The sequence below is a fragment of the Gorilla gorilla genome, chromosome 5 (genome assembly GCF_029281585.2).
Source record: "Gorilla gorilla gorilla isolate KB3781 chromosome 5, NHGRI_mGorGor1-v2.1_pri, whole genome shotgun sequence".
NCBI classification, from domain to species: domain Eukaryota; kingdom Metazoa; phylum Chordata; class Mammalia; order Primates; family Hominidae; genus Gorilla; species Gorilla gorilla.
The window spans coordinates 20,548,501-20,609,448 of NC_073229.2; the positions used below are offsets into that span (position 1 = coordinate 20,548,501).

At 46.3% G+C, this 60,948-nt stretch overlaps 1 protein-coding gene, 1 long non-coding RNA gene and 1 pseudogene across 8 annotated transcripts; 2 read left to right on the forward strand and 1 right to left on the reverse strand.

Annotated features, from left to right (window-relative positions):
- Positions 1-12,606: 12,606 nt before the first annotated feature.
- Positions 12,607-36,186, reverse strand: SERPINB6 (serpin family B member 6). 6 transcript variants are annotated; one of them, XM_019029686.3, is made up of 7 exons: positions 36,000-36,186; positions 23,656-23,830; positions 19,964-20,110; positions 19,031-19,148; positions 17,485-17,627; positions 13,362-13,517; positions 12,607-13,147 (listed from the first exon to the last, which is right to left on the reverse strand). In XM_019029686.3, exons 2-7 carry the CDS (start codon positions 23,818-23,820, stop codon positions 12,746-12,748), a joined length of 1,131 nt encoding a protein of 376 aa, XP_018885231.1. In that variant the 5' UTR covers positions 23,821-23,830; positions 36,000-36,186; the 3' UTR covers positions 12,607-12,745. The 6 variants fall into 6 exon arrangements, with proteins under 6 accessions (XP_018885231.1, XP_018885229.1, XP_018885227.1 ...); XM_019029684.3 differs by having other exon boundaries at positions 36,042-36,170; XM_019029682.4 differs by having other exon boundaries at positions 35,626-36,076.
- A 16,383-nt stretch (positions 36,187-52,569) lies between these two features.
- On the forward strand, positions 52,570-58,864 carry LOC129534299 (uncharacterized). Its single transcript, XR_008680837.2, has 3 exons — positions 52,570-53,175; positions 58,423-58,546; positions 58,771-58,864. It is a non-coding gene; the product is annotated as an uncharacterized lncRNA (long non-coding RNA).
- On the forward strand, positions 53,169-55,665 carry LOC129534298 (dapper homolog 3-like; annotated as a pseudogene). The gene has a single exon (XR_008680836.1). The product of XR_008680836.1 is annotated as a dapper homolog 3-like (transcript).
- Positions 58,865-60,948: the final 2,084 nt, after the last annotated feature.

A 60,948-nucleotide genomic window follows, 5' to 3' on the forward strand; every position in this document is an offset into this window, starting at 1 on the left:
CTATGGTCAACAGACAAGAGTCAATTGACCATGATAGTAATTTTACATTTATTGACAATAAAGTGCAATTTATAAAAATTTTCCTAATAAGATCCTATTGAAAAATACCTTATTGAGGAAAAATACCAGTGATGTTTGATAGAGGTAGATTCAGTTAAGAAATGAATTACAGTATATGAATGTGCACCAAGAATAATGTCTTAGTGAGCTTAGGCTCGCATACAAAATACCACAGACCGGGCAGCTCAAACAACAGAAATGTATTTGCTCACAGTTCTGGAGGCCACAAAGTCGAAGATCAGGATGCCAGTGAGAGGTGACAGCATGCTGGCAGCCCTCGCTTGCTCTCCCTGCCTCCTTGGCGTCGGCGCCCATTCTGGCTACACTTGAGGAGCCCTTCTCTGGGCTGGCTGAGGCCGGAGCCAGCTCCCTCGGCTTGCGGGGAGGTGTGGAGGGAGAGGCACGGGCGGGAACCCGGGCTGCGCACAGCGCTTGCGGGCCAGCTAGAGTTCTGGGTGGGCGTGGGCTTGGCGGGCCCGCACTCGGAGCCGCCGGCCGGCCCTACCGGCCCCAGGTAGTGAGGGGCTTAGCACCCAGGCCAACAGCTGCGGAGGGTGTGCTGGGTTCCCCAGCACTGCTGGCCCACCGGCGCTGTGCTCGATTTCTCACCGGGCCTTAGCTGCCTTCCTGCGGGGTAGGGCTTGGGACCTGCAGCCCACCATGCCTAAGTCTCCCCTACGTTGCCGCCGCCGCCGCCGTGGGCTCCTGCGCAGCCTGAGACTCCCCAACAAGCACCGCCCCCTGCTCCACGGCACCCGGTCCCATCAACCGCCCAAGGACTGAGGAGTGCGGGCGCACGGCATAGGATGGGCAGGGAGCTCCACCCGCGGCCCCAGTGCGAGATCCACTAGGTGAAGCCAGCTGGGCTCCTGAGTCTATTGGGGACTTGGAAAATCTTTCTGTCTAGCTAAGGGATTGTGAATACACCAATCGGCACTCTGTATCTAGCTCAAGTTTTGTAAATGCACCAATCAGCACTCTGTGTCTAGCTGATCTGGTGGAGACTTAGGAGAATCTTTCTGTCTAGCTAAGGGATTGTAAATACACCAATCAGCACTCTGTATTCTAGTTAATCTGGTGGGGACTTGGAGAATCTTTATGTCTAGCTAAGGGATTGTGAATACACCAATCAGCACTCTGTATCTAACTCGAGGTTTGTAAATGCACCAATCAGCACTCTGTGTCTAGCTTATCTGGTGGGGACTTGGAGAACCTTCATGTCTAGCTAAGGGATTGTGAATACACCAATCGGCACTCTGTATCTAGCTCAAGGTTTGTAAATGCACTGATCAGTACCCTGTGTCTAGCTAATCTAGTGGGGACTTGGAGAACTTTTGTATCTAGCTCAGGGATTGTAAACGCACCAATCAGCACCCTGGCAAAACGGACCAATCAGCTCTCTGTAAAACAGACCAATCAGCTTTCTGTAAAATGGACCAATCAGCAAGATGTGGGTGGGGCCAGATAAGGGAATAAAAGCAGGCTGCTGGAGTTAGACGTGGTAGTCTGTTGAAATCTGCTTTGATACTGTGAAAAGTTTCTTTTTTTTTTTTCCTCTTTCTTCTTCTTGTTCTAGTAAATCTGCTGTTTTTTGCTTATGTTTCCTGTTTGCGCTGCAGCGTTATTTGTAAGGCTCCGTGGTTCTGTTTTTGAAGCTAGAAAGTATAACCAACCTATTTGTAGAATTAAACAACTTGAGCGTGTGGCGTTATGTAGTTGTAACAGTCACCGTGAATGTTTTGGAGCTTTACTCCTGAGTCGCTGAGATTGCTAAGCCCACCAGAAAAGTATAACGGAGGACATACCGCTTTAAAGAACTTCCAACACCAGCAGGGTCTGTGGCTTTATTCTCGAAGTCAGTAAGACCAATGAACCCACCAATTCCAGACCCACTAACATAGTGGTTTTTTGGTGATGGTTGTTTTTAGCAACCTTCTTACTATGTAAAGATCTCTCGTTTAAAACCATGAATTAATATGTTAAACCGGTTTTAACGTACGAATTTGTGGAGGGGGCTGGGCACAATTCGTTGTATAGCAAATAACTGTACTTTAAGAATATTTAATGTATTTTTAAACTTTAAACTGAATTTTAAAAATTTAATCTTTTCCAAACATTTTTAAAGAACGATTTGATAGTTTTAGGTCCTCTAATAAAAATCACTTGCAGTGAATTTTTAAAAAAATGGACAAGTAAAAAGTTGTGTAGACTTTTGCAATGTTATGTTTTGATACATACTTACATGGTAGTGAAACTGGGCAAGTTCCCTTGTTCCTCAGGATGTGAGATGGGGCTGATGGCTCACTTCAGTGCCCTGCTGCTCCAACTTTTAGGAGAGAATACAGACAAGCAGGCTGTGGGGCTCTAACCCTTCTGCAGTGTCTAGGGCTGAATGTTTACAACTCCTGAAGCTCCACTGGGCATGTGTTACAGGGTGCTCTTTTAGTTTAGCCATCCATAGGTGGCTTGTGTCAACCAGTTCAATCAGACCCCTACCTTATCGCAAGGACAGAGGGCTTTCTGTATCCTGGGGTTCTTGCCTTGGTGTACCAGAAGAATCGGATCACATGTGGGCTTGGAGAATGAGTGCAAGGTAAGTCTGGCAACCCCGGGCTCTCCTTCAACTGCCCCAGTCAAACTCCGCGTTGTTCTGCTAGTGGATGGCCTGCCTGCATGCCAGTGCCTGCTGGTGCATCCCATTCCTTTCAACTTCCAGCCGCTCGTGTGTTCCTCCACTGATGTACTCCTCTCGATATGCAGCCACCTGTGTGTCTGCCTGCTAGCGTCTCAGGGGGTTTTACAGGCACAGGGTAGGGGCGTGGCAGGCCAGGGTGGTCTTGAGAAGTGCAACATTGGGGCAGGAAAACAAAAATGCCTGTCCTCAACTAGGTCCGTGGGCACAGGCCCAGGGTTGGAGCCCTAGCCAGGGACCACGCCCTTCCTCCCCCCTCCCCGCCGTGTTATTTAAAGGGAGCACACCCTTCCATATCAGTGGAATGGCTAAAACAAGCTAATTCCCATATGCATTACCTCATCTATTTTTTTTGTGATGAGAATGTCAGAGTAGGCGGTTAAACGTGAGCAGGGCATGCACGGGCCCCCAAGAATGTTGGACATTTGTCAAGCCAGTGTCACAATTATAAATCTGTCCCTCTGAAATAATGAGCAAGACAAGGAAGGGACCCCAGAGCTGTCTGGTTCTCATTGGGACGGGGATTGAAGGGCATAAAACTATCCCTCTAGGGTAGTAAGTGGCCATGACTGGCGCTGGGAATAGCAGGAGTCTTGCAACAGACAGAAGACACCTGGAGTTAGCAAGCCAGTCCCAGACAAGGTTTTGAGCATGTGCAGTAATAGAAAGGTGTGAAATTTACCCGGTATATGACTTTCCTCTAGGGGCGCTCGACCAGTAAGGGAGAATTGCATCTAATGGGCATGCGCACAACTTCAGTAACCATCCTGCGCCTACTGGGAGGGCTACTGGGCATGCAATAATTGAGGGCCAGCCCGGGAGGTGAAGAACAAAGAGTGGAGACAGCCTGGAAAAGAGTAAGGGGTATAAAAACTCTAAGTAGGCCGGGGGCGGTGGCTCACGCCTGTAGTTCCAGCACTTTGGGAGGCCCAGGCAGGTGGATCACGAAGTCAGGAGATCAAGACCATCCTGGTTTACATGGTGAAACCCTGTCTCTACTAAAAATACAAAAAATCAGCCAGGCGTGGTGGCACGCACCTGTAGTCCCAGCTACTCAGGAGGCTGAGGCAGGAGAATCGCTTGAACCCTGGAGACAAAGGTTGCAGTCAGCTGAGATTGCGCCACTGCACTCCAGCCTGGGCAACAGAGTGAGACTCCGTCCAAAAAAAAAAAAAAAAAAAGCGGAAGAAGCACTTGATTTTTGAAGTCTCCTGCTTGACCCTCTTCCAAGCCTACTTTCTCCAATAAACTTTCACATTGCTTAAAATAAATGTTCCCTTGCCTGTCTCTCATTTGAATTCTTTCCTTTAAAAGTACAAAGTGAGAAGTGACAGCGTGCTGGCAGTCCTCACAGCCCTCATTCGCTCTCGGTGCCTCCTCTGCCTGGGCTCCCACTTTGGCGGCACTTGAGGAGCCCTTCAGCCCGCCGCTGCACTGTGGGAGTCCGTTTTTGGGCTGGCCAAGCAAGGCCGGAGCCGGCTTCCTCAGCTTGCAGGGAGGTGTGCAGAGAGAGGCGCGAGCGGGAACCGGGGATACGCGCGGCGCTTGCGGGCCAGCTGGAGTTCCGGGTGGGCGTGGGCTTGGCGGGCCCCGCACTCGGAGCAGCCGGCCGGCCATGCCGGCCCCGGGCAATGAGGAGTTTAGCACCCGGGCCAGCGGCTGCGGAGGGTGTACTGGGTCCCCCCGTAGTGCCAGCCCACCGGTGCTGCGCTCTATTTCTCACTGGGCCTTAGCTGCCTTCCGGCGGGGCAGGACTGGGGACCTGCAGCCCGCCATGCCCGAGCCTCCCTGATGAACACCACCCCCTACTCCATGGCTCCCAGTCCCATCGACCACCCAAGGGCTGAGGAGTGTGGGCGCATGGCGCGGGACTGGTAGGCAGCTCCACTTGCAGCCCCAGTACAGGATCCACTGGGTGAAGCCAGCTAGGCTCCTGAGTCTGGTGGGGACCATGGAGAACATTTATGTCTGGCCCAGGGATTGTAAATACACCAATTGGCACTCTATCTAGCTCAAGGTTTGTAAACACACCAGTCAGCATCCTGCATCTAGCTCAAGGTTTAGTGAATGCACCAATTGACACACTATATCTAGCTACTCTGGTGGGGCCTTGGAGAACCTTTATGTCTAGCTCAGGAATTGTAAACGCACCAATCAGCACCCTGTCAAAACAGACCACTTGGCTCTACCAATCAGCAGGATGTGGGTGGGGCCAGATAAAAGAATAAAAGCAGGCTGCCTGAGCTTATAGTGGTAACCCGTTTGGGTCTTCTGTGCTGTGATAGGTGTTGTTTATGTGCTTTTAGAGTCTGTATTGCCTTTATGAGCTGTAACACCGACTGCGGAAGTTGTGACTTCACTTCTGAAGTGGGTGAGACGACGAGCCCAGTAGGAGGAACGGAAACACTCACTGCGAGAGTTGTAACTTCATTTCTGAAGTGGGTGCAGACGACAAGCTCAGTAGGAGGAACGGAAACACTCACTGCGAAAGTCGCAACTTCATTTCTGAAGTGGGTGAGACGATGAGCCCAGTAGGAGGAATGAACAACTCCAGGCGCGGTGCCTTAAGAGCTGTAGTACTCACTGCGATGGTTTGCGGTTTCATGTTTCATTCTTTAAGTCAGTGAGACCAAAAAGCCACCAATTCGTGGGCGTAAAAAGACCAAGGTTCCTGCAAGGTTGCTCCTCCCAAATGCCTTAAGATAGGGGCAGACACACAGTTAACAAGAACATTTTGAATCTCTTACTCATTTTCAAGTATATAATATGTATTGCTTTTAATTGTAGCCAACATGATTTACAATAAGTAAATGTAAAAAGATAAAGCAACCCATGTTGGGTGTAGGGGTACATGCCAGTAGTCCCAGCTGCGTGGGAGGCTGAGGTGGGGAAGATTGCTGGAGTCCAGGAATTTGAGGCCAGCCTGGGCAACATAACACGCCATTTCTGAAAGTAAACAAAGCCTCAATTATGTTCATTTTCCCATTTCCCATTTTGGCCACACTTCACATGCAACACATTATATAGAAGTACACAGCAGCTTCCCCTCTTACCTGCAAAGGATATGTTCAGAGATCTCCAGTGGATTCCTGAAACCACGGATAGTACTGAATCCTATATATAGTTTTTTTCTATACATATATATGATAAAGTTTATAAATTAGGTACAGTAAGAGATTAACAACTCAAAATATGAGTTAAACTCATACGCAATATAATATATGCAATAAAATTGAAATACAAACTCTGTAAAGTATTTGAAGAGATTTGTTCTGAGCCAAATGTGAGTGACCGTGGCCTCTGACACAGCCCCTGGAGATCCTGAGAACACGCGCCCAAGGTGGTGGTGGTCGGGGGAGCTTCTGGGTCGCAGGTGGATTCCAAGATTTTCTGGTTGAAAGTTCATCTAAAGACCTGAAATCAATAGAAGGGGGTGTGTGGGTTAAGATAAAGTGGTGTGGAGACCAAGGGTCTTATTCTGCAGATGAAGCGAGCAGGCTTCAGAGCATCTATTGTAAATGTCTCTTATCAGACTCTCCTGGATCAGGAGAAAGACCCGGAAAGGGAAGGAGATTCTCTACAAAAATGTAGATTTTCCCCACAAGAGGCAGCTTTGCAGGGCCATTTCAAAATATGTCAAAGAAATATGTTTTGGGGTAAAATACTTCAATTTCTTTCAGGGCCCGTTGTCTGTCATGTTGGTAGCTTATTGCTAGATAGAGTCTGTTTTGTCAGCGTTAAAGTCTGTTTTAATGTAATGCTGGTCAGCTGTGCCTGAATTCCAACGGGAGGAAGGTAGAATGAGGCATGTCTGAGCCTCTCCTCCCTATTTCACATCGTGGCCTGAACTAGTGTTTCAGGTTTACTTTAGAATACCTTTGGCTGAGAGGAGGGGTCCATTTGGTTGGGGGGCTTAGAATTTTATTTTTGGGCCAGTCTTGGTGGTTCATGCCTATAATCCCAGCACTTTGGGAGGCTGAGGCGGGCGGATCACCTGAGGTCGGGAGTTCGAGACCAGCCTGACCAACACGGAGAAACCCCTGTCTCTACTAAAAATACAAAATTATCTGGGCGTGGTGGCGCATGCCTGTAATCCCACCTACTCGGAAGGCTGAGGCAGGAGAATCGCTTGAACCCAGGAGGCGGAGATTGCGGTGAGCCGAGATCGCGCCGTTGCACTGCAGCCTGGGCAATAAGAGTTAAGCTCCATCTCAAAAAAAAAAAAAAGTATTTTATTTTTGGTTTACAATAACATACTGTAATAAAAGTTACGTAAATATAGGCCAGGCGCGGTGGCTCACGCCTGTAATCCTAGCACTTTGGGAGGCTGAGGCGGGCAGATCACTTGAGGTCAGGAGTTTGAGACCAGCCTGGCCAACATGGTAAAACCCCATCTCTACTAAAAATACAAAAATTAGCCGGGCGTGGTGGTGCACCCCTGTAATCCTAACTACTGAGGAGGCTGAGGCAGGAGAATCTCTTGAACCAGGGAGGTGGAAGTTGCAGTGAGCCAAGATCACACTGCACTGCAGCCTGGGGGAAAAGAGCGAAACTCCGTCTCAAAAAAAGTTATGTAAATATGATCTCTCTCTCTCTCCCTCTCTCTCTCTCACACCCACAGTGCTGTACTCACCTATTTTTGGACCATGGGTAACTGAAACACTGGAAAGTGAAACCTTCAATAACTGGTAACTACTGTGTAGGTGCCATGTAGGGTTTGTGGATTCCTAATGAGGAAAAGGGAGTTAGGCTGGCAGGACCAGGGGAAAGCAAAGAGAGAAAGCAGATAAACTATAGGTTCGCTTTTCTTTATGGCCCAAGACATATGGCCCACCTGTGCAAATAATGGACATAACTCACAAACTTCCTGCTTATCATCAAACACTTCAACTTATCATCAAACACCTCTGCTGACAGAAGAATGCAAGCGAGCTCCCTACTGCCTTGGCGTTCTCAGTCAGCCGAGAACCATCCTCTAAAACCCTCAGCAAGCCTTTGTTCCCTTGCACTGAACTCCTCTCTTGCTGATTCTGCCCATTTCGACCTTAACGATGTATATCATACTTTCTCTAATAAATCTGCCTTTCTTTACCTACAACTATCTTGGGAAATTCTTTTACCCCAGCACCAATGGCCCTGGTAGGTGCTGCTCACCCGTGACAGGGTTCGCATACTGAAAAAAACACAAGTTCTGACTATGTTTTCAGAAAAAAAATGCAGTTGTTCTGTAATCAGATTTCCGCTGAGCACTTGTCTGTTTCCTCTAAGAATAAGGGGGAGAGGAAGTGTTATTTCTAAAAAGGGTATTTTAAATGACCTCCAAGTTTACTGAGAAGCCATAGCACTTACTTTCAACTTTAATTTCCCTTTGCAGCCCGTCACCTTTTAGCAAAGCCACATGAGCGTGCATCTGGCTGCCCTGTGCCGACAGACAGGGGCTGGGGAGCAAGCATAGGAGGGCCTGAGGAGCTAAATCCCCAGCCGCCCTTGACCATCAAGAGGGTGTATTTTAAAAGCTAAATTAGGAGGTTCTGGGTTTTAAGTAAGAAAGGGGAAATTGGCCAGGCGCAGTGGCTCATTCCTGTAATCCCAGCACCTTGGTAGGCCAAGGTGGGTGGATCACTTGAGGCAAGGAGTTTGAGACTAGCCTGGCCAACATGACGAAACCCTGTCTCTACAAAAACAATACAAAAATTAGCCAGGTATGGTGGCCCAGGCCTGTAATCCCAGCTACGTAGGAGGCTGAGGCACAAGCATCACTTGAACCTGGTAGGTGGAGGTTGCAGTGAGCTGAGGTTGCACCACTGTATTCCAGCCTGGGTGACAGAGTGAGAGTCCGTCTCAAAAAAAAAAAAAAAAAAAAGAGGATATTTTACTAGAAACATACATAAAGTTACTGTGTTTTCAAGCTTGCCAAAAATTGAACTTGAACTTGTGTGCCTCGCCAGATGAAATGGTCAGAATAGACACGCTTACTGGCCTAATGGCTGGCCTGTCCTTCCAGAAAGTCTCCAAAAATGACACAGAAAAGTGAAATCGAATTTCGCTGTTTCATTTATTCTTCTCTTTAAGGTATAGTTTTCTGTCCCAAGTGTATAATTTTATAGTTGTGAAATTCAAGAATAATGGTAACATAATTACTCTTGATTCTGTAAAAGTATCTAAATGACTAAGAGAATAGGTTAATTAGTTAGACTGGGAACACTTTTGTAAGGATAAAAAAAATTCATCCAAACTTTTGTCTACAGATTAAAAACAACAATAATAGAGCTGATATCCACCTCAAAAAGTTGCTTTGGAAATGTAATTTTATTCAGTGTATGTAAAGCCCTTTGCATTTGGCAGGGCTGACTGAAAAAACAACCCTACCAATTAATGGGACTGTGGCTTGTGTCTATCAGCTGCCGTGTTCTCCTTTAGAATGAGACAGCTATTTCTGCATCAAGGGATATGACCCTGCGATCTTGCTGCTTTATTCTATAATGGAACAGATGGCATGCATTTTATCATGCTGCATCCACTTCATATTCCTGGGTTAAGCTTACTTCCCATACATAATTCCCTTCCCATACATAATTCCCTTCCCATACATAATTTCCAAACACAACCTTACCAAGGTTGTGCTCGTCAATATGCAGTGAACTAAAGAGTGTTTCCTCCCTTTTATTTCTTGCATCTGTTAAGATTGGAATGATTTGTGCCCTGAGAGCCACACGCAGTATCCATGTGGGAACTGGATGTGTGCCCTGTTCACCCAGATGCAAACGGTCTCAGTGCGGGAGTGAATAGAAGCAAGGCCCAGTGCGTGCACAATCTAGGCAGGCCTGAGCCAGTGATTCCATTCTCCTTCCCCGAGACTATCCACCGCAGCTTCAGGAGGAACACTACGAGGTCCAAGGCCGTTATTGAAGATGAGTGCACCCAAGGATCCTGCCACCATCTGCATGACCATGGTCAGCCGCCTGGCCGAGCTCAGAGGGCCATCCAGCCCAGAACCATGCCTGCACAGACTGGCGAAGGCTGAGTCCTTTCAGGGAGAGTGAATCGAAATGAGAAGAACAGCATGAACCCAGGGGAGAGACGGGTAAGGGTGGGAGCCATATGAGGAAGAGCAGGTGAGGATACAGTGAGTTGCAGAGAAAGAACAGATCTCCCCTGGCACAAACAATCCCACAGGATTTGCATATAATAGAAACCCTTACTTCCCTGTACACAGTTTAAAAATATTTTTCTGGCCGGCACGGTGGCTCACGCCTGTAATCCCAGAACTTTGGGAGGCTGACGTGGGAGGATCATTTGAGGTCAGGAGTTTTAGACCAGCCTGGACAACAGGGCAAAACCCCACCGCTACTAAAAAAAATACAAAAATTAGCTGGGCGTCGTGGTGCATGCCTGTAATCCCAGCTACTCGGGAGGTTGAGGCATGAGAATCACTTGAACCCAGGAGGCAGAGGCTGCAGTGAGCCGAGATTGAATCACGGCACTCCAGCCCACATGATGAAGCGAGACTCTGTCTCTAAATAAATAAATAAATAAAATATTTTTCAGATTACACAAGAATACATGTTCACAATGGAAAATTTAAAAATTAAACAAAAATACCCCCAATGTCTTCTTGTGCCATTTCCCAAAAAATGTAGAGGCATTACTCAGATGGTTGTGCCTTTTACTGTATTGTAATCAAATTAAGAGTGACAGATAACCCTTCAAAGGTGATGTCACAGACAGCTAAGGGGCGGTAACTCAGCGGGGACCAGGGAGCCTTCCAGAGCGGGATGTGTGGTGTTGGTTGTTCTCTTCCCCTGTCAGAGGTCAGTAACACATAGGACCCTGAATGTTCATCTTAACTCACTAGTGATACCATCCTTATCCTGGGGAAAGGGAATGATACCATGATACCTGGATGGTTAGAGACTATTCCACTTACCCCACTCCCTGCCCCCATCCCTGCCCCTAAGCAGAGCCTAAGCAAGGATGTGGACCCCGTGCCTCTGCCCAAGAGCTGGACACAGGGCAGCAGCTGCCAGCTGCAGTGCAGAGGCCCTCTCTGTGATGCTGGAAGCATCACATAAACGGATCCTGCCCCACCCTCGGAGCCCTTGTTCCAAGTCTCCTTGTCCCCGTTCTTTAAAAAATACCAGGAATGGGCCGGGCACAGTGGCTCACGCCTGTAATCCCAGCACTTTGGGAGGCTGAGGCGGGTGGATCACGAGGTCATGAGATTGAGACCATCCTGGCTAACACGGTGAAACCCCGACTCTACTAAAAATACAAAAAATTAGCCAAGCGTGGTGGCGGGCGCCTGTATTCCCAGCTACTGGAGAGGCTGAGGCAGGAGAATGGTGTGAACCTGGGAGGCGGAGCTTGCAGTGAGCCGAGATCACGCCACTGCACTCCAGCCTGGGCGACAGAGCAAGACTCCGTCTCAAAACAACAACAACAAAAAACCAGGAATGGGCCGGGCATGGTGGCTCACGCTTATAATCCCAGCACTTTGGGAGGCCAAGGTGGGTGGATCACGAGGTCAGGAGTTCAAGACCAGCCTGGCCAACATAGCGAAACCCTGTCTCTACTAAAAATACAAAAGATTAGCTGAGGCCGGACGCAGTGGCTCACACCTGTAATCCCAGCACTTTGGGAGGCCGAGGCAGGCCGGATCACCTGAGGTCAGGAATTTGAGACCAGCCTGGCCAACACTGGGAAACCTTGTCTCTACTAAAAATGCAAAAATTATCTGGGCATGGTGGTGCATGCCTGTAGTCCCAGCTACTCTACTCGGGAGGCTGAGGCAGGAGAATGGCTTGAACCCGGGAGGTGGAGCTTGCAGTGAGCCAAGATCGTGCCACTGCACTCCAGCCTGGGCGACAGAGTGAGACTCCATCTCAAAAACAAACAAACAAGAATGCTGTGCAGAGCAGGGAGTATGAGGGACAAAACCAGCGCTACCTGGCCCTTCTTTCCCCTGCTCTCCCACTCATCCTTGCCACATCTCCTGCTGCTCCTGAGTCCCATCTGTCACCCCAGCCTGGACCCTAAGGGGAAAGAGAACCAGGAAGAGTGACAGCATATGAGAGCACAGTTGCACCAGGTAAAGGAGGAGAGGCCAGGCTCCCACTGCCTGCAAAAGAAGTCCTTTCTGCCTCCCTGGAACAGTGTGTGGCTCCATTTGAGCCTGACCCGTCCTTCTGCTCCCGGATGGCTGGGTGCAGGGATCACATTTCCAGCAAGCAACACAAATGGCCCCAGAAACCTTAGCTGTCTTTTCTGTCTGCAATACTTCAGTGAAACAGAAAGGCACCTGGTGCTAACTCGTGAAGTCGCCGTAAACTCCGTTACTATAAAGGGAACACTACCATCATTTGACATTTTTGGAAGTGGGCAGTGTGTGTGTGAACAGGCATGTGATCCACCAGTCCTCAGGGAAGCAGAAACACCCACAGGGCAGGGGACTGCTGTCACCCTCATCTGGTTCACCTGCTGCCCCCACCTCCATGCAGGCTTCCGGAGAGCTTGCGGTAGTTTTAGAATTGAGCTCCCCGCACCTCCCTGTAGCACCCCATTTCACCCCATTCTCTCCCTAGAAGTGGGATGAGACTCCACTACTGAGTAGAGGAGACAGAGAAGCACTATGTATCTTCTTGTGCCCAGGAAGAGTCACACCACCGACCTCAAGGGCAGCTGTCTGTCCACAGTGAAGTCGTGGGGTCCCCATGGCTGTGGGGGGTGGGCAACACCTCCCCCAAGCAAGGGTGAGCTAAGTGGTCACTGCCGCCCCTACTAACATAACCCAGACCCAGAGCAGCAATTTCAGATCCTAGGAAACATCTCCCATGCAGACGCACAAACACAAGGAGTGAATGCGGCATCCCACAAATGGGCCCTTTATTTCTGAACTGCCACCACTGCACGGATAAGGCCACTTGGGTTGCAGGCACACTGTGGAGTGTCAGGGGACAGAGAGGAGAGGGGCTGCACACCAAGACTGCCCTGTCCTCACGGAGAGGAAAAGCGGCCGCAGAAGAGAATCCCGTTGGTCTTGCTGTGCTGGATGAAGAAAAGGAAGGGGTGGTCGGCGCAGAAGCGGGGGACGAATCTGGCACACCGCATCATCATGATGGCAGCTGTGGCGGCTGCAGCCTCCGTGCCTTCCTCATTGACCTCCACAAAAGACTTGTGCACGACCTTGGACAGAGACAGGTCTGTCTGGGACATTCCAGAGAAGTCTGCCTTGCCCAGCTCGAAGGCATCAGTCATGCCCAGGTTGCGCAGGACACTCTCCATGTCGTAGCTTTCCTCTAGTTTAAACCGCGGGAGGGACACTTCCACTTCCTCTTCATCCATCATGTCCAGCCTCGTCCATTCTACGAACTTCTCGTAAGTGAGTTCTTTCTCCACCTAGAGGGAGACAGTTGAAGACTTTAAGACCTAGGGTGCTGCTGCCCAGCAGGGCCCTGTGCTATGCTGTGGATGCCAGACACCAGCGGCAGCGTGGCTATGGTCAGCAGCGCTCCAGTGTTAAACGGCTGACCACGAAGTAGGGACAGCAGCCACAGCAGACACCCCCGAGTGGCTCCTCGCTAGCACGCCTCGCTCACAGCTTAGCTGTTACCGTTCTCAAGTCAGTGGTCTCGTCCGGAAGCATGATGATCATATTCAGTTCCTTGCCAACATATGGAAGCACCAAGATTTGGGTAAATATTTCTCCTATATAGGTCTTCTTAAAAGTAGATTGCTTAAACATCATTTGCACAGGTTTCTCCTCATTCTACAAAGAAAACAGATAAACATCAAGTTGAAACAAGACCCCACTGACACATGGGACAAATTTGTCGGAGCTGGCCACTCTCTGCAGGGAGAAACACAGCTTGGTTTCTCCCCAGCTTCCAGAACACCCGGCAGCGCCTTCTCTGCCGTCTTCATTACCTCAACCTCCAGAAACTGGGGTGCCCAGGGCCCAAACCCAACGTGTCTTTCCTCTCATTGATCGCATTCAGTCTCATGGCTTTAAACACAATATCACACCAAATTTACCTCCAGCCTGGGCCTCTGCCCTGTCCTTGGGCCTCCTGCATTTTACTGCCCACCTGACACCTATGTTTGGACATAAAAGAAACTCCCAGCGCCACCTGTAATGCGGCACTCCGTAGATCCTCCAAGTCGGCTCTGTCTACTGCAACTCTGCCCATCTCAGCTGAGGGCAGTGCCACTGTCCAGTGGTCAAAAGCCCTGGAGTGCCCCTGACTCCTGTCTTTCTCTCACACCCTGTGTCTGACTCACTGGCAAATTATATTGGCTCTACCTCGAGAATATAACCAAAATCTGACCTGTTCCTTCTGCCTCTGCTGCTACCAGCCTAGCCCTGGAATATTGTGATAATATGATTGTGATTGTTCCCAGCACAGTGGCCAGAGGGGCCTGGTAGAATCTAAGGCAGATCACATTGTTCTTTGGCTGGACACCCTTCCCTGGCTCCCCATTTACTCAGAGCAGGAGCTGAAAGTCCCTAAAAAGCCTGGAATTGTGATAAGAGCTCGTCCCCATTCCCTCTCCCTTTGCTTATCTGCTACAGTCACAGAGGCCTCCTCACTGCACTGCCAGCAAACCCAGTTCATCTCATCTCTACGCAGTAAGCTTGTCCTCCAGAACCTGGAGAGTGAACTTCTGCCTCTTTATGGTCTTTGTTCAAAAACCACCTTGGCAGAGAAGCTGTCCTTGATAGATCTTACCTGACACTACGCCCCCACCCCAAACACAGCTTCCTATCCCCTCCCTTGGTATGTCTCTGTACCATTTACCACTGTCTAATATGCTCCTATTTTCTTATTTATGCTTGCTGTCTCACCCCCAAGAAAACATAAGCTTCACCAGGGCAAGCATGCTTTGCTTGTTTTGTGCATGGCTGAAAAATACCTAGCACCATGCCTGATACACAGAAGACACTCAGTCAGGTTAGGCATGGTGGCTCATGCCTGTAATGGGAGGCCGAGGCAGACGGATCACCTGAGGTCAGGAGATCGAGACCAGCCTGGCCAACATGGTGAAACCCCACCTCTACTAAAAATACAAAAATTAGCTGGGCATGGTGGTGCGCTCCTGTAATCCCAGCTACTCGGGAGGCTGAGGTAGGAGAATCACTTGAACCCGGGAGGCAGAGGTTGCAGTGACCCAAGATTGCACCGCTGCGCTCCAGCCTGGGAGACAGACCGAGACTCCATCTCAAAAAAAAAAAAAAAAAAAAAGGCACTCAGTCAATCTCTGCTGAATAAATGATAAATGCCTAAACGAATTAATGAGCTGGGATGCTGAAAAGGCCAGGCAACATTTACACATCTCACCAGAAAAAACTGCACTGGTCACCAACCCCAGCCAGCCAATGAGAAAGACTGGAGGCCAGGAACCACACCCCATCCAACAATCCCCCTCAGTTCCTGACTCAGAGCTGCTCCTGTGAGTTGAGTAAATACCCTGCAATAGGCACAGTCAAAGACGCCGTATGGTCCCCAGTCTCTGGTGTAGCACATTCTTCTGTGTTAAATGGAATAAACAAAATACACTGCGGCGGCAGCTTTCTGCTTTCACGTGGTAGAGGCTCGCCTGGGCTGGCCCTTAGCCTTTGGCTAGAGCAGTCTCCTAGGCCTCGGCTGCCCCACTCATTTCCTTGGCCAGCAGTAGGCATGTTTCTTCCATAACTGACCAGACAGGAACTATTTTCCGGTTTGTGGCTACATGTACCATCTCTGTCACAACAACTCAACTGTTGTTACAGGATGAAATAAGTAAGTAAATAAGCATGGGCCAGGCGTGGTGGCTCACGCCTGTAATCCCAGCACTGTGGGAGGCCCGGGCAGGTGGATCACCTGAGGTCAGGAGTTCGAGACCAACCTGACCAACATGGTGAAACCCCGTCTCTACTAAAAATGCAAAAATTAGCCGGGCGTGGTAGCACACACCTGTAATCCCAGCTACTCAAGAGGCCACGGCAGGAGAATCACCTGAACCCGGGAGGCGGAGGCTGCAGTGATCCGAGATGGCACCACTGCACTCCAGCCTGGGCAACAAGAGAGAAACTCTGTCTTGGAAAAAAAAATAAAATAAAATAAGCATGGCTGTGTTTCAATAAACCTTTTAAAAAAATTAGGTGGTGGGCTGGCTTTGCTGTAGGCTGAAGTTTGCTGACCCCTGCCTTCAGTAATTCCTCCCTGCACCCCTTCAGGGTCCAAAGCCTCCAATCTTGCAATATAAAAAGATCTAACCTTAGTGACTGAATGATTCACTAAATACACAATTATATAGACAAGTTCCAGTTTATATAGAAGGAAATGAAATTAAAATAAGAATCTGTATCAACTCAAAATCTGTGCCCTTGGAGGTACACCCCTGCCCTCAGGCTGGTACACTCAATACTGCAGCCCCTTCCTTCACCCTTCTTCACTGCAGAGCTCAGAAAGCATGACGGGATTCCACATCTCCCCAAACCCACAAGACCTATAGTTCTGGCCTACACCATATAGAAAGCAGCTTTCCCTTTCTGAAAGGCAGAACCACTAAGGGGAAGGTTTAGGCTCCCCTCCCCTCCCCTTGTTCCTCCCCCTCCCTGCCGCCGGGACTGCTGAAGCCAGCTCAGCCATCTTGTGACCATGAGGAAGAAGGCCACGTGCTGAGAATGGTGGAGCCGGCTCCCTGGGATCATCGCCCCAGTGCCAGACCAGCCCAGGTCTCGCCTGCCTCCAGACCTCCTGGCAGGGGAGATGAGCTCCTAGGAGATAAACCATGGTGAACTGGGGTTTCTGTTATCTGTAGTCAAAGCCCTTGTACATCTTGTTAATCATTAAATTTTAAAGAGAGAAATTATTTTGCCAGGGGAAAATAGGACAGTTCATTTCAGAATAAAGCTTCAAAGGAAATAATTCTTTCTGAATTGCGAGGAGAACAGACAATGAAAATAAATTTCTTGAAAAACTGAAGGCTCAAGTTCAAGTTAGCCTGGAAGATCTAACTATGGTCAATGATCAAGAATACACTGTAATTAATCTATCCTGTTTACTTTGTCTATGTTCAAAAATCTCTATAGTTAAAGAAAAACAAAACAAGAGACAATAAAGAAGATTCAGTGAGAGGAAGATAAAGGGCCATCAGCAAATTACATCTTCCAAGCTGGAGGTGGTTAATCTCAGTGTCTATCTACATGTTTGGTTTGGTTGTTTTAAAACAAAAGTCTGTACTTATCCTTACTATCAAGAGAGGACTGAATATCACTCATCGGTTCAGCATTTACTAAGCACCAGCTACGTGTCTGGCACTTGTCAGAGAGTCCTCCCTGCTCAGCCTCAATTCAGCAGGGTGAGTTGTTCCGCTCCTGCAGTGTGGCACGGAGGCCAGCACGAGGCGCGGTAGCGGGGCTTCCCGGGACGCCGCCAGAAAGAAAGGAGTGTGTAGGTCCTGATGGGAACGAAGCTAGAGAAAAGGAGGAAATGTCCGCTAGAAGATGGCACACCATATCTGGAGTCTGAGCTTTAAGACCTTGATCGAGCCTGAGGGCTGCAGCTTCAGACTTGCCCTGTAGGTGGCAGGGCGGATGCCAGGCGCCCAGGGACACGAGACCACCCAATGGATGTCAAGCAGGAGGGGCAGGGACAGAAAGGCCCCACGGCTGCAGACGCGGGAGGCGGGCCTCCGAGCCGGAGACGCTCGTGTGAACACAGGTGCTGCTCCTGTCACGGCCCCTTACTCGCCTTGCTGACTTTAAACAGTCTCTCCTCGGTGTTCTCCTTGTCAAACTGTTCATCCCAGTTTCCTCTGAAATAGACAGCATTCACCAGAACCAGCCTTGTCAGTGGATCCACTGAGCCCGGAGAGAGCAACTCCGCAATTTTACCTGAGCGGAAGAATTCAAGACCGCGTTAGATAGGGGCGGCTGCTGATCCCCGACACATCAGGAATCGGCTGGGGCCTTCTCCTTCAGCAGTTAAGTGCACGGATAGAGAGTTCCACTGTCCCCCAAATATAAAGGGATACGTGTCCTTAAAGCAAAGCAACAAAATCTTCTGGTACGAGAAACATCATCATTTGAATAAAACACACAAAGTGAACAAATACGTGTTAATTATGCAGGATGAGTTCCTAACACATGAGATAAGAAGCAATCATGGGTGCCTATGACTTAAAGACAGGAACTTAAAGGATTATCAAAAAGGTGGGCAGTCAAAAGATGTTCTTTACAAGCTTAAAGAACAGTTAGGCCAGACACAGTGGCTCACACCTATAATTCCAGCACTTTGGGAGGCTGAGGTGTGAGGATCACTTGAGGCCAGGAGTTTGAGACCAGCCTGGACAACACAGTGAGGCCTTGTCTCTTAAAAAAAATTTATTAAAATTAGCTGGGCATGGTGGTGCTACCTGTAGTCCCAATTACTTGGGAGACTGAAGCAGGAGGACCGCTTGAGCACAAGAATTGAGGCTGTAATCCCAGCACTTTGGGAGGCCAAGGCAGGCGGATCACGAGGTCAAGAGATTGAGATCATCCTGGCCAACATGGTGAAACCCTGTCTCTACTAAAAAATACAAAAATTAGCCGGGCATGGTGGCGCGTGCCTGTGATCCCAATTACTTGGGAGGTTGAGATAGGAGAATCACTTGAACCTGGGAGGCAGAGGTTGCAATGAGCTAAGATTGCACCATTGCACTCCAGCCTGGGCAATAAGAGCAAAACTCCATCTCAAAGAAAAAAAAAGAAAATTGAGGCTGCAGTGAGTTGTGAGTGTCACTGCATTCCAGCCTAGGTGACAGAGGGAGACCTTGTCTCAAAAAAAAAAAAAAAAAGTTTAAATTAAGAACCACAGATAGACCAGGGCGTGACCACTGCAGTGTCCCACAGCAATGCATGGAAACTGTAGACTGTGCTACCCAAGAGGGAGGCAGCTTGAGATCCACACTGTGAATTTTTTATGTTACTTGTGAAAGGAAAAACTATATTAACATTAACACATTAACCCCCTCCTCAAAATTAAAATGTGGATTGATCCAGAAGAGGTATACCAAACACTGAAGGGCATCACGGGTACACCAAGGAAACAGGGAGAAACCAGAGAGAACAGAACACACTGAGCATTTCCAAAATGTCAAATAATGGCAACTGATTTCAGAAGCAGATTTTTTAAGTTTGCAGTTATTCAGAGAAAAAAAAATCATTCCTGTTTACAATTGACAGTCTTGTGAAGGAACTGACAATAAAATGGATTAAGAGGTTATTACAAAAGTAGAATAATAATACATTTTCACCTTCTGTCTTTTCAGCTACCCAGGTGTTTATGTGTTTTCTGGACTTCTCTACGGCGCTGATAAAGTCAAGCTCCTCCATCTCTGCTTGGTAGAATTTTTGGCAGGAATCTCTAAAAGACTAGGATAGACAGAGTGACATAACTGCCTGGCTACAAAAATGATGAACACCAACGGCCTACTTCTTCATTGCACCAAATCAGAAAATCTATAATTTTATGATTGACATACATAATTTACAAATAAATATGAGGACTTAACCTAAACTACAACTTCCTAGCTTTAGCTATATTTAATCCTAGCTTAAAAACTAAGTCAAGGTCAGGTACTGTGGCTTACACTTGTAATCCCAGCACTTTGGGGGTCCGAGGCGGGTGGATCGTGTGAGCTCAGGAGTTCGAGACCAGCCTGGCCAACATGGCGAAAGCCCGTCTCTACTAAAAATACAAAAATTAGCCATGTATGGTGGCATGCACCTGTAATCCCAGCTACTTGGGAGGCCGAGGCAGGAGAATCACTTGAACCCAGAAGGCGGAGGTTGCAGTAAGCCGAGATCAGGCCACCACACTCCAGCCTGGGCGACAGAGCGAGATTCTGTCTCAAAACAAAAACAAAAACAAAAACAAAAACAAAAAAAACTAAGTTGAATCAGTCTCTGAATATCAAACGAACTTCACCAACTGCTGGATCCTTTAAGGGAGCAGCCATGCATCAAGGAGCTGCCTGACAAGATGCTGACAAGACACTTCAAAAGCATGAAGTAGATCCACCTTATTGAAATGCAGAGAATTTAAAACATATTGGCAGGTGAAAAGAAATTACAAAAGCCTATGTATGGCATAATGGCATTTAGAGCCACATGCTTCCTGCTGGACCCCAGCCCCCACTACCTGGCCACCTTTATTTCTTTAGTGAATAAGAGCAAGTATGACTTACTGAGAGGAAATCACAAGACTTTTCCCCAAAGAGCCTGTTGGCCATCCTAAGCAAGTACTGCGTGCCAGTCTTGTTCACTTCGGTGAGAAGAGACTGGAAGCCCTGGTGGATGTCTCCACCACCGCCACTTTTATTGAAAGAAAGTATCTGAAATCAAAAACAGAATGAAAACACATCATTCCTGTATGGTCTGACTTCAGGAAATGGGGCAACCCCAAACTCAGCCTACCAACCATCCAGACCCTTACTACTGCTTAAAAGATCTATCCGAGGCTGGGCGCAGCAGCTCATGCCTATAATCCCAGCACTTTGGGAGGCCAAGGCGGGAGGATCACCTGAGGTCAGGAGTTCGAGACCAGCCTGGCCAACATGGCGAAACCCCATCTCTACTAAACACACAAAAATGAGCTGGGCCTGGTGGTGCGTACCTGTAACCCAGCTACTCGGGAAGCTGAGGAAAGAGAATCACTTGAACCCGGGAGGCGGAGGTTGCAGTGAGCTGAGATCGTGCCACTGCACTCCAGCCTGGCGACAGAGTGAGACTCCGTCTCAAAAAAAAAAGAAAAGATCCATCTGACTAAAGGCCAGAAGGGTCTTGAAAGCCCCTCCCTGCACCCTGTCTGTGCTGGCATGAGCTGCAATGCCCTCCACAAACCCAGGCTCCTGATGCTCAGTACTTGGAGTCTGGTGGCAAACAAGGGTGCCAACCAGACCTCCTGTCTATACAAACACAGGCCGCCCCTGACATCAGAAGGGGCAGACTCCCTCCTGCCCGTGGGTCTGGAATGCCCGTGTCACTGGCTCTGACTAATGATACAGTAGGTAGAATTCAGTAGAAGTGATGCTGTTCCAGGCCTAGGCCCTTTTTAAAAGGCCTAACAGCTGCCATGTTCACTCTCTTGTACCCTGGCCACCATGATAGAAGGAAGTCCAGGCTATCCTGCCGAAGGCCACATGGAAAGCCCTGGAGAAGGTGCCATCACCTGTGGAGAGAGTTGCTTGAAGAACTGAGGCCTCCAGCCGGGTGCGGTGGCTCACACCTGCAATCCCAGCACTTTGGGAGGCCGAGGCGAGTGCATCACCTGAGGTCAGGAATTTGAGACCAGCCTGACCAACGTGGAGAAACCCCATCTCTACTAAAAATACAAAATTAGCCTGGCGTGGTGGTGCATGCCTGTAATCCCAGATACTCGGGAGGCTGAGGCAGGAGAATCACTTGAACCCGGGAGGCGGAGGTTGCAGTGAGCCGAGATCGCGCCATTGTGCTCCAGCCTGGGCAACAAGAGCAAAACTCTGTCTCAAAAAAAAAAAAAAAAAATCGAGTTTCAGGTGTGAGAGAGGCCTTCTTGAAACTTCCGGGCCAGGTGTCCACTAAAACAGCTGCATGAGTGACCTGCACTGCTTCCTGGGAGCAGTCCTGCCTGCTCAGGCCACGGAATCTGAGAAATAATCAATCATTGTTATTTCCAGCCACTAAGTTTGGGATGGTTTGTTTTGTGGCAACAGCTGACACATGCAGCCATCCAGAAGTAGAATTCTGCCATGACCAAAACCTAAAACATGTGGCCTTGGCCTTGGACCCAGGCAGCTGGCAGAGGCTGGACAGACAGGACGAGATGACTCCTGGGGGCTGGAGAAAGGGGGCTGTGTGTGTACCAGCTGAAGGAGTGGAAAGAAGGTCACCCTCAGTGACAGGGAGGATGGAGTGCCTCCCCCGGGAACTCCTGCATCTGGCTAAGGGGTCCAGGAGGAAGCTGGCTTCTTTTTGCTGCCTAGGGTAACACATGGGAAGAGAAAGATGAAGGAACTGTTCCATTTTTAAGCAGAATTTAAAGGAACTATTTCCAATCCAGGATGTACTGGGTGGAGAATAAAAATGTTTCTTCTTCCCAGCCTTTCCAGCTGGCGAAAGATTCTAAAAGAGATGGCCTCAGGGCAAAGATCAAATCCCAGACACTGGCCTCAAGGGTGAGGTCCAAATCCACTTTGTTAAACCTTAGAAGTTTCAGACAGCATCTTACAGACCATCTGGCAGGCTCTCCCATGGCACCCTGACTCCCAACCCAACAAAGAGCACTCAGGATGGCGGTGGGGGTGCTTTTGTCCAGGGAAGCAGAATTTTAAGTTGATAGAAATTCCACAGTGGTTTTCAGGCACTTGTAACAGCTTGGACTAAAAGAGAGAGACGGCTCAAAGTGCAGGGAGGCCTCTGGGTGCCCACGTTCTACAGGTGGGAGGTAGGCTGGGAGCGCAGCAAGCACGGGCCATTTCTTACAGAACAGGAAAGGAGCTGCCAAGAGTGACACCAGGACACAGAGGGCAGAGCACAGCCAGGGCAGCAGCGGACAAGGGACAATTCTGGGAAGCTGCAGTGGAGGCTCATCAAGGAACGCCCTGCACCCAGGGCTGAGAGGTGAACAATACATGCCCGGCTGGGCTTGGGAACTGCCACTGCTCGGTGACGGCCACGTGCCTCCCACGCCTACTGTGATGGGCTGCATGTGTCCCCTCAAATTTACACACTGAAGTCCCAACTCCAGTGTCTCAGGATGGAACTGCATTTGCAGAGAGGGCCTTTACAGGGGTGATTAAGGTAACACAAGGCCATTAGGTTGGGCTTTACTCCAATGGGACTCATGTCCTTATACAAAGAGGAGACGAGGACACAGACACACACGGAGAGATGACCATGTGAGGACACAGGGAGAAAACAGTGTCTACAAGCCGAGGAGAAAGGCTGCAGGAGAAACCAACCCTGCCTACACCTGGATCTCAGGCTCCCAGGGAACCACCAGGTCCAGAGGGCAGACCACAGCAGCCACAGGTGGCCCCGACCAGCTACATCTGTGCAGACCACAGCAGTCACGGGTGGCCCCGACCAGCTGCATCTGTGGTGTGCACACCCTCGCTCAACCCCTCTCCGGCGCGGAGACGCGCCTGCCTTTAGCAGTGGGGCCTTGGCAAGCAGGACACAGGCGGAGGCTTGATAGGTACTTGTTTCAAGCCTGTCTTCTGCGAGCACTTCCTCTCAGAACCCAGCCGCCTGGCCTACGGAAGCCCAGGCAACCCTGCTGAAGGAAGCATGTGGAAGGCCCCAGCGGAGAAGGCCACGGAGAAGACGCCCAGCGCCCTGCTGAGCCCCCGCTGACGCAGCCCACAAGGGACCCACCCAGTGCCAAGTGGCGCAGAAGCACCACTCAATCCACCCAGATTCAACAACCAGGAAAGCTGCTAAGCTGGGAGAGCTGGTTACACAACAACAAATAACCAGAACGCTACTGAAAACATGTTTAGCTGACAAATGCCATTCTAAGAAGGCTTTACGCGTAAATGAGAAAATAAAGACTCCTAACAACCAAAAAGCAGATGACAGTACCCAAAGATCATCACAGGACTCAACCTGAACCTTGTGACTTTACAACCACCTACAAACTCACGAACAAGCTAAGCCATGTGATGATGAAATCATTCATTCCTCTGAATCGGGCGCCCCCTCTCCACCCCAGGGGGTCAGTCAGGGTGTTTTCCCCAGGGTGCTCCAGCATGGGTGGCATGCCCTTCCCTGTAAACTCGCCACCCACACCTTGCAATACTGCACAGTCATCCGTCTCGAGCAATCCCTTTGGGATTTGGAATACGGAGGACCAGCTCACTTGACAGTTAATAGCACCATGGCTGCCCTGAAGCTGTACCTGGGCCATCTGTGCAGCGGTGTTTCCCTTTGCCCCCATGTAGACCATGGCCAGGGCACAGGACATGCTCATGGGTGAGAAAAACACATTCTTCGAGTTGTCTTTACCCAGCGTTTTCAAAAGGTTTAAGGCAAAGGTGCCATTTGCTTCTGCGAGAACATCCATGATGGCAGACCTGGAACAAGATTTAAAATCAGTATCACATAAGCACAGCTTCCACGCGACTGCATCTCACGCGCCTTACCGACAGTCACCGCCGATGCTGTGGTTCAGTGGGCAAGCAGACACACACACAGAACTCTGGCTGTTTCTTTTTAGGGCCCTCCACATTATTTTGTGTGTTTCTAATGTTAAGTGTGGAAAACGAAAGAGTTCTATGTGAAACGCCGCCCTGTTTTGTGAGGACTCCTCCCTGCACGCCTGCCCGCACGTGGAGAAAGTGGGGAGGAGGCACCCTTTCCTGGAGTCTCTTCCTTGGGGTGGAATTACAGAAGGGGCACTGGCTTTTGCTTCTATGTTTGTATTCTTTGGTGTGTTTTGCGGGCTTAAATGTACTGTTTTAATTTGAAAAATATTCAAAATGATACATTCACTGACAGTTACACAAGAAAAGATGGCCAAATGTTTTTATAATGAGAGAGAGAACCCCATTTCAGGGTAGCAAGAGCCTTAAAAGAGGATCAATCAAGCCACATACAAAGATGCGTGAAAGCCTTTCAAATGCCTCCTGACCCTTGGATCTCCTTCTAGGAAATCCCTGCAGGTGGCAAAGCCCCAATTTTGGACCACGCTTGGGGACATCCTGCTGCCACAAGCCAGGCCTTCCTGCACCTGAACTCACAGCACACTCAGGACACCACCTTGCCTCGTGGGCTGTGGGTGCATGCCCATCTCCACCTTCAGAGACAGGCTCAGGGGTAGGGTCAGGCTGCACATCGCTCTAGCCCTGCCGTGCAGTGGGTGTGGCAGCCCCAGCAGGGTCCAGAGCAGGAATGCAGCTGGACAGTCCGGTGGGGGAGCTGGGGTATCTTCAGGCAAGTCGGAATCACAGAATCACATGTTAAAGTCCAAAAAGCCCTTAGAGAGACCTACCATCAATGCCCCACTGCACTACAGGGAGGGTGAAGTTGACGGAAGTGAAGCTAAGAAGTAGCCAGGCTTGAAACGCAGGGCGGATGCCCTTTCTGAGCTACTGCTCAAGAAGAAGAATCTGCAGAATCAGGTGAGAGGACAGGGGCAGGTAAGGGCCCCACAAGCAGTCAGGCTGGGAAGGAGGGGATGCAGGAATGCAGGGATGCGGGGCCTGCCTGCTCTGACACAGTTCTCAGATGTTTACCAAATGAATATGTCCCAGTCAGAGAATGCCAGCATTCTAAGACAGTCCCAGTGACTCACTTGAGCAGTGAGTGGGAACCCACAGAACAAGGAAGGGGAGAAGCTGGAGCAGACATTTCCTGGAGCAGATGGGAGAGGGAAGGAGGTGCCTACTGAAGGCCCTGTGAGGAGATGCTGAATTAACCGGTTCTCCACTGTGCATGCCTTTACATTTGTAGCTGGGGTTGGCTGAACAAGTGCCCCAAAGATACCTGGGTCGTAATCCCTGGGACCTGTGAATGCCCCCTTACATGGCAAAAGGGACTGTGCAGCACGATTAGATTCAGGCTCTTGAGATGGGAGATTATCCTGGATTGCTCCAGTTGACCCTAAATGTATTCATAGGTATCCTTCTAAGAGGGAGGCAGGGGGAGATCTCACGGGAAAAAGCAATGCAAAGAATAAAGCACAATGCCACTCCACTGGCCTTGAAGATGAAGGGGCCTCAAGCCAAGAAACGCAAGGATCACAGCTGCAGTAGCTGGAAAGGCAAGGAGGATCCTCTGGAGGAGCCTGGCCCTGTGAAACCCATTTCCAACCTCCAACCTCAGAACTCTGAGAAAATAAACATGTGCTGTTTAGCCACGAATCCATGGTCATTTGTTACGGCAGCCACGGGAAACCAAGACAATAACTCATACACCTGATAAAGCTTGTTTGCTGTGCTTGTTTAAATATTTTGTTTTCAAACTCTTCTTTATTCATTACACAGAATACTTGGGGCACTGGGCACTCCTGGCTTGCCAAGCCTTTCCAAACATATTTTAAGATTACTAATTTCTAATAAAAGGACAATAGAAAGTACATATTACTAAAATTCTTCTGAATATAAGGGAGTCTTTGATGATACATAAATAAATCCAGGATTCCACAGAGCCCTGGGAACACCAGTATAAACAAAAGTAGCCATTACATGTAACTGAAGCAAAATTGGGCCTATTTTTGGTTCTTTGGATTCTAGATCACAAGAACTGCCCGCTTATCAACTTGAAGAGAAACAACTGGTAAAACAGGGAAACTTCTAGGTTAAGAATAAGAAAAGAGGAGATGCCCCAAAGCAAGAAGCACAGCCTGTGAAGTCAGTGTCTCAGGACTCAAAGCCAGCAGACACCCTGACACGTGGGGTTTTCCCTGGCCTGGGGACATGGACTTCTGTCTTTGTCCCCAAGAGGGCTCAGCCCACGTGGAGAGGCTGCCAGGTGAGATGGCTCCTCCATAAACCGAAAAAAAAGACAGAGGTAAGTACCATGTCAGCTGGCCAGGGGAAGGTCCCACATGCTCCCCCAACCCCATCCTAGACTATTCTACCGTCAGCACACGTTTTCCCCTCAAATGCTGAAGGACTCTCACGCTTGTTTTTTGTAGAGACAAGGTTCTTGCCACCTTGCCCAGGCTGCTCTCGAACGCCTGGCCTCAAGTGATCTTCCTGCCTCAGCCTCCCAAGGTGCTGAGATTACAGCCATGCACCACGCCCAGCCTAAAGGACTTTTAATTCAAATGGAAATGTCCACCTAAGAAAGGCTAATAATAAAACACTCCGTCTCCGGTAATATCCCGGAGAATCTGTTTCAGGCGCTGACCTTTATATCAGTAACTTCAACAAAGCAAAGCCACCTTTGTCTGAAGACACGCCCACTGGGGAGGTGCCTGTCCGGCCAGCCCAGGTTACACCATCTGGGGCAGAGGAGAAGTCGGTGCACGTGAGTTTCACTGTGTCAGGGGATTTAATTTGAAATACTGAACTGGAGAAACCAAACCAGGATATTCGGAGGAGAAGTCAGTGCACATGAGTTTCACTGTGTCAGGGGATTTAATTTGAAACACTGAACTGGAGAAACCAAACCAGGATATTCGGAGGAGATGGCACGAGTCAGGAGGGAGACAGGGTCTCTAGTTCTGGCTCTGGTACCCTGGGCAAATCACTGGACTCCTGATACCAGTTCCCTCTCTGTATGAGGAAAAGCATATACCAGATAATCTGGGTTCCTTTCCATCTCTAACATTCAATAATTGTTAATACCAAATGCAGAAGGAAGAGCAAAAATGTAGCTCAATTTGCAAAGCCCACAGTGAGGTCAGTAATGATATTCCATTTCTAAGTTGAAAACACTGCTGACAGCCGTGAAAGGTAAAATTCTATCTATGCCTTACATAAAAACTGCTGAGCAACAAAGAAACAATAAATCAAGGATGTCCTAGAGATTTAGTTTTCTTAGCAGAAACTATGTTAATCATTAAATAACTGAATATCCTACTCCTGATAAACACCCTTACGTCAAACAGCAAGTGCTACTTCCCACGCTTCCTGAACAAGGTAAGAATTACCTACTTCCGCAGCCACCAGCACAGCTGGTGACAGAACATTAGTCCCTTAATTCCCCAAACAGGAACAAGATAAAAATATCTGTCGTCCCAGCCTTGTGTAACTTTGTTCACATAGTTCTGGCAAAGGCAAATACAACTCATGAAACATAATGAGAAAGGAGATTGTCAGAAAGGAGACAAAATGAGCATAGTTAGCAAACAATTTGATGGTCTACCCAAAAAGCAGCCAGAATCAGTAAAATACTCTTAAAACTGAAAAATAATGGAGTAACTGGGCTACTAAAAAAATAGGAAAAACAGACCCCAGTAGAAACACGTGCAAACGACATTAACAAATTTACCCCCAAAAAAGAAAGACAATAGCTAATAATTATATTTAAAAGTTTCAACTTCAGAAAAAAATATCACTTTTTTGATATATACTATGTGCTAGGTCCACACTGAAAGACCCTTACCCTCTGAGATAGCTGCTGAGAACACCTACGTTTTACAAGCAAAGAAATCGGGCCTTAGCTCTTTAAGTACCATGTCTCCAGAGAACCCAGGGCAACAACAGCAGAACGAGGGCTGGAAGCCAGGACTGCATGGCTCTGTAGTTCACTCTCTTAACACCATGGTGCACAGCCTTCCCAAAAAGCAATGGTGGAGAGTAAATTAAAGATGCCTTTTCAAACCATGAACCTTGCAAATACAAAAACAATTCATGCTAATACTGACAAAGACAGGCAATCCTTCTCACGCCATGCAAGTAATACGGAGGCAGCAGGGACAGAGCTTGGCCCGTACCCACTCCCGTATTTTCCATACATCCCCCACGCCATCACACCTGCCCACCAGACCATGCAAACCAGGGAGTGAAACAAGATAAGCCACGTTCCACCCCAAATCTTACCCAAGGGAGTTAACCCTGATGCCCACATGCATACAGGACCAGAACGACGATCCTGACCTCTTGCCTTGTTCTATTACTAAAACCCTCTCCTCAGGGGCTCATCTGCCACGCCCTGATCATGACACATCTGTGCTAACATGATGTTCCCCGGTGCCTGCCACTAGCGTGTGTAATGCTGCTGACACACCTCATGACTATTCATGTCACCCTAAAACACCAGGAACACCTGTCCTGAGGGCCAGCCCGGGAACTCCTGCCCCTGTGCCGCTGCCCTCCTGCTCCAGCATAAGCCCATTATAAAGCCTTGTCTGGGACACCTTCTCTGCCTCTTGTCATTTCCACTGCATGAGAATCTAAGAACCCACGATCAGTAACAATACTGTAAATTGGTACACCAGTATTTCCTGAGTATGATTTAGAATTATGTAAAAAATAAAAGTAAAATACAATAAAGTGAAGGAAGAAAAGAAAATGTCATGGAAACATTCATACTATCTGAATTAAAAATTCCACTTCTAGGAATTTCACTGAAGGTAAAACTCACAGGTTTTGTACATAATAAAACATTATGTACAACATTATGGGATATAAATAGGGCTAATAATAATAAAAATCACAGTAATGACATGGGAATACACAAGATTACATTAAAAAAGATATAAAGCTATACATACAATTTAAATTTATCCATGTAAATTAGGAAAAAAGGTAAGTGTAGGCACAATTTACAGACAGAATAGAGGGAAATACTATACACCAAATGTTTCTGAGTAACGGTTATTTTTATGTTTTTTGTGTTTTTCTGGATTTCCACATTTTCTATAGCATATAATTTATGGAGGGGGTTGGTTAACTCTTCTTTTTATGAAATTACTATATATACATTCAGTTTAAAAATCAGGTGGTGTTAAAAGAGATGTTATAAAAGACAATAAGCTCCTTCTCAGCCCTCCCAACTCCCCAGAAGCAATCACTTCCAAACCCTTTGCTCTTTCTTCTGGTATTTACCACCATATTTCTACATAACATGTGTATATTACTATTTTTGACCTAATAACTTTATCATGTTTTATTTTATGTATGTATTTATTTATTTTTATTAGGGCAGGGGTCTCACTCTGTTGCCCAGGCTGGAATGCAGTTGCATGATCACGGCCCACTGCAGCCTCGAACTCCTGGCCTCAAGCAATCCTTTAGCGTCAGCCTCCTAAAGTGCTGGAACTACAGGCACCCAGCCAAATTCTAGACATTATCTATTGCCTTCCTAATCTAGAGGCTGAGGGCCCGGTCCCGATCCACAGGTTTGCTTTAATATCACTAAATAGCATTCGATGCTAAGCCAGGTGGTGGGATGGGAACCCATTTCCTTTTTATGTAATGCTGATTTGCCTTATATTAATAGTGCCTTTCCCCCCTTTCCTTAGTTTTCTATGTACTATGTATTTTCAAATTCTCCCCAAATGTTCTACAGGTCAGTCAAACCCTTTCAGTACTTTTTTCATACACTTCGACACAAGGAATAATCTACCAGCTGCATCTTCCTCTCCCTCCGTCTGTCACCATGCTGCTGAGCATGCACGACTTTCACGCCGAAGAGAAACGTTCATAGACGGGGACAAGTTTCCCTACTATAATACATGGCCAATTTATAGTTTGGCAGGCTGGTCAGACTAATTTTTTTTTCTCAAACACAGCACATTGCTTACAGGGCAAAGAAATTATTTTTTTCTTATTTAAGTGTTGATGACATATTTTAATATGTCTAATTTTTTAATGCTTTATGCAAACTTACAAATTGCACAAACCTTAGTAGACTTGAACTTCTACAAATCTGATAAATCAAGACATATAAATCTAGTAAGCTAGCCTCTCCTAAGACTTTCAAACAGCACAATGATTACAAAACTTATTTCTATACCTGTACTTATGTCTAGCAAAAGTTATTCATTAATATCACAGATTTAATTATTTTATCTTTGTTATATTTTCCTATTCCTTTCCTAAGGTAACACTAATGCTTATTTTAACAGTTTCCTATGGGGAAAATTAATCTTATAGGGTTAAATCCTAAGGGATCATCCCTTTCTGTAAAAACAGGGTGGGGCTCCCTGGTTCATGGTCTTTGTACATCAAAGCAGTTTCTCAGCACAGGGCACACACTCTTTGATGCCAAGCATATCCGACTAGTTAGGGCAGCTTTGAGCTCCAATCCTGCGTTCAGTGAGATTTTATAAGGCCTCAACCAAACACCAAATTTCAGTGTCTTGTAGCCTGATGTCCTTCCTTAAAATGAAATACGGAGTTTTCCTCTATCTGAGTTGCACAGACCAGTGTTGTATGGTATAACTTGGTCTTTTTGTTGAATGTTTAGGCCTTTAAGTTGGTTTTTACAACTACTGTGTTTGTTAGCCCAGGAAGCTATAATAACTAAACTTTTTCCATAGCAATCCTAGACACAGTGCAGACATTACTGAATTCTTTTGTGCCTTTTTAAGGCTCATCTTGTTTGCCTCATCTGAACTTATTAATGAGCTTGGGCTTTTTACAAACAATATATTTCAATTTGCTGATGTTTTTTTTTCTTCTTGTTCTAATTGGCTGGTGGGAATCTCTTTAAATTAGTTACTTTCCCTCCAAACACACTTACTTTATATGCAGGAGTCCCCAACAGATCCATCTGTGGTCTGCTAGGAACTGGGCCACACAGCAGGAGGTGAGCAGCAGGTGAGCGAACATCACCGCCTGAGCTCCACCTCCTGTCAGGTCAGTGGCAGCGTTGGAGTCTCGCAGGAGAGTGAACCTACGGTGAACTGTGCATGTGGTGATCTCGGTTGCATGCTGCTTATGAGAATCGAATGCCTGATGATCTGAGGTGGAACAGTTTTATCTTGAAACCATACCCCCAACTTCATCAGTGGAAAAACTGTCTTCCACAAAACCAGTCTGGTCCCTGGTGCCGAAAAGGTTGGGGATCATTGCTTTAAAGCAACAGCAAAGTCTTACCAAACCATTTTAGATTTTTCTAGTCCAAAGACTAGATATTATAGGTGCACACCACCATGCCCAGTTCATTTTTATTTTTTGTAGAGACAGGGTCTCGCTCGGTGGCCGAGGCTGGTCCCAAACTCCTGGCCTCAAGCTATCTTTCCACGTTGGCTTCCCAAAGTGCTGGGATTATAGGCATGAGCCACCAAGCCTAGCTTGGGAAAAAAATGTAAGGCACTTGCTGATTTCCTCCAGACTGGCTCTTTGTTCTCTTTTTCTGTCAAGTACAAAACTCTTAGACTGATCTCATCTGGGACTTCCCACCTTTCTCCAGGCTATGACACACACAGAAAATGATATTTGTATGTCACTTTGGGGCCAGGCTACTCACCCCAAAGGTGACCAGTGCAGAGCTCAGCCACCCAGACTCCCCGAGTTGGAGGGATCTGTTAACCTGCCCAGGGCACAACACCCACACACAAGTTAGAAAGTTCTGCTCTGGAAGACTGAAGCTGGACCCCTTCCTTACATACACCATATACAAAAATCAACTCAAGATGGATTAAAGGCTTAAATGTAAAAGCCAAAACTATAAAAAACCCTGGAAGACAATCTAGGCAATACCATTCTGGACATAGGAACAGGCAAAGATTTAATGACAAAGATGCCAAATGCAATCACAACAAAAGCAAAAATTGACAAATAGGATCTAATTAAACTTAAGCACTCCTGCACAGCAAAAGAAACTATCAACAGAGTAAACAGCCAACCTACGGAATGGGAGAAAATATTCACAAACTATGCATCTGACAAAGGTCAAATATCCAGCATCTATACGGAACTTAAACAAATTTACCAGAAGAAAACAAACAACTCCATTAAAAAGAAGGCAAAGGACATGAACAGACACTTTTCAAAAGAAGACATTCATGCAGCCAACAGCCATAAGAAAAAAGGCTCAGTATCACTGATCATTAGAGAAATGCAAATCAAAACCACAATGAGATACCATCTCACGCCAGTCAGAATGGCTATTATTAAAAAGTCAAAAATTAAGAGATACTGGCAAGGTTGTGGAGAAAAGGGAACACTTACACACTGCTGGTGGGTGTGTAAAACAGTTCAACCATTGGGGAAAGCAGTGTGGCGATTCCTCAGAGCTAAAAACAGAACTACCGTTCAACCCAGCAATCCCATTACTGAGTATACAACCAGAGGAGAGAGGAATAGAAATCATTCTACCATAAAGATACACGCACGCGAATGTTCACAGCAGCACTATTCACAATAGCAAAGACATGGAATCAACCTAAATGCCCATGCATGGCAGATGGGATAAAGAAATTGTGGTACATATACACCATGGAATACTATGCAACCATAAAAAAGAATGAGGTCATGTGTTTTGCAGAAACATGGATGGGGCCGGAGGCCATTATCCTTAGCAAACACACACAGGGAACAGAAAACCAAATACCGCATGTTCTCACTTATGAGTGGAAGCTAAATGATGAGAACGTGGACACAAAGAGGGGAGCAACAAACGCTGGGTCCCATCAGAGGGTGGAGGGTGAAGGGTGGGAGGAGGGAGAGGAAAAAATAACTATTGGGTACTAGGCTTATACCTGGGGCATGAAATAGCCTGCACAACAAACCTGTGACATGAGTTTACCTATGTAACAAACCTGCGTATGTATCCTGAACCTAAATATAGGTTTAAAAGGTTAAAAAAAAAAGAAGAAATCATATAAATGAATGTTCTCTTCTGACCTTATTCCCTCATTTACACTTTTCATCATGACATTTTATTCCATTTTGCCTTCTATACTAATTCTTTGGATACCACAATTATAGTTTATTCAGTCTTCCGTTCCCTGCGCTGCCTATCTCTGGGGTCCTTTTATAATGGTGGCTGGTGTTTGCTTTATTTTATTTAGGTCTCTCTTTTGTACCTAGACTTTCCAAACATTCCTAACAACCCTTGGATGTCAGTACATAGTTAAGAGGAAAACACAAAACAGTGCTGGAAGTTCTGTTTACATGGAGGAAGTTCTGTTTACATGGACAGGACATGTCAGCTGGGAGCTTCACTGCAGTGTGCTCAAGGGATCAGTAGCTTTTTTCTCCGGGAACCAGCAAATGGGAGAACTCTTCGGTGTGGCTATCGGTGGTGTTGTGGAAGGAGATGGGGTGGAAGCAGATGGGGGTCGGGGGGCTTCTACTGGATCTGTAATCCCCTCATGTCCCCACTGCCTCCCCCACAGTGCCTGCAGGACCCTGAGTTTGAGCATTTTCATTATCACTTTGCAATAATGCATAAACACTGAACAATTAATCATAAAAAAGATTGGAGAGATCCAAATCCTAAAAGGAAAGAAAAATAAATCCACATTTAAAGTTTACCACTCAAGATACTCCAAATATCAACAAATTATAAACAATCTAGTGAGATTTTTCTATTGAGGGCTTTCTCTTATCCTTTCAGCAAACGTGTGAGTAACAAGGATGCCTGTTTCACAGTCACATTGCAAACTCAAGATCTGTCAATGGCTTTTTAAGGACCTACTTCTTTAGCTTCAGTAAATAAGATAGCTAAGTGTCCTTCATATGTATATGTGAATACACATGTATATATGTACATAGACAAATATTTATGCAAAATTAATTATGTTTCAAAATTTAAAAACTATACCATTTAAAAATAAAAATGATATTTAATCACAGACATAAAAACTGGATATTAAAGTCTTATTAATGAACAATTTTATGTATTTTTTAAACAAGCCTAACAAATCTATCCTGGCATCACTTTTTTTTTCCTGTAGCATCACCAGTAACTGAGCAATGTTCACAATTGATTTTATTCAACTGATCAAGTCTTAATATTTTTTTTAGGTGTCACTATTGAATTGTGCTTCTCAACTTCTATTAAGGATGCCTTTATTTCCTACTAAATTTAACCATTTAAAGACTGGTTTAATGGAAACTTGGACTTCCTGCTTTGTCCCTCTTTCCTTGTGCAGTGTGTATGTGTGTGTGTGTGTGTGTGTGTTGTGTGTGTGTGTGTGTTGTGTGTGTGTGTGTTTAATATATCTGAGCAGCCTAACATATAAATGGGAGTTAAACATTATTTTCAGGCTAGGCACAGTGGCTCACATCTGTAATCCCAGCACTTTGGGAGGCCGAGGCGGGCAGATCACGAGGTCAGGAGTTTGAGACCAGCCTGGCCAGCATGGTGAAACCCCATTGCTACTAAAAATACAAAAATTAGCCAGGTATGGAGCCCGGGAGGTGGAGGTTGCAGTCAGCCGAAATCGCACCACTGCACTCCAGCCTGGCGAAAAAAAAAAAAAAAAAAAATTATTTTCTTTCTTTGGATGCCTTGGCTTAATCCCAAGTGCAGTAAGCCTGGAAATGTAAGGTGTGTGGTCTTCCCTGGGACCGTACAACATCTGCTTGGGTGCCCTTATTATTACATATGTGGAAAAGAACGTTGGTTCTATTCATTCTAATTTCACTCTACTGTTACTGGCCCGTGTTAACTGTTTCATGCTGAATTGTAATGAAATGCATTGGAATTGGCCTTAACTTAAAATACTTAGTTTACATAGTCGAGTATGACCAAAGTACTTTTCTCTTTGGTGGCACATCACAATGGATGCAATTACTCAGATACGGTCCTGAAATGAGAACAAACGCCATCTATGCTGATAACAGCAGTCACTGGTGTTAATCCCAGCACACATAAAAGCCCCAGCAATACAAGGCCGGCCCAGGACCTTAACTAGAAGTTCACTGAACACATCAGATCTCATCGCATCAGGCCTGACCCCCACCAGAAAGGATGCAGGCAGCTGCAGGGCTGTCATTAGGCACGAGAGCATCCCAGAAAGCAAAAGTGCCCAAAAAATGGACTCAGATGCCCCCTCCCATCTGAGTATTCCTGACAGCATGTGAACATTAATTATTAATTTTCTGTACCTCAGTTTTCCAAAGCCAATCTTTAGGACAAAAAAAAAAAAAGTTAGAAAATAACTTAAATGCCAATTTGTAGTTAAAGTTTCCTCTTTGCCTTGAAGACATCAAAGCCTGTAATAGTTTGCCCGTAGGGAGTTTAATTCAAACACAGAGCGGTAAGGAGATCCGGGCTGGTCCACATGACTGTCTCCACAGGTCTGGGCGACCTGAAAGTGCTGCGGATTGGCCAAGCCCAGCACGGCCAGTCCAGTGAACACACGCAGGGGGCCCGGATGCCACCGTTTGGCGCTGACGCCTCGGCCTCTCTCCGCCTCCCGCCCGGCTCCCAACACCCGGCGCCCCAAGACTGAGCACGCGTCCTCCGGGTCGCGGAGCGGGCGAGGGGTCACCGAGGCCGAGGGGCCGACTGGGGTCACCTGTGGCCCGGGAGGCTCTGCGCCGCCCCCATCCCGCGCCGGCCGCCTCTTCCGTGGGCGCTGGGCCTGTACGCCCGGGCTCCCCGGGTCCGCGGCGTCACCGGCCGGGCTCGCGGCCACGCACGACTCACCCGACCGCGTCGCCGTTCTCTGCCGCTGCGAGGCTCCGGAAGGGAACCCAAGCCGGACGCTCGCCCGGGCCCCCGCCCCGCTGGGACTGCTGGGGTCACAGCCCCGCGCGGCCACGCCCCATTCTCGGGGCTCCAGCGTCCCCGCGCGCCGTCGACCCACGCGCGTTTCCAGCCCCGCGCGACCCCCACCCTGCTCCCCTCCCCCCTCGCGCCCCCGGCTTTCCCGACTCTGGAGCGACAAACCCAAGCCAGCGTGTCCGAGCGGCTCCCAAGCCAGACACGTACTCCAGAGCGGGGAGCGAGCGAGCAGAACGGCGGGCAGAGGCGCCGGAGCCGCCCCGGACCTCAAATACTCGCGGGGAGGCGGGCGGAGTCCCGGGTCTCGAGCTACCGTCGCCCGTCCGGAGCGCGGAGGGAGAGGCGGGGCGGGACGTGCGGGTCAACCCCACCCGCCAGCCGGAGGGGCCGCGAGTCCTGCCCGGAGGCCTTGACTTTGACCACAGTACAGGGCCCCAACAGCGTGTTTATGGTGCCTCTGTGGAGACTGAATGCTGGCCTGTTTCCAGAAAAGGGCCAGCTCCTGATACATGGCCATCCATTGGGGAGTGCAGAACACGCATTGAAAAATGAGCAGACTAGATACAGGTCACAAAGACTTTGCTGATAAAACAGCTTGCGGCAAAGAAGCCAGCCAGGGGCGGGCGCGGGGCTCACGCCAGTAATCCCAACACTGGGAGGCCGAGGCAGGCGGATGACTGGAGGTCAGGAGTTCCAGACCAGCCTGGCCAACATGGCAAAACCCCGTCTCTACTAAAAATACAAAAATTAGCCGAGTGTAGTGGCGCGTGCCTGTAATCTCAGCTGCTGGGGAAGCTGAGGCAGGAGAATCACTTGAACCCGGGAGGCAGAGGCTGCAGTGAGCCGAGATGGCGCCACCGCACTCCAGTCTGGTCCGTCTCAAAAAAAAAAAAAAAAAAAAAAGTAGACTAAAGAGCTTTTGCGAGGCAAAAGGAATAGTCAAGCAGAGTAAACAGACAACCTACAGAGTGGGAGAAAATCTTCACAATCTATACATCCGACAAAGCAGTAATATCCAGAATCTACAAGAAACTCAAACAAATTAGCAAGAAAAAAAATCCCATCAAAAAGTGGGTTGGCATGAATAGACAGTTCTCAAAAGAGGATATACAAATGGCCAACAAACATGAAAAAATGCTCAACATCACTAATGATGAGGGAAATGCAAATCAAAACCACAATGTGATACCACCTTACTCCCGCAAGAGTGGCCATAATCAAAAAATCAAAAACTCAAAAAATAATAGATGTTGGCGTGGATTTGGTGAAGAGGGAACACCTCTACACTGCTGATGGAAATGTAAACTAGTACAACCACTGTGGAAAATAGTATGGCGATTCCTTAAATAACTAAAAATAGAACTACCATTTGATCCAGCAATCCCACTACTGGGTATCTACCCAGAGGAAAATAAGTCATTATACAAAAAAGATACTTGCACACGCATGTTAATAGCAGCACAATTCGTAATTGCAAAAACATGAAACCAACCCAAATGCCCATCAATCAAAGAGTGGATAAAGAAACTGTGGTATGCGTATACGATGGAATGCTACTCAGCCATAAAAAGGAATGAATTAATGGCATTCGCAACCTGGATGGGATTGGAGACCATTGTTCTAAGTGAAGTAACTCAGGAATGGAAAACCAAACATTGTATGTTCTCACTCATAAGTAGGACCTAAACTATGAGGATACAAAGGCATAAGAATGATACAATGGACTTTGGGGACTTGGGGGAAAAGGGTGGGAAGGGAGTGAGGGATAAAAGGCTACAAATTGAGTTCAGTGTATACTGCTAAGGTGATAGATGCACCAGAATCTCACAAATCACCACTAAAGAATTTACTTGGCGGGGCGCAGTGGCTCATGCCCGTAATCTCAGCACTTTGGGAGGCCAAGGCAGGCAGATCATGAGGTCAGGAGTTCGAGACCAGCCTGGCCAGCATGGTGAAACCCCCGTCTCTACTAAAAATATTTAAAAATTAGGCATGGTGGCACACACCTGGAGTGCCAGCTGCTGAGGAGGCTGAGGCAGGAGAATTGCTTGAATCTAGCAGGCGGAGGTTGGTTGCAGTGAGCTGAGATCATGCCACTGCACCCCAGCCTGGGCAACAGAGCAAGACCCCATCTGAGGAAAAAAAAAAAATACTTGCCATGTAACCAAATACCACGTGTTCTCCAAAAACCTATGGAAATAAAAAACTAAAATATATATTAAATTTAAAAATAAATGTATATAAATGAGCAGAGCCCACACCATTGAGCCGTGTGTTCAAGGACTTCCAGTTCTCTCCAGGCCCATAGGAGTTAGACCCCAGGGTACTGACAGGTTAGCCAAGTAAGTATGAAAACTCCATCTGCCATCTCAGACAGAGCAGTCTTGGAAAACAGAAACATCTAGCGTAAATGGAAGTAGGGAAAATGCTAGCCAGGTGTTTTACATGAGTTCAATTTTGAGAACTCAAGCTGTTTTACTCCCTCTGTGCTTACCCTGAGGCAGAGTTTCTCAACTTCGACACTGTTGACCGCATGAACCGGATAACTTGTGGTTGTGGGGGCTGTCCTGCCATCACAGACATTTCACAGAATCTCTGGCGGAGATTCACCAAGTGGATGCCAGGAGCAAACCACACGCCCCTCCCTAGTTGTGGCTTAATTAGTCTTTAGTGATATAAATTGCGAATATTTCCCCCAGCTTGTCATCTGTTTTCTGACATTGCTTCTGGTGATTTTGGCATACACTCTTTTAATGTAGTCAACTTGAACGATTTTTCCTTTATTGTTTCTGAGTCATAGTTAGAAAAACTTTCTCTATTCACAAGGAGCAATCTCTTTTTTAAAAAAAAGAATAATCTCTAGATTATAGAGTTCACTAATGTTTTCTTCTAGTATTTGTACAGTTTTATTTTTTATATTTAGATTGCTGATCCCTTTAAAGTTTATTCTGGTGTATGGGAAATATAGATCCAATTTTAACTCGCTTTCAAGTGACTTTCAGTTTTTCCACCTCTGTTTATTGAAAAACCACTTTCACTAGTGTCTTCACATGCCACCTATGTTATATATCAAATAGCTACATATACTTGGGTCTGATTCTGAACTTTCTAAACTTTCTATTTGGTTCTGTTGGTCAGATTCTTTCAGTTATAGAGGTTTTCTCTTATGATTCAATATCTCGTACAGCGCGTTCTCCTTACTGCTTTTCTGCTTCAGATTTTCCTGGCTCTCCTTGTTGCTTTTTCTCCCATACAAACTTTTTTTTTTTTTTTTTGAGCTGGAGTCTCTCTCTGTCACCCAGGCTGGAGTGCAGTGGTGCGATCTTGGCTCACTGAAACCTCCATATCCTGAGTTCAAGCGATTCTCATGCCTCAGCCTCCCAAGTAGCTGGGATTACAGGCGCATGCCACCACACCCAGCTAATTTTTGTATTCTTAGTAGAGATGAGGGTTCACCATGTTGGCCAGGCTGGTCTCAAACTCCTGAACTCATGATCCACCCTCCTCAGCCTCCCAAAGTGCTGGGATTACAGGTGTCAGCCACCGCACCCGGCCTCTCCCATACAAATTTAAGAGTCAACTTGTCTAGCTCTAAAGAAAAAAATCTTGTTGGCGGGGCATGGTGGCTTACACCTGTAGTCTCAGCACTTTGAGAGGCCAAGGTGGGCAGATCACTTGGTCAGGAGTTCAAGACCAGCCTGGCCAACATGGTGAAACCCCATCTCTACTAAGAATACAAAAATTAGCTGGACCTGGTGGCGTGTGCCTATAATCCCAGCTGCTTGGGAGGCTGAAGCAGGAGAATTGCTTGAACCTGGGAGGCAGAGGTTACAGTGAGCCGAGATGGTGCCATTACACTCCAGCCTGGGTGATGGAGCGAGACCCTGTCTCAAAAAAATATATATATAATAATTAAAAAAATAAAACTAAACTATAGTCAAACAGGCCAGATGCAGTGGCTCACGCCTATAATCCCAGGACTTTGGGAGGCAGAGGTGAGTGGATCACCAGAGCGAGACTCTGTCTCAAAAACATAAAATAAAATAAAAATAAAATAAATGAAAATAAAAATAAATCTTGTTGGTAATCTATTAGAAACATATTGAATTTACATATTACCCTGTTATAAACCAACATTTGTACTTTGATTTAGTTGTTCTAGCCAAGAACATGCTGGGTCTTTCTGTTCATTCAAATAATTTTTTTCCTTTTTCCTTTAAAGTTTTGTTCATGTACGATTTGCACATTTCTTGTTTAGTTTATTTCTAGTTATTTTATCTCTTTGTTGATATTGTATGTAAGCAAATTTTTTCCATTATATTTTCCAACTAGCTTTTGTTTGTGGACAAGAAAATTGTTTTTATGTATTAACTTTATAACCTGCTGCCTTACTGAAATTTTTTACTATTTGTATTTTTTATTGATTCTTTTAAGTCATCTATAGCTATACTATATCACCTATAAATAGAAATAGTTGTACTTCTTTCTCCAATGTTCATCTCTCTAATCGTTTTCACTTGTTTGATTGCATTGGCTGATACCTTCAGTGGAGCAAATTGCCTGACCACCTGTGGTGTTAGTATCTATAAAATGAAAGTGTGAGCCCATATAGCTTCACCAAAGGGCAAGTCATTCCTAACCTCAATGGCTTCTTCTCAAAATAGGTTTACTGGGCAGGGAGACCTAGGAAGGTGTTCTGTAGTCTGGCATTCTCTGCCATCCCACCTGGATTTAAATAAGATTGAAGAACTATTTCCAAATTATGTAGGTTAATAATTCTGAGCTCAGCATCCTCCTAGAGAGACATATCTGGCATAAAGTTGTTTCATAAATGTTTATCACATTTTCATTATATCGTATTCTAACAGGCTTATAATGAGAAGCAATCAAAACCAAAAGTAACCAGGTTTTTAATAATAAATGAGATGAGTGCACAGTTAGAGAACTACTCTGATGAGTGGTTCTGATGCTCATGGGACAAAGGCCTGGGTTTTCGTTGTCTATAATCAAACGTGAAAAAGCAGTTTGATATGGCACCACTGGAAACGCGTACAGGCCATTTCTTCCCCTCTTTAGCCATTTTCAGATGGGAAAGCAGAGGGGATGCTGGCATTCTCCAAAAAAGACCCCTGGAAAACCCGTCCCCAGAGCCTCCTGCCTGAAGGTAACATTCAGGCTCTTCTATATTTTTTCTCTTTCCCCTTTTTCTCATTTGATAAGGAATTGGTCAATCATGCAGTATACCCGTGGGGCTAACCTCCCGATGGAGAGCCTTGCCCTCTCTCCGGACCCAGAGTGAGGAAGGAAAGATGAGCAGGGGTGAATCAATGGACTTCTGAGTCACATTTTAGTTTTCCTCAGAACTTTTCAGGGACTGGGCCTTCACTCAAGAAATTTCCCAGGCAGCTGTCTTGAAAACTGAGTTCAGGGTGCCTCTGAGCTATCTCAGTGCCAGGTGGTGGCTGGAGGAGAGGTGAATGCCACTGTTAGAGGACGCTAGAGAGCTGAAGGCAGGCATCTCGTTGTCCGTTTGTAGAGGATCACACTCGCAATTGTTATTCCATGGAACTCGGTGACTCATTGGTGTTTAATGTTCAGAAAATTCATTTCAAACATAAGATGTCATAACAAAGACCTGACTTCAGGGAAAGCCTTTTTCTTTCCCACCTGCTTAATTGGTCCCTGCTGCTAACCATGACTGAAAACACATGGGTTTTACTTAGCAATAGCGTGACATTTTCTTTTCTCAGACTTCTCCGGATGGGGGGCTAGTTCAGTTTTGGTTTGAAAGGACTTCAGTACTCCATGTAAAATAAAAGTAAAAAAAGCCTTTTTGGTGTGTAAACCAAAAAGTATCTGAGACAAGTATCAATCAATTTAGGAGTTTATTTTGCCAAGGTTAAGGTCGTGCCCGTGACACAGACTCGGGAGGTCCTGAGAACACGTGCCTAAGGTGGTTGGGGTACAGCTTGGTCTTATACATTTTAGGGAGACATAAGACATCAATCAATAGATAGAAGATGTACATTGGTTTGGTTTGAAAAGGTGAAACAACTATAATCGGGTGCGGAGGCTCCAGGTCATAGGTAGATTCAAAGATGTTCTGATTTGCAATTGGTTTAAAAGAGTTTATCTGAAGACCTGGAATCAACTGAAGGAAGTGTCTGGGTTACGATAAGGGGTTGTGGAGACCAAGGTTCTTATTATGCAGATAAAGCCTCCAGGTAGAAGGTTTCAGAGAGGATAGGTTGTAAATGTCTCTCATCAGACTTAAAATGTGCCAAACTCATAGTTAATTCTCTCCCGGATCAGGAAAAAGCCTGGAAAAGGGAAGGGGATTCTCTACAGAATGTAGATTTCCCCCACAAGAGACAGCTTTGCAGGACCATTTCAAAACATGCCAAAGAAATATATTTTGGGGTAAAATACTTCGATTTCTTTCAGGGCCTGCTCTTTGTCATGTGATGCTATTCTAGGACCAGGCTGGAATTTGGTGTCTGACTGCTACAAAAAAAAAAAAAAAAAAAAAAAAAAGCTGTTTCATTAGTATTAAGATCTCTATTTTAACATTAATGTTGGTCAGTTGTGTCTGAATTCCAAAGGGAGGAAGGCATGTCCTGCCCCCTCTTCCTGTCATGGCCTGAACTTTGGAATGCCCTTGGCCCAGAGAAGGGGTCCATTCACATGCTTGCAGAGCTCAGCGTTTTATTCTTAGTTTACAGCTGTTTACAAGACAGTCTGAATTTACAATCAGGAAATTGGAAATAGAGATTTACCAGCTTCAGCATGTGTCCCTGAAGCTTAAAAAAATAAAAATAAAAAAGATTTACTAGGGATCTTCGTCATGGGTACTAAACACATCTCATTTACTTTTGAATTTGGAATTGTTACAAGTAAATATCTTGTATTGCTGCACTTTATTTTTTAAAACAATTCCCTTTCAAATGTTAGAAATCATAGATTGAGGAAAACACTTTCAAAAATAATGTGCAACCCACAACCAGCTCATCTAACACAAATCGGGTTTGGTGTGAGAACACAGCACTCTAACTCACCCATGACCAAACCAAAGAACAGCAACTAAGAGATCACTCTGAATGAGTGCATTCTGTTCTGCTGACGTATCAGCTCTAACACAAAAAGGGAGAAAAGAAGTTCTCCTGAATAACTGTGACTATTTCACTGTGACACTTACATTATGTAATACTATCATTCTCCTTGTAAATTTCTCAGAATTTCATGGATTAACAGACTCATAAAACTTGAAGAGCATTTCTACCTTGATGTTAATGGTAAAGATGGATTTGAATTTATTTAGCAATATTTTTTAAAAAACTGGGTCACAGTGAATTGAACCAAGGAAGACTCAGTGTCTAAATGGTAAATAAATAATAAACTGGGGCCGTGGATGAGTAAAAAACTTACCCTAACAGATAAACCATCCATGATTAGGTCAATTGCTTAGTTTACTCTATTTGGTTAATTGAATATTTATCATACAACTACAATGCAAACATTGAGATTGGTCCAGAGCTAGAACCCCTGCCCTCCAACAGAGGACATAAGTTCCTAGGCAACTACCTACACCAAATTTGTTTTCCTTATAGATAATGCAAACCAAAAATAAAATTCTAAGTACCCCAGCCAACTGAATGGACCTCTCCACCAAGGGCATTCCAAAGTTAGTGTGAAAAACTAGTTCAGGCCATGATGAAAAGTGAGGACAAACATGCCTCGTTCTCATTACACCCACCTGCCTTTGGAATTCAGGCACAATTCCTCATCTTAACGCAGACATTCTCTTCTATTGATTCCATCTGCGTGATAGGAACCTTAGTCTCCGCAACCCCTTATCTTAACCCAGACACCCAGACATTCCCTTCTACTGATTCTAAATCTTCAGATAATAACTTAACCCTTTTCAACTAATTGCCAATTAGAACTTTTTTTTTTTTTTTTTGGAGACAGGGTCTCACTCTTGCCCAGGCTGGAGTGCAGTGGCATGATCTTGGCTCGACTTCCCAGACTCAAGCAATCCTACCACCATAGCCTCCCAAGTAGCTGGGACTACAGTCACACGCCACCACGCCAGACTAATTTTTTAATTTTTTGTGGAGACAATGTCCCACTATGTTGCCAGGCTGGTCTTGAACTCCTGGGCTCAACTGATTCTCCTGCCTCTGCCTCCCAATGTGCTGGGATTATAGGTGTGAACCACTATGCCTGGCCAGAAAATTCTTGAATTCACCTATGACCTGGAAGCCCCCACTTCCGGTTGTCTGCCTTTCTGGACTGAACCAGCATACATTTTACGTGTATTGATTGATGTCTTACGTTTCCCTAAATTGTATAAATCCAAGTTGTAGCCCAGCTACCTTGGGCGCATGTTCTCAGGATTTCCTAGGCTTGAGGATTTCCTGTGTCAGGAGTCATTGGTCACTCATATTTGGCTTAGAATAAATCTTTTCAAATATTTTACAGAGTTTACCTCTTTTCATCAACAATAGTAAACACTGCAGTGTTTCCTAGGAACAACAGAAAAATTATCCAAATGATATATAGCAATGCCAATCAGCAATGTTTCTATACTTTTGTCAGAGGCATTTGAACCAGACCTACTCCATCTTGAATATGGGTAGGTCAAATAAGGCTATGCTTAATAAATATCATGGATCATCAAATATGAGAGCTACTGGGCTGCATTCCCAGGAGGTTAGGCATTCTTAGTCACAGGATGAGATAAAAGGTCAGCACAAGATACAGGTCACAAAGACTTTGCTGATAAAACAGCTTGAGGTAAAGAAGCCAGCCAGAACCCACCAAAACCAAGATGATGACCAAAGTGACCTCTGGTCCTCCTCACTGCTCATTATACAGTAATTATAATGCATTAGCATGCTAGAAGACATTCCTGCCAGCACCAGAAGAGCTTACAAATGCCATGGCAATGTTAGGGAGTTACCCTATATGCTCTAAAAAGGGGAGGAACCCTCAGTTCTGGGAGTTGTCCACCTCTTTCCCGGAAAACTCATGAATAATGCACTCCTTGTTTAGCATATAATCAAGTGATAACCTATAAGTACACTCAGTTGAGTAGCTCTTGCCTCTGCTCTGCCTACAGAGTAGCCACTCTTTTGTTTCTTTACTTCTCTGATAAACTTGCTTTCACTGAACTCTATAGGCTTGCCCCAAATTCTTTCTTGTGAGAGTTCCAAGAACCCTCTCTTGGGGTCTGGATTGGGACCCCTTTCTGGTAACACTTTCTAGCTCTCATATCTGATGGCCTATTTAAAAAAAAAAATGGTAGCAGCCACTCCCAGTGACTCGCTTGGTAAACCTGATTGGGTCATGGATCACTTTTAAAGGACACCTAGCAGGCAGGCAGCAGAGAACCTGTTACGAGGCCATGAATACAGACAAAATGCATGTAACCTCTCCTGCCAGTGTAAGGAAGTCAAGGAGGAGAGTTTAAAATAAGATGCTGTTCAAAGTGGTGCAAGACACAAGGAACAGAGATCGGATGAGACCACAGGCAACAGGCAAATAAAAGATGCACTCTCTTCCTCTGAGAGGTGGTGACCCACTTTCCTAAGAGAAAAGTGTTTTGAAGACTGACGTCCCAATTTTTTCTGCCCCGGGAAAGCTTCTGGAACAACACTTTAGGGGCTACTGACAGGCTGCTCTGCTTCTCACCAGCCATGAGCATCCAACCCCAAAGCAGGCCCCAGGCTTCTCTGTGTCTCCTCTACAAGGACAGGCTGGGGAAGACCCTAAGCTCCACTCCCTGCACCATCCCTAGCTTGTGAGAGCAGCCACCATGCTCCCTGCTCCTGCATTTATTGCAAAGAGCCCAGCTTCCTTCCAGAATTTTCTGGGACTAGAGCAAACAACCTGCCTTATTTTCTGAAATATCTTAGTGGAGGGTTGAGAGACACTGGAACTTACTTTTCTGGGTGGTCTCTCCCCAGCTTTCCTTCCAGATTTGCAGGGACTAAGTGCTAGAGCCTTTCTCCTCTTACATGTGAGAGTAGACCTGGAATCGAGGTAAAGCCATGGTCCTTCAATCTAGGCCTAATATTGGCTTTGCTCCCTGCTCCCTGGAATTTTGAGGCCAGTCCAGCATGGACTTGCCTCTCCCAGTCATACAACTCAAGCAGTTCACTGAAGTGGGTGAAAGACCCAGAAATGTAACCAGGCCACACTCTCCTACGCCTGGAATTTGTAAACCCTCCCCACGGCAAATGCATATACTTGAAGTCCCTCCCTCACTAAGTAACGGAGCTGGAAAACCCTATGAGACAAACTAGTGACTAGTTCCCCATAACTTCGTGCACTAATCTTTGTTGCACAAGCATTGTATCAGATCACAGAGAGTTGAGAAATAGAATTGCAGGAAGCATGGTCCTTCCTTTTTCAGGAGCTCAGATGGCTGGGAAAGGCACTGTGCCCACAGAATGGCATGTGCCTGCTCTAACAGGGCATGCACGCACCCGTGAGAACAGAAGCCGGGAAGAACAGCTCTGTGGGCCTCAGGATGCGTTCCCTGGGGCCTCAGCTGAGCTCAGTCTCGTAGGAAGAGTAATTTTCCAGAGCTGAGAAAGAACAAACAAGTGACAAAGATTCCTAGCTTGGCCAAACATTAGTCAGGTTTCTTTCTTTTTCTTTCTTTCTTTCTTTCTTTCTTTCTTTCTTTCTTTCTTTCTTTCTTTCTTTCTTTCTTTCTTTCTTTCGTTTCTTTCTTTTTCTTTCTTTCTTTCTTTTTCTTTCTTTCTTTCTTTCCTTCTGAGATGGAGTCTCACTCTGTCACTCAGGCTGGAGTACAAGGTTGTGATCTTGGCTCACTGCAATCTCTGCCTCCCAGGTTCAAGCAATTCTCCTGCCTCAGCTTCCCGAGTAGCTGGGATTACAGGCATGCATCACCATGCCTGGCTAATTTTTGTATTTTTGCTAGAAATGGGGTTTCACCATGTTGGCCAGACTGGTCTGGAACTCCTGACTTCAGATGATCCACCCACCTCGGCCTCCCAAAGTGCTGGTGTTGTGAGCCACTGCGCCTGGCCCATTAGTCAGGTTTGTGAAACTTCTATTAGGTCTACCTGTGCACTTCCGTGTAAAATCTAGTTTTAGCAAAGAACTCCCCAGTTTCAGTGTGCAATCACCCTTGATATCTGATCAGGCACCTCATCCTCCACCGCCTCCCAGTGGCTGTCTGATCACCCTGACCTGCCTTCCGCAAGAATTCTGTGAGGTCGGTTTAGCCAGAATCCCTCTGACCCCTGATGTCTCCGCTTAGTCATTTTCCATCCACTGACCCCACCCTGCTCCTTGGCTATAAATCCCCACTTCCTCAGGCTGTATTTCTGGTTGAGCCCAATCTCTCTCCTGCACTACAAGACTCTGTTACAGCAGTTTCTAACCCTATTGAGTTGGTCCTGAATAAAGACTTCTTTACTATGCTTTAATAAGTATCATGGATCATCAAATCATTTATTTATTTATTTATTACCACCGGCAACAGAAAGGTGCAGTGTGACAGCCCACAGGGGCAAAGGGTGAGTGTGCTTTAAGGGAGGAGAGAAGGGTGTGGGCTGGGGAGAGGACCCCAGGGAGGTAGGGTAGGGCTGGGTGGTGTGTCAGGGATGGGCTGGGAAAGAGTCCTTGTGCCATTCTAGGAAATTTGGGTTTTATCCCTCAGACATTGGGGAACCAGCACAGGATTTTAATAAGAGGAGAGGATTGCTTCCTCTTTTTTCCCTTCCTTGCCCCCTTTTTTCCACCCTTTCTTCTTTTCCTCCTCCCTCCCCCGCCCCAACCCCCCGTCTCACTCTGTAGTCCAGGCTGGAGTGCAGTGGTGTGATTATAACTTGCGGCAGCCTCTACCTCCTGGGCTCAAGCAATCCTCCTGCCTTAGCCTCCAGAGCAGGGACTACTGGCATGTGCCACCACACCACACGTTCCTTCTTTTCTTCTTTCCCAACTCCAGCATCAGGCCTTAGGATGGGCAGGGTGCAGAAGACAGTGACAGCAGGGAGCTGTTTAGAAATTGGCCTCAGGAGCCCAGAACACAGGTAATTTGGGCCTTAGCCAGGCACTGGCAATGGTGATGCCTGTGAGGCAGAGAGCTAATTAGGGGGCAGAAATCATAGACTATACTGAACAAGTGGATTTTGAGAGAGAAGGGCAGAGTTACAGTTCCAGATGGTTTGTATTTATTCTAATTCAGAGAACTGGGTACATGAAAGAGTATATAGGGGGAGGAGGATCAGATTTAGGGGTCAAATAATCAGTTTGAGTCAAAAGGGGCTTAGAGTGCTGGTGAACATTTAGGTGAAGATGTCCAGAGGACAGGTAGAAATTACGACAAAGGTAAGAGCTATCGATGCTAAATGAAGCTGGGGGAGAAACTCCTTGATCCAGCAACAAACATTTTAAAAGACAGCTGGAAAAGGAGCACATGGCAAAGAAGACAGAGAAGAAGACAGAAGAAACAGAGAACCAGGTCAGCATCCACTGCTGGTGCTGACAGGAAGAGGAGAGTCAGAATTGAAAAGGGCATTTCTCATTCCCAAGTCGTTAGTTACCAAGGGACGGTAGATGGGAGGATCAAAAACTGAGGCAGATCCAGGCCTGGAGACACATGGAGAGAGTTGTCTTAGAATACTCTTTCAAGAAACTTATCTCGGATGAATGAGAAGGCGAACTGGAGCTGGAGGTGGGACTGTGTCTTTTGAGATAGGAGCCTTGGCTGTGACCCATACAACGTGTAAGGAGAGGCATCACACCTCTTCCACCCCTACAAGTTGATACTTTCATATTTAAAATCTGAGTTAAGGCCAGGTGCGGTGGCTCATGCCTGTAATCCCAGCATTTTTGGAGGCCGAGGCAGGCGGATCACTTGCAGTCAGGAGTTTGAGACCAGCCTGGTCAACATGATGAAACCCTGTCTCCACTAAAAATACAAAAAAAAGTTAGCCAGGCATGGTGGTGTGTGCCTGTAATCCCAGCTACTCAGGAGGCTGAGGCAGGAGAATCGTTTGAACCTGGGAGGTAGAGGTTGCAGTGAGCCAAGATCACACCACTGCACTCCAGCCTAGGTGACAGAGTGAGACTCCGTTTCAAAAAATAATAATAATTAATTAGCCAGGCGTGGTGGCAGGCACCTGTAATCCCAGCTACTTGGGAGGCTGAGGCAGGAGAATCACTTTAACCCGGGAAGCTGAGGTTGCAGTGAGCCAAGATCGCGCCATTGCACTCCAGCCTGGGTGTCACAGCGAGACTCCATCTCAAAAATAAATTAATTAATTAATTAAAATAAAATCTGAGTTAAATTTAAATAATTGTGTTGTTCTGGAGATTTTTAAAAAAATATCACCACTGGTCATAAGAATTTGAGGAATAGCTAAATAACAAAACAGAGGTTTCTCTCTCTGTCTCTCTTCCTTTTTCCATAACAAGAGAAGCTCATCTTCTTATCTGGTCTGGAATCACTTGGGTGACATTTCAAAATGCAAATTAAGAGCCAGGTGGGCAGGTCCCCAATGCATTGGGATGGGCCGCAGCTGACTGGGCAGCCTCCCTTGAGCTCCCAGGACTTTGCCGAAGGGAGTGGGGTCAATTTGCATGAGGAGCTCAGGAAAACTGCTCCTCAGGTGCCGAGTTAGAGACACCTAGTGAGCTTCACCAGAGTAGTTTTGACCAGGGATACAAAGCTCCTAAAACTGAAAAAGCACGAAAACAAAAATGGTTGTGAACAGGGCTCAGTGATTACGAGGCTACATTCAGCCAGTGTGTGTCTGGTGCCCTGGTAGACACACCCCTGGGATCCTGCCGCCCTGGCACAGGGGGTGCTCTGGGAGACAGAGGCTGGAATTGGACTGCATTGCAGCCAGGTGGCCTTGGAGACCCAGAAGGGTGCCTCCTTGGGCAAACTTAATGTTCCCCCTAAAGGGATCCCTTTGAAGATCTGCATGGCTTTCACACAAAGGGCGTGGGGTTTAGTTCCAAAACGTAGGCTTGGGTATTATAGAATAAAAGCAAAAGAGGGCACAAGATGTGCATTTTCATTATGTTTACTTAGTGAAGGGTGGGCAGACATTTTCATTATTTTTGGGTTTTTTGTTTGTTTGTTTTTGAGACAGAGTCTTGCTCTGTTGCCCAGGCTGGAGTGTAGTGGCAAGATCTCAGCTCATTGCAACCTCCGCCTCCTGGGTTCAAGTGATTCTCCTGTGTCAGCCTCCTGAGTAGCTGCGATTACAGGTGCCCATCACCACGCTTGGCTAATTTTTGTATTTTTAATAGAGACGGGGTCTCACCATGTTGGCCAGGCTGGTATCAAACTCCTGACCTCAGGTGATCCACCTGCCTCAGCCTCCCAAAGTGCTGGGATTACAGGCATGAGCCACCGCGCCCGGCCCATTTTCATTATTTTTAAACAAAGGCGAGCAATTCACTTTCTGGGTGCCCACCTGAAGTAGAGAATCCCAACCCCTTACCATGAAAACAGATAATCTGTTCACTGAGCCCCAAGGACAAAGCAGCCAGGGTCAATTGAGGGGCTACTGCAGCCTTCCTCTCTGACTCCTCCCACCTAACCATTCCCTCAATACCTCAATACACACACTCCTTTCTTTCCCAAGTCTATTGCCTCTTCCAAAAGCAATGTAAGATCCGCCCAAGAACAGTGGGGAGTTCTTATCCTTACCTAAGCAACCTGAGGGCAAAGACCTTTACATCACCGGCAGTGCTGTTCTTTGGGTAACTTGATCTTTGCTTATCAGCTTTAATAACTTTATTATACGAAATACCCAGCCTTGATGAAGTATCAATGACTCACTAACTGTGGTGTAACTAATTGTTTCATTCATTCTACAAACTTTTTTTTTTTTTTTTTTGAGACGGAGTCTCACTCTGTTGCACAGGCTGGAGTGCAGTGGCGCGATCTCAGCTTACTGCAACTTCCACCTCCTAGGTTTGAGCGATTCTCCTGCCTCAGCCTCCTGAGTAGCTGGGATTACAGGCGCGTGCCACCACACCCGGCTATTTTTTGTATTTTTAGTAGAGACGAGGTTTCACCATGTTGGTCAGGCTGGTCTCAAACTCCTGACCTCGTGATCTGCCCACCTTGGCCTCACAAAGTGCTGGGATTACAGGCATGAGCCACCGCGCCTGGCCTCATTCTACAAACTTTTATTCTGCACTCACTATAGGCTGGGAGCTACACTAGGGCCTGGGGACATGAAGACAGGCGACACGGTCCCTGGGCTCAAGATGCCAGACAGATGTGCAAACAAGTGAAATCTGATGTGATATGTGCTTTAGTGGTGCTAAGGATAAAAGGACAAGTGTTAAGAAAAAGTAGCAACAATACGTCTGACTGGGAGAATCAAGAAAGCTGTCATAGAGTCCCTAACACTTGAGCTGAGAATGAGAAAGAGCATGAGCTGGCCAGGTGACACACAGAGCATATTCCAACCTAGGAGACGGAAATGGGCCAAAATGTATACGTTTGAGGAAACAAATAGCTTACTATATAATTAAATATGAGGCAGTTTAGACTGGGCATTTATCGATAATTCACACCCATAAATTTTATTTCATCTTACAGGCAGTGGAGAGCCTCTGGAGGATTCTGAGCTTCGTGGTCTCATCATCAGAGTTATGTATGGCAACCATCCCAACCTTTTTGGCACCAGGGACGGGTTTTGTGGAAAACTATTTTTCCTTGGACAGCAGAGGATGGTTTCGGGATGATTCAAGCACATGACACTTATTGTGCACTTTATTTTCAGGGGGAGCCCTGAGCTTGTTTTCCTGCAACTATCTGGCCCCATCTGGGGGTGATGAAGACAATGGCAGATTATCAGGCATTAGATTCTCATAAGGAGCGCACATCCTAGATCCCTTATGTGTGCAGTTCACAGTAGGGTTTGTGCTCCTATAAGAATCTAATGCTGCCTGATCTGATAGGAGGCAGAGCTCTGGTGGTAATGCAAGCAATGGGGAGAAGCTACACATACAGATAAAGCTTCACTAGCTCACCCACTGGTGGTTCACCTCTTGCTGTGTGTCCTGGTTCCTAACAGGCTACAGACCAGTCAGGTCTGTGGCCCAGGGGTTGGGAACTCCTGGTGTATGGAAAAGACTACTCTGCAGCAATGTGGACAAATAGGATGAGGGTGAGCTGTCAGGGGAGACAGGCACACATGGCAGAGCTATTTAAAAAGGAGGATAGATGACCAGGCACAGTGGCTCATGCCAGTAATCCCAGCACTTTGGGAGGCAGAGGCAGGCGGATCATGAGGCCAGGAGTTCAAAACCAGCCTGGCCAACATGGCAAATCCTCACCTCTGCTAAAAATACAAAAATTAGCTGGGCGTGGTGGCATGCGCCTGTAATCCCAGCTACTCAGGAGGCTGAGGCAGGAGAATCACTTGAACCCGGGAGGCAAAGGTTGCAGTGAGCCAAGATTGTGCCATTGCACTCTAGCCTGGGCAACACAGCAAGACTCTGACTGAAAAAAAAAAAAAAAAGGAGGATAGACAGGGCTTGGGGATTGGTGGATGGGTAGATAAGGAAGGAGGAGTCTAGCATGACTCTCAGACTACTGACTTAGACCAGCAGGGGAATGGCTGTGACAATAAATAAGATTGGGAAAACAAGAAGGTGAACAAATTTAGAGGAGAAAATGAATTTCCTTTTTGGCATGGTGTGGAAGGCTCGGGAGAGAGGTCTAGGCATCAGATGTCAACGTGAGGTGAAATGGATATAGCTGAAGTCAAGGGTGTGGTGAGGTTTTGCAGGGAGAGCAGGGACCTCCAACAAGGCCAGTGCATAAGGGAGAATAGAGAAAAAAAGAACCAGAAAAAAGACAAGGAGAGGCCAGAGAGGTGTGGAAAGAACCAGGGAAGACAGTTATTCACAACAAACAAAAGAGGGGAGAGTTTTAGAGAAGGAACTGAGCAGTTTGGGGCTCCAGGTGGGGCAGGAGTGGGTGGCCACGGTTGAGCGGCAGTGGCCTTCAAATTGGTCTCGGTAGGTTCTAATGGGTCAGATTGCTCAGTCCTTTCCAGGACACTGAAGGCTGCAGAGGTGTGACTGGATGCTGGTGGAGGGATGCATGGCGGGGAAGCTGAGTCAGATGCTGAAATCCTCCAAGCATGCGCCTGAAATGACCAAGGGAAATGAAGGCGGAGGCTGCTGTCGCCTGGTGGCCTGGGAAGGGCCAAGAGCCAGGGAGCTGGAGGGAGGAGAGAACGTGCGACCTCAGCACAGAGCACTGTAGGGGAGGCGGGGCTCGAGGGAGATGGCGCCGCGCTCCCGGATGAACAGAGAAAGCGACAGGGTGAGTCGCAGGGCACAGTGTGGGATGAGTCACCGACAGCAAGGCATGGACTCCGGGAAGAAGGGGGAGACGAGCCGGGAAAGACTTGCATCGGGGATGTGAGCTGAGCTACACCCAGACAAAAGCGGCTCGGGGCTCCTGAAAGCAACAGGCACCGCCGGTCCTGCCAAGGGGCTACTTCCTGCGCGGAGTAGGAGACCCCAGGCCAATCCCAATCCCCGGCCCTTCCGGGATGAGGGGGGCTGCGGGAGCTGCGGGGGGCTCCGCCAGGGAGGACGGTTCCAGGGTCCCTCGGCCGCCGCCCACTCCCGGGGGCGTTCCTTCCTCCCAGCTGCGCCCGGAGCGCCTGCTGCCTGGCAAGAGCCCGCCCCTTTGCGCCCAGCCCGCTGCAGCGGAGGGCGCCTGGGTGCCCTCGGCCGAGCCAGCAGCCCACGGTCGGCGCCGCACTGCCCCCTGGTGGCGGAGCGCTCCCGCGACCCGGCTCGCCACGCCTGGGAGGGGTCCAGGAGGACGCGGCTGGGGCCTGGGGGCTCTCAGGGTGGGGCCTTGGGGGATGAGCCTGGGCCCGCGGGAAACCGGGCTGGGGCGAGAAGGCTCGCAGGACTTCTTGCCACAGAATGTTTCGATGCTGTTTTTAATTCTGCAAATGTAAGCCTTTCCACTTTAAGTCCAAGCTCAGCGCAGAGGACTGTTCTATAATACATACACTTTAGTTTAAAAATGTTGCAAATGTTAACATGTGTCCTTGTAACAAACTCAAGCAATCCAGTATTATAGAAAGCAAAGAATGAAATGTGCTTTTCCTTTCTCCCCCAGACGCCCTTGCATACATTAAGATATGTCTATATGGAAATGTTACCGGGAGTCCCGGTTATCCCAAAAAGGGTTGTTTCCTGTTGTGTGGTGAGGCCAATGCACGAAACCGAAAGGGAGTGTGTCAAGCAGTGCAGGCTTTATTCAATGGCTATGGAATTGGAAGATCTGAAATCAACTTAGCTTGTGAGAGCTGGGAAGTTACAGAGGTAGGGTGTCTTTAATGAAGGGGCTGGGCATTAAGAGCAAGGGGGGGAATATTCATGCTTTTCTTGGGAAAGAACGGAGATTTTTCCCGGAATCAAGGAACCCCTTTTTTTCTGTCCCTTCTTGGTCTCTTCCAGTCGTTGTCATGGCGACTGTCAATTGTCACGGCGCTGGTGGGAGTGTTGTTTAGCATGAGAACCGGATGATAATAAAGCCAGAGGCTCTTCAGAGGCGCCATCTTGGATTTCGCCAGCTTCAGCTGGTTTCGTCCTAAGAAGGAACTTCAAAACACAGGCATTCTTTTTCCTGAAAATAAGCAGAGTTAAAGCTGAGTAGGAATTTAGCTCTGTCCCATATGCTATCGCATTGGGCAGCAAAAGCAGGGTGGGGTCCAGCGAAATCAGCAGGCACTGCAATGAGTAACAGACCCAGCTACGTTTATGCAGCATTTTTACGAAAATGAAACGATACTACCTGTAAAGGAAGATATGCTAACAAACAACAAAACTGGCAGGAACCAAGATTCCTACTGACACTACCCTTAGTTTTAATTTTCCCTGACAACAAATGAGGTTAACAGAGCATAATTATCATCTATCGTGACCCCTTCAAAAAGACAGGCTGTATACATTTGCACTAAGAGAAGAAATCGTGTAATGTCAGCAAATTTCCCCCACTTAAAGCTTCTCTATTTAAAAAGCTTCACGCACACACGCACGCATATGTCTTCAAGATGACCACAATTTATTTTGCAGTCATTCTTTGCACCAGTTCCCAATTTTTCCCACTAGCTTGCAAGCTCCGTGACTCGAGGAGACCGGGGGATCAGAGTTTGTTTTTGCTGAGAAGTGAGTCCTTTATGCCCCAAATAGTGACTGACATAGAGAAGGTACTCAGTAAACACTTTTTAAAGGAATGCCTGCCTGACTGAATCTTAATGATGTGAGGCTTCTAGCGTGATACCCTACGTTGTTTTAACCTGAAGTGACTCTTCCTTAGCTAGGAGAGCCAGACAGACTCCATCGTGACTCCTTCACTCGCAGCCCCTTACCCACCCCCTTCCTCAAGGGCTTAACTTGTGCAAGCGGACTCCCAGCACATCAAGAATGCAATTAACTGATAAGATACTGTGGCAAGCTATATCCGCAGTTCCCAGGAATTCGCCCGGTTAATAGCACCCAGAGCCCCTGCGTTTGTGTCCGGTTGATAACGCCCAAAGCCCAGCGTCTATCACCTTATGATAGACTTAAAGCCTCTGCACCTGGAACTCTTTACTTTCCTGTAACCGTTTATCCTTTTAACTTTTTGCCTACTTTACTTCTGTAAGATTGTTTCAGCTAGACTCCCCCTCTCCCCTGTCTAAACCAAAGTATAAAAGAAAATCTAGCTCCTTCTTCGGGGGCCAAGAGAATTTTGAGCGCTGGCTGTCTCTCGGCTGCCGGCTAATAAAGGACTCCTGAATTCGTCTCAGAGTGTGGCGTTTCTCTGTAACTCGCTCGGTTACAACACTAGGTTAATCTTTTTCCTTTAACTGTTTGTTTAAAATACATGTTTAAGACCTTCTAACTGGTCAGCCTCCAAGATAGTATTGTGCTGGGCTTGCTTTATTCTGGTTTGGTTTCCATGATCCCAGTTCATGTGTTACCTGCTTCTCTTTTGAATTCACAATGATACACAACTTTTAATTTGTTAGAACACAAACATAAGGAATTTTTTTTTCCATTGTAAGTGAGATATGACAGAGGCAAAATGTTTCTTAAAGACATAAAATAATTAAAATAATTACATAAATTGTAATAAAATAATTATTACAATGTTCTATCTTTGGCATTAAGGCATAGAACAATTTTTTAATCCTAAACTAGGCTGGGCATGGTGGCTCACTCCTGTAATCCCAGCACTTTGGGAGGCTGAGGCTGGTGGATCACTTGAGGCCAGGAGTTGGAGACCAGCCTGGCCAACATGATGAAACCCTGTCTCTACTAAAAATACAATAAAAAATTTAGCCGGGTGTGATGGCGCTCACCTGTAGTCCCAGCTACTCAGGAAGCTGAGGCACCAGAATCGCTTGAACCCGGGACGCGGAGGTTGCAGTGAGCTGAGATATAGCGCCGCTGCTCTCCAGCCTGGGCAACAGAATGAGACCCTGTCTCAAAATAAATTAAATAAATAAAATCCTAAACTGTAGGACCAAGATTTGATTCAGAAAAGAGACTTTCTTGTACTAATTTCTACACTGTTCATGTCAGATCCAATCTTTCTTTTTATTAGATGAATCTGGAAAAGCAACTTAGAATAATTCAATCAGTCTAAAAGAATAACAGCTGATGAGATGCAGTCAATAAGCAGTTTTGTATTAGTATTTTTATAACAAATTAGAAAAACATGATTTTGGGGGAGATCTTCTCATAGTTAACAGCATATATAACATATAAGTTAGAAATGTACTCTGCTAGCTCATAAGATATTTTAAAGCAGGGATTTTAGTGTCATTAAACTTTTATTTATAATAGTTATTTTTAATACAATTTTTTTTTTTTTTTACTTTGGAATAACTTTAGATTCACAGGAAAGTCGGATAATACAGGTAGTTACCATATTCCCCTAACACAGTTTCCCCTAATGGTAACATATCACCATGGTAGTGTTGTGAATTCTTATGTTAGGTTGCCTCCACATCCATTTTGAATATACATTGGACTTTCCCACACCAAAATCAAGGCTCAGTCACCCCAGACAAAGTTGCTGGTTCTCCACCTTCTCCCAGTTCTGTTATGTGGTGGATCCAGATATCTGCCTCATACAACTATCTCCTGTTGACCACTTCTCTATGGCACAGCTGCATAGAACCTATTGGCCACACTGACCCTCACACCCCACATAGAATGTGCAGATGCGTCACGGGGCCCACCACTCAGTCACTGTGCCACCTCCTGGAACTCATGCCTGCTTGCTGTAAACCCACCGAATGAAACTCCCCATGGGAAACCTGTTTGGATAACACCCTGGACCCAATAAAGGTATTGGCCCATGGGTTGCTCTCTTGGTCTCTCTGCCTGCACTCCCTGATTTCCATGAAGGTGGCCTCCAAGTATGCCATGTGCCCCAGGATCTGTAAGTAATAAACTATTTCTAGCCTGTGTCTCTCCTAATCATTGTAGGGGTGCTCCGCATCTTGAAGATCTTAAAGTAAAACAGATACATTTGTGGAAACTAAGGTCCCAACATTGTACATTACTATTAACTCCAGGCTTCATTTGGGTTTCAGTTTTTTCATTAATATCAGCCTAAGTTTTTTAAAAATAGCCGAAAAGAAGAATTTAATTTTACGTGGTAATTTCTGCACAAACATAATATTCTGGAGAAACTTCTTGTCTATCAATAACATGTTTAACTATATATTATATCAATATGCCCAAGAAATCAGGCCTTGGTAAAGATTTTTCTTTTTTTTTTTTTTTTTTTTTTTGGGACGGAGTCTCGCTCTGTCACCCAGGCTGGAGTGCAGTGGCACGATCTCTGCTCACTGCAAGCTCCGCCTCCCGGGTTCAGGCCATTCTCCTGCCTCAGCCTCCTGAATAGCTGGGACTACAGGCGCCTGCAACCACGCCCGGCTAATTTTTTGTATTTTTAGTAGAGACGGGGTTTCACCATGTTAGCCAAGATGGTCTCGATCTCCTGACCTCGTGATCCGCCTGCCTTGGCCTCCCAAAGTGCTGGGATTATAGGTGTGAGCCACCGTGCCCGGCCCCAAGATTTTTCTTTACTAAGTAATGCATGTGAAATATAATAACTGACAATGATAATACAGTGACCAGGTAACTCAAAAATTATAAGTCATTCAATTGAATAACATAGTGTTTTTGAAATGTAAAAAGATAAATATAAATAAGTCATTAAGACAAAATTTATTTAACTGATAAAGGTAAAATTTGTTATTCTCTCTAGCTGTATAGATAAGACAGGATCTCTATAGTGAATTATTTCAAGACTTAGTAAGAAAACCAGTAGGTTTGATTTTTTTTAAATGCCACTTTGGTTTTAAAGCACTCGCTTTGTCCACTAGTTTTCTAGATCTGAGTATTGGCTATTAATGACATATTTCTAAATTATACACATCAGTAATGTGACAATAGCTTCAGGTCAGGAACTACTGTGTGATTTAGATGTTTGTTCCTTCCAAACCTCATGTTGAAATTTGTTTCATCTTTTTTCTTGTTTTCATAGATACAGGGCCTCGCTCTGTTACCCAGGCTGGAGTGCTGTGGTGTGTTTGTGACTCACCATAGCCTTGAACTCCTGGGCTCAAGCAATCCTCCCACCTAAGCCTCTGGAGTAGCTGGGACTACAGGTGAGCACCGCCAAGCCTGACCTCAAGTTGAAATGTGATCACCAGTGTTGGAGTGGGGCTTAATGGGTGGTGTTTAGGTTGCAGGGCCAGATCCTTATGAATAGATGAATGCCCTCCCTCAGGGGTGAGTGAGTTCTTCCAGAGCTGGTTGTTAGAAACAATCCTGGACCTCCCTCCTTTCTCTCTTGCTTACTCTCTTGCCATGTAATCTCTGCACACTCCAGTTCTCCTTCACCTTCCTCCATGAGTAGAGGCAGCCTGAGGCCCTCACCAGATGCAGATGCCCAACCTTGAACTTTCCAACCATTCAGAGTCATTAGCCAAATAAACCTTTTATCTTTATAAATCACTCAGCCTCAGGTATTCCTTTATAGCAACACAAAACAGACTAAGACACGAACCTACACTCCTTAGAAGAAGGCCATATGATATAAGGGTGTTGAGTCTAAGATTTTAGTGTCTACACTCCGTCTTACATTTTCCATTCTTTCCATTTTCACAAGTCCTATGATACAGTTGAAAATCTTTCCTACACACTAGTAAAGCCATAGGAACTTAAAATTATTAAGTGTCAAGCACATATGAAAATCAGACAATGTGCAAAGAAAAACGGGCTATGTGTTGCATGAGAACGAGGAACTAATGTTCAGTTTAGGGATATGAACTGTTCAGAAACTTGGTCTGATCAAAGTTATGTCAGCCTTAATAGTAATCTGACTGATAAACAACTAATACTTGAAAGATGGTACTGATATGGACTATTTCACCTGGAGGTTGTTTACTTGATAACTTTTTTTTCAAGTTCTGCAAGGTGATTTGACATCCAAAAATATATAGTCAATCCTGGGTATTCATGGAGGACTAGGACCAGGACCCCTCAAATACATCAAAATCCACAGATGCTCAAATCCCTGATACAAAATGGCATAGTATTGACACATAACCTTTGCACAGCCTCCCATATACTGTAAATAATCTCTAGATTACATATAGTACCTAATACAATGTAAAAGCTATATAAATAGTTGTTACACTGTATTTTTATTTGTATTTTTTTTATTGCTTTTTCTTTCAAATATATTCCATTGGAGGTTGGTTGAATCAGCAGATATGGAACACACAAATACAGGAGGACAACTATATCTAAATCTAGATTAATGTAAGTGGTGAGAAAATATTTTCTCTCCGTCTAAGTAGGTCCTACCAGAGGGGAAACTAGACTCACTCGAAGATTGCTTTGATCAATCCACACACAGTTCAGTGATGGACAGAGTGTCAGTATCTGTTGTATGTGTCACTATCCCATGCTAGAGGTGTCAATAGATTATGTAACCTTTCTGAGGAATCACAATATAATAATTGATAATAATATTGATCACATACACATAGACTTCCTTGACACACGATTGCCACAGACCTTCAATTTGTAAAAAAAAAATATGCAACATCTGTGGAAGTACTATAAAGAGAAGCAGAATAAGGCAGATATGCCTGTATAAGACTAAGGGAGAATCTTAAAAGCTGCAACAGATGTACAAGGGATCCTCAATAAATCCATACATCTGTGGCCAGTGAATTTTTGACAAGAGTGCCAAGTCCATTCAATGATGAAATAATAGTTTCTTTAATATATGCTGTGAGAGAAATGGATTTCCACATGCAAGACTAAAGTTGGGCTCCACTTCACACCATATGTGAAAAATAATTCACAACCTAAATATAAGAACTAAGCCATATAGAGGAAAACGTAAGAGTAAATCTTCATGATCTTGTGTTTTGGGTTCTTAGATAAGACACTAAAAGCCCAGGAAGAAACAACAAAAAATAGGTAAATTGGAGTTCATAAAAAATGTGAAACTTTTATATCAAAGGACATTTTCAAGAAAGTGAAAGACAACGTACAGAATGGGAGAAAATATTTGTAAATCCTGTGTCTGATAACATCCAGAATATGTAAAGAACACCTACAGCTCGGCCGGGCGCGGTGGCTCACGCCTGTAATCCCAGCACTTTGGGAGGCCGAGGTGGGCAGATCACCTAAGGTCGGGAGTTTGAGACCAGCCTGACCAACATGGAGAAACCCTGTCTCTACTAAAAATACAAAATTAGCCAGGCGTGGTGGCGTATTCCCGTAATCCCAGCTACTCGGGAGGCTGAGGCATGAGAATCACTTGAACCCAGGAGGCGGAGGTTGCGGTGAGCCGAGATCTCGCCATTGCACTCCAGCCTGGGCAACAAGAGCAAAACTCCGTCTCAAAAAACAAACAAACAAAAAACCTACAACTCAACAACAAATAGACAAACAACCCAATTAAATGGTCAACAAAGGACTTGAATAGACATTTCTCCAAGGAAGGTATACAAATGGCCAGTAAGCACATGAAAAGATGCTCAAAGTCATT

Coding starts and splice junctions, on each gene's coding strand:
- SERPINB6 (XM_019029682.4), bottom strand. CDS start 35,657: ATGGGGGCGGCGCAGAGCCTCCCGGGCCACAG. Junction 20,111..23,655: donor CCGCTGCACAGATGGCCCAG/GTACAGCTTCAG, acceptor TTTTGATTTCAG/ATACTTTCTTTCAATAAAAG. Junction 13,148..13,361: donor AGACCACTGACTTGAGAACG/GTAACAGCTAAG, acceptor GTCTCCCTCTAG/GTGGAGAAAGAACTCACTTA.